The sequence below is a fragment of the Juglans regia genome, chromosome 4, assembly GCF_001411555.2.
Source record: "Juglans regia cultivar Chandler chromosome 4, Walnut 2.0, whole genome shotgun sequence".
Lineage (NCBI taxonomy): Eukaryota > Viridiplantae > Streptophyta > Magnoliopsida > Fagales > Juglandaceae > Juglans > Juglans regia.
In genome coordinates this window covers 29,978,952-30,040,231 of record NC_049904.1, presented here as the reverse complement: position 1 = coordinate 30,040,231, position 61,280 = coordinate 29,978,952, and the positions used below count along the sequence as shown (strand labels likewise).

Here is a 61,280-nt window from a genome sequence, read left to right as displayed (position 1 = left end):
CAATTCTTAATACCAATTTATATATGAAAATTATGGTCAAATTTGAACAATAATGACAAATGATCTTGTATGTTGGGGAGTCTTTATGTCTTCTGTTTCTTATAAAAATAAATTTAGTTATAAATATATATTGTTTTTTATGAATGATATGTCTTCTACATCTGCTTGCAAATATAATTTCTCAGTTATTAAAATCGAAGGAGTGTCAATTAAGATAGGTCCATTAGATTACATTTAAATGATGTCCGGATATCTTTTTTATTGGCCTATTCGAATGAAAGGATATAATATAAAAAAGAGAAATAAAGAATGAGAATAGATAGGTCCATTAGATTACATTTAAATGATGTCCGGACTCCAAAGTCCAAACTGGCTGAAAACACTAGGCCGGCCACATTCGTTGTCTCTTTCTTTCTTTTACAGCCAATAACAAAGATTTTTCAAGTTGTTATTTATTTAAGAGTTGTGTGTTTCTTTATGGTGAAATACTTGAGATATAAAAGAATTACACAATAATATATTTATAAATTGATGTGATTTGATGTGGTATATCAGATTCTAAAATTACTTTTATTATAAAGTAGATCTAAAGGATCCTATAAAATCATATCAATTTATAGATTTATTTTATGTAATCTCTTTATATATATAACAGTTCTATTCTTTATGTGGAGTGGCTGCAAATTCATTGGGCTTGAACCATCACAATGCATGGCCGGGCTATTTTTGGTGTGAATCTGGGCAATCTATACCAATTATGATGCAGACGCTGTTACGGGCCTTTATCGTTATTTCAAATCCATTGAACTGTTTCAAGACCCGTGGAGCTCAACCTTGAGACCATTCGAGCAAAAAGCTGGCAGAAAAAGCAAAATGAAGGAAGATCTGGAATTTAGTCTGCTCCTTGTGAATGTACAACATTTTAGGTTAGAGATTTTCTCTTGCATGCTGAGTTGCGTGTTTATGTAAAAAAATTGCAACTTGGGTGCGCCCTCGCTAGTAAAGGGGCTCTTCAATCATGGGTCAAGGCTCAAGCTCCATTGGCTTGGGCTCCAATTAATGTTCAAGTTCAAGGGGCGACTCCTTATTTTAGAAGATGATATAACGTTATGTTTGATTCTTGAATTAAACTCAATTCATCTCAAACCAATTATTAATAAGACCTTAAGTTTCTTGAAGAGACAAACTTCGCGGCAGAGCCCATGCATTTATGATCATAACCTCTTCAACCACCCCGCTTAAAAAAACCTTGTTTAGGTGGTGGTAATGGGAGTCCACTTCTGGAGAGTTCAAGGTTAATTTGTTGAGCACTGATCAGTGGTTAAAGGTAGCCACCACCCAACTGTTTGGCATGCTGCATTTCATTATCAATAATGCTTTATTAATTTGAATCCAATAAATCATCAATCAAATTTATTTTCCATGCATGTGCTGCTATCGTTAGCAATGGGTAGGCACACACTGTGTGCAGATTGATAGATTAAGATTCTCTATAGTATTTATTTATTTATTTATTTAAACACTTTTTATAATTTGAAAAGAGATAAATACAATTTGTTAACCTCACAATACTAAATTTTACTAATAGACAATATATTCCCTCGATCTCAATTCATGTCATGTCATGTCATGTCATCATTATAATTTGTTTAAAATTTTACTTAAAATAAAATAAATAATTTAATTTTTTTAAATAAATGAGACCTTAATTTAAAAAAAAAAAAAATTGGATCTAGACATATGATGAATGAAAAGTGATTTTAGGTGATGTGGGGGAACAGAAGTAGGTGTGGGTGTGATTATGTGATGGCCACTTTTCCTTGTATTTGCCATACAATCCCCCAGCAAAACCTTCAAAAGTAGCACTTCAGCAATTATATCCCATTACTGTATTCTGCTACCCCTAGTGAAATGTGGACCCAATCTCATGTCCACCCACACACACGTATATTTAATACAATCGTGCTAACGTGAGGTACCTCTCTACTAGGAGATGGTACGTACTATGATTTAATTACAATAAAGTTATCAGTATTATTTATTAAAATTTGATGGCAATTGATTCGTTAGAGTATTTACAATAGTCTTTTATCTTATCTCTTAAAATATATTATCAATATTTATTTTTTCTATTTTATATATTAACTTTTATAATATATCATATATATAAATTATTTCAACTTATCTATTTTTTCTTTATATTATTTAAATAATATTTTTTATTATTTTTAAACATTTCATTTCTACCAATAAATTTGTAATATCCATATATTTTTTTATATTTATAATATATTATTATATATAATATAATATAATTAAGTCCTATACACACAAAATAAAAATATATAAGCTAAATAAAAATTAAAAAGAAAATCAAAGTACGAAGAAATTAGATAAATAATATTTTCAAGATATTTTTTCAAAAAAAAAACAAAATATATGTGTTTTAAATGATAATAATAAAAAAAAAATTGTATTGAAATGTAAAAGTAAATGAAAATGATGGAGTAAATTAAATATAAAAATTTAAAAAATTGCCTGAAAGATGAACAGTATCACTACATGTAGCGAGTTATTGTAGCAATTTATATTTTACATGCTCTTTTATATAATCGGATGAAATTTATTTTATAAACAATTCTTTAAATAAGTTATATTTTTTATATTATACATAAATCAATATTTTTATATTTATTTTATAGTAAAAATAATTTTATAATTTAATATATCTAATTAAATCACGTCATTAAAGTGTTTTTTTTTTTTTTTTTAGTTATGCTGCGACGGGGGCTGAGAATTACAGACAAAGTGCTGTAATTCAAAGATGGAAAGAGGGCGCTGCACGGACCACAATGAGCAATATTGTGGCTATGAAAATTGACGGGATCAGCATTCAGCGATATAACACCGAGAAATTGTAATCCAGAAACACGTGGAAGACAATCCAAGTCGGCAAAGTGCCATGATGGGTCACTTTCAACATTTATGGTACCATTGCCAATATATATAGGTATAAGTTTTAAATGTATAAATTTTTTATAAAACTATAGATCTGATTAAGAAAAAAATAAATTTTTTATATTTATTTTAAGGTGAAATCTAATTTTTTATCAAATATTTGCAAGATATTTGATGTTTGTATATATTATTACTTTTTATTTATTTACGAAGGTCAATGCCTCTAGTTCCTACTCCCTACCCAATCCTAGTGCCAGTAGGTTACCAACCATTAACCAGGCCATTGAATTAGCTAGCTAGTGGCCGGAAAGGGGAGGCCGGTGAGTAGCTAGGGAGAGTAGGAGAAAAGAGAAATTTTATTTACAGTCTTCATTTAGAGACTGCATGTGTAGGCTCTTTATTAAATGAGAAAAATCATCATTTCATGAGAGATAGTTTTGTAATTTTAAAAAAATTTAAAAATAAAATTACCTAAACTTGTATTGCAGTCTCTAAATGGAGACTGTATCTAACATTGCTCAGGAAAAAATGGGTGGACGATCGATGGACGGAGCATTTTAGATTGGGTTCTATGGGTACGTAGGATGTCAACAAGTGGGAATAGGGTTTTAAATGGGTGTAAGCTGTAAATGATATCATGCAAAGGAATCAATATCACTTGGATCAAGATAAATATATATATATATATATATATATATTTATACACATAAAGATTTCGCGATATTTGGATAAGGATTTAAATTGTATTTATCTATTATAAAATATAGTGTATTTTTATCATTTTACTTGTCAATTATTTTTTTATGAAATGATTGAGATATTTCATGTTTTTGTAGTAAGATAAAAATTTTTGGTTTTAGATCAAAGTTTAAAATATTATTTTTTCATATTATTATTTTTTTAGAATTTGAAAAGGTTGTAATAATAAGATGAGATGAAAATTTTATGTCTCATCCCACTTACCAAACCAATCCGAATCAATACTATCAAATTCAAGTGGACTATAGATGATCTTATTCCATAACTTTTATAACCGCATGCACGAATTTCTTGGACAATATTAAATTGTTTAGTATTACTACTATGCCACCCAAATTTACCTGCTTGGCATGCCCTTAGTATAAATTACACTTATTTTTTTGATTTTTGTTTTATAATTTTTTTAAAACATCTTTAAACATTAAAAAAATATATCAATATACTAATAAGTACTTCCTTAACAATTAAGTAATTTTTAAAAAATAAAATAAAATACATGAATTGTTAAATTGAGGGAACAAACTTAGGCAATATAGTATCATTTTCCTAAATTTTTAATAAATATTATAAAATTCATTATATATGTCTAACTATCAGCTCCCTACTAAAATTCAAATCTAGGTTGAAAGAGAAATAAGGAGATCAATTGATTGTGGAGATTAAGATGGGTTCTAATTAAGGTTTATCAAATTTTCCACTTTATATTAAAAAGAAAAAAGAAATACAACTATGGTACCAATTTAACGTAATCTAAATCTATCTTAATGGTTTGGGAACTTTCAACTCCACATATAAAGAAAATTACTATTTTTAAAAAATTATAAACAAAATTTAAAATTAAAAGATATTTAGAGAATGAGATGAGATGATAAATATGTAAATAGTAGTAAAATTATTTGTCAATAGTAATGAAATGGTTTGAGTTAAAATGTTTTATAGAGTTTTGAGAATGAAAAGAGAAAACGTTGAATAAAAATATTGTTAGAATATAATTTATATTTTAAAATTTGAAAAATGTGTATTATTTTTTGTATTTTACTTAGAAGTTTGAAAAAATTGTAATGATTAGATGAAAAAATTGAAGATTTCATAAAATTGAAAAGTGTTTGGGAAGGAAATCATGAGAGATTTTAATTAGATGAAATGAGATGAGATAATTTATATTTCTAAACAAGCTCTTATAGGATCTATAATATTATTATTTATGTAAATTCTTCTTATAAGAACTAATAATATAGATAGACTCATTTATTTGTCTACTTTCCTTGCGCTAGCTAGCTCTGAGTTCTATAATTGAAACAAACAAACACTTCAAAAATCTTTGACTCCATATATGATGTCGGTCTATACTATGAGCTTTTTCGACCTCATGTCTTTGATTTTTTTTTTTTTTTTTTTGACATTTAATAGAGCAAGCAGATGAAGCTACCTCAAATGGGCCAGCGACATAATAAATACGTTGTCTTCTTATGTCATTGAGGCGTCCTTTGTGATGTATCATTTATCACAACAGTGCATGCAAAAAGAAATAGATATATAGAGCTTGTCTTCCGAAGTTATAAATCCAAAATTACTAAAAAAAAAAAAAAAAAAAAAAGCTATCTCAAGTCTCAACCCGTCGCCCCTTTCTTAATATAATTCTAATTAAATTACACAAGATTTTTGTAAAATTATGGGTCCTATCAAGAAAAAAGTAATTTTTTTTTTACATTTTTTTATATTTTGATTTACTTTTTTATAAAAAATTTATGCAAATTTTTAAATTTAAAAATTGTATATATCATTTTTTTTAATTTTTAAACATACCTAAAAATATACGTAATTAAGAAACTAATATTTCGAGAAATAAAATAATTTAGGACTACTTTCCACCTCTATCCTTTTAATGCAGCAGATGGTACTGTTTCCTTTTTTATACTCTTCGGTCTCCTTATCTTATCTTTATCTTTTTCTCGTTATTTCCCATTTACGTATCTTTGAATATTATTACGTGACTAACGGGATAACGGACAGCAATGCGCCATGACATGCAATATGCTAATTAATTAAGGATAATTAATCTGGATTAAGGAAATCCCATATATAATTGCATGTGCTGTAGTTAAGTTAATCGTGAATGCATTCTCCGGCCCCTTACTACTGTCTCCTCGATCGACCATGAAAATTTATTACAAGAAAAATAGATTTTTGTGACTATTTAATTGCGGCGAAAAAATTATTTATGATAAAAACAAATTCATTTTAACTGTAAATAATCATTTTGCTAAAATTAACTGGTCACAAATAAACAATTTTCTTGCAGTGGAATTACTCTAATTGGTCTCATCTCTTATGCATGGTGCATGCAATATCTATCTCCATGCATGGATGCCTCGTGACCACAATGGTAATTGGCTTCATCAGCTGGCGCGCTTGAATTCCTGTCCTTTTGATGGGTGATATTTGAGTTAATTTGTATTGTAGGGCCCCCACAAAGTATTAAGAAACTAGCAACCCTCGTAATTTCGCTCACATTTCGGCCTGAAATTGAACTCTTAATATATATTTGTGTTTTGATTAATGGTGCATGATTGCGGTGTAAAATAATCAAATATAGTTTATAGTTTTAGGATTAATAGCTTATAATTACTGAATTAAAAAATTTTACTATTAAAAAATTATTTACTGTTTAGTAACTATATGTTTAAAATACTTTTATTTGGAAACAAATAAAAAAAGTGTTTTCTCAGAGATAATGATTATTTGAATTTTTAAAAATTATGATTATATTCTTGAAAGTTTGAAAGTTGTAATTATCTAAAGTTGTGTGGGTATTTTAGTCCATTGACAATCTTTTTTAAATTCGAATTACGTTCTGCTTTATCCGAAAAAGCACGTTTCAGGAAAATTATAATTTTTCTCAAATAACTTATTTGAGATTAAAAATGGTTTAATAGGTAACTCTCAAACAACTGAATTTTTCATTTAAATATTTTTAAAACTATTTAGGCACTTCTTTAGATTTTTACCGCAACCCCCATAAGCTGTAGGATGGAGAGGAATGTGCATGAGAGCATTCATATTTGGTTCCCTATAAAATTTCCTATAATTTAGTTAAAAAGTACATTTCTTAAAATTTTTCTTTAAATTTTACTCATCTTTAAAAAACTTTTTACATCTCATTCCCTATCAATTCCCTATTCTATTAAAATAATATTTTTCTATTACTTTTTTCTCTTACTTCCATTTACAAATTTAACTACTCAATATTTTTTCTTATGTTTTAAATTATTACTCTAGTGAATATTTTAAATAAAAATAAAAATTATTTTTAATATTTTTAAAATTATTATTTTTTTATATTTTCATAGTTATTTAAATTATTTTTAAAACTATTATTTAAAACTATAACAAATATGAATATGAAAGAAAGTGTAGATGATTGGAAGAATAATTAATTTAATTAAAATTAATAAAATATTGATAAAAGTGATTTATACTACTATTCATTTCCTAAATCTTTTTTCTAAAATAAAGATTCGGATGGAGAGAGGTTTTGGGAGTATTTCTTAAATTTTTCTTCAAATTATAGGAAAAAAGTGTTTATGAACAACCTAATAGAAATGCTTTGGGATAGGCAACTATTGCAATTAATATACATTTTTATTGATTATGTCTTCATAAAGAAAAGCAAAATTATGCTTTCATACTTTTAGCTTTTCAAAGCATGAAGAAGACTATGCAAACTCAGAAACAAGGTAACATGAATAAGATCAAACACTGCATAAATTAACCTATATATATTTAGTATTTTTCTACTTAATCTCCCCAAACAAACAGTACTGAATTAAGTAGCTAGTATCAAACACAAGACCCCTGAAGATGCTTTGAACCAATCTCGTTCTTTGAACTCTATTAATATTGTCACGATAAGCATATTGATCAAGGCACGAACTCGTCTTGTTCCTGCTGGAACTCTTCCTCATTTTGGTACCCTTCCATGGAGTGCTTATTGTGTTCGAAGGAGTTCTCATTGTTGCCATGATAATTATAACCCTTATTACCGTACCAAATCCTCGAGTTCACACCTGATCTTGAGTTCCCATACTGATTTGGATTGTAATTCTCGCTGTTGATGTCGTAATAATACTTGCCATTCTCCAGAAACCTCGTGTCGCTCATTCCTTGCTTCTCAACATTGTAGTACTGGTTGGCACCATTGTAGTAGTTGTTCTGGTTGGCCGTGGAGGGGTACCGGCCTCTCTCTGTCAGCCTCGTGTCAAACAGACCATTTTGGTTGGCCTCGTAGCTGTTCTTGCTGTTGTAGTAATTATTATAGTTCCTCTGGTTGTTGTCGTAACTGTTGTCGTTGGTGTCGAGGTACTTGTTTAAGGATTCGTCATCTTCAAACTCCGTTTGGAATGGGACATTGGTGGGGTTGGTGGTGTAGGGGGCGCCGTTGACATTGGTTAGGGTGGTGGCGGGAGGCAGCCGGTTGGACTCATGGCCGTACAGTCCATAGCTGCCTTGGGTACTGCTCTCTGGAGTGAATGTTGGCTCTTGCTCTTGTTTGCTCAGAGTTTCTTCTTTGTTGGGTATGACTGTTGTCTCTTGGGCATTGGTGTTGACACTAGGGACTTTGCTGAAAAACTGGCTTTCTCTAGCATGAATTTGCATGGAGAAGAAGAGGCATAGGAGGAAGAGAAAAGAGATGTCTTTTGCAGGAGCCATAGATAGCAAGAGGAAGATAAAGATAATGTTGTATCTATTGATTAAGGATTGTATAGTGAGCTAGTGAGGCTTGTCAAGGTCCAATATATAGAGAACTGATCTCTCTCTCTCTCTCTCTCTCTCTCTCTCTCTCTATCCAGTTGTTTCCACTGGTTAGGTGCAAATGGTTGTAAGGATTGCGATGGTCCCTTGAATGGGTGAGCATTAACAAAGAGCTCTTTCCTTTCTACCGACTGTCTCAGAACATCAGATTAAAAAATAAAAATAACATTTCTTTTGGCAGAACTTTAATGTATTGCATTATTTTTTTTACTGTTCTGAACCTATATATGTACTCCATTATGGCATCAACATAATTATGTGCAAAATCTTTTTACTCAGAGATTCGCTCATGCGTAGCCGATTAATTTAATAGGCACAGCTATAACTATTTAATCGGCTTGATCTTGATATATTATTTGGTTTCTTCCAAGCAAACAAACATTAAATGAGTTAAAACAACTCATTACTCTCATTTTTTATGTTACTTAATGGAGTTGGATGGTTGCTATATATGAATTAAAAAGGGATCGGGAAGCAAATATCACTCAATGCAGTTGCTGTATCTGTATGGACTGCAATTTATGCAGACTTCAATGAGAAGCACACACAGACATGGTACGTTTAAAATAAATAATAAAATTTACCTCTTTCTATCAGTTTAAACTTTTAGAAAAAATAATGATTTCACATAATATCATAACAGAGGTCTTGAGTTTGAATCATGACTCTACACTTTGTCCCATTTAATTAAAGAGTAATGCTAGTTGCAGCTATGAGTGCGTAAGTACCGTACAGTCGCTTTGAAAAAGAAAGAGGTCCACTATTAAAAAATTAAAATTTTTTCATGTAGATCCCATATATACTCACTTTTTTCAAAGTGATTGAGCGACACTTGCGCACTTACAACTGCAACTATCACTTCTGTTAATTAAATATTCCACGTATTGGATCACCTATTAAGGGAGAGTCTAGCCCACACGTGAGGGCAGTGTTAAGATATAAAATAAATAATAAAATTTACCTCTTTCCATCAGGTTAAATTTTTAGAAAAAGTGATAATTTCACATTTACGCATGCACTTATTATAATTAAGGTGCATATTATATAGACTGTATCCCATTATTTTATTCGAAAAACTCTCATTTATGAGGAAGAAAAAAATGTGATTACTCTTAGCTAGAGCCCTTAAGTGACAGAAATTTACAGAGAAAACAATGGGAATTAGGCAGAGAGTAATAATGGGTAGATTGTGGAGTGGGTGGGACATGCAAATAATGGTATTTAGTGCACGCAGCATGTGGCCGTCTGTCTATGTAGAATAATAGCAAGGATGGTGCAAAGGACTCGCCTAATCCTTAGGAACGATGGCCCCCCCCACTCCCACCCTCACATAAAACACATGAACTCTTAATTGTATGGGACCCAAACCCACAGGCCTATTTCTTGGCTCCTGCTTGCTCATTTGGTTGTAGTTGCTGCTGTTCTAATTAAGTTTTGCATTTATGTTTGTGATTGGTCACGATGCATGGATATTTTGTTTGTAATCATTCATGAAAAGATAATACACGCAAAAAAAAAAAAAAACATGGAGATGAGAATGCAGTAGCTCATTTGCTGATCATGACTAGGCATGCATGCTCGCTCAACTTGTCGATCGATCGATGAGATATTGCTCTGATCTGGTGGCATGCATTTTGCCCCCATAAACGATCAAAAAATATTTAATTCCATGTCGATTTCTCAACAAGAAAACTTGAGAGATTTTCTATTTTTTTTTTTTAAATCAATCTATAAAAGTGTTGTCAAAATATCTTATGATCTACTATATTCCCTATCTCAAACAAACAAAGTCAGTCAAAAAGCCTCAAAAGCTATAGCTAGCTAGCTAAGCCATGTTGAATTCAAATATTCTTAATTTCGAGAATTCTAAAATTCTATAAAAACTACGAAATTGATCATCGATGAGCTAAAAAAAAAGAAAAAGTAAAGAGGAGAGAGAGAGAATTAAAGTTAAGCTTATTCAGAATAGGGTATGCTTTTTGAATCAGTTTTATAAAATTAAATTTATTTTTAATTAAATTACATGATTTATTGATTGATTGATTTTTTTTTTTGTTAGATTATACAAAAAAGTTATGTTTTGAGATTTTTAATCCAGATTCAAATAACAAAAAAAGAAAAAAATAATTAGATAAAAAAAAATAATAAAGAAGGTGTAAGTATATTATTACTTTCAGAATAATTACAAGAAAGCCTGACTACTGTTAAACCGTTGAAAGGTGTAAAAGAAACTTCTGTGGATGCCTTAGTGCATTTACCACCTGTCCACCTAAAACTTAACTACCAATTACACCCATAAAAAGAGATGGAACCAGAAAGTAAATATGAACATGAATATCAAACATATTGAGCTAGCTTTGGTTTTCCTAAATCCTAAAGCAAAATTAAGCTTATTATTACTACGTACGGACATGCACGAGTACTAGTCCAAGGTAGTAGAACCCTAGGAAAAAAAAAAAAAAAACAAAGGGAATGAGAGTGGTTCCCCAAAGGAAAACATGCAATTTCGCTTTAATTTTATCGATCATTAGACAAGTAGGATTTGACCACTGTATGCCCAAAATAGATTTTAAGATATAATCAAATTAAGAGAGAATTTAAAAAGTTCATAAAAGAAACTGAGAGAAAATTCTTCCATTTTAATGATTCCGAATTATGACAATCCACTCTCTATGGTGAGTCCGTGTGTTTATAATATGTATTTAGTGATTTTTTTGACTAAGAATCTGTTTAAATAATGTAATTATATGTTATATTCACCTTTCATATATATATATATATATAGAAGAGCTAGGCACTTAAATGTTAGGACTATTTTTTAAGAAAGTTACAAAACACAAAATATTCTTCATTCGGAACTTAGGCTTCGTTTGTTTTCAGAGATGAGATGAGTTGAGATTAAAATTAAAAAGTCGAATAAAATCTTGTTAGAATATATTTTTTAATATTATTTTTATTTTGAGATTTAAAAAAGTTAAATTATTTATTTTATTTTGTGTGAGAATTTATAAAAATTATAATAATAAAATGAAAAGTTTTCAAAATTTTAAAAGCAAACCAAATGAATTACATAATCATTGTGCAGATCAATAGTTGTTTGAACCAAAAGAAGGGGTGAAAAAAGAAAGAGAAGATAAAACCATGTAGCAATCCTTAATTGTCAGCGTTTGTTTCCGACCAATCAGCAATATTCAACCTTCTGTTTTTTTTTTGCTTTTTGCTTTTTCTTTAGTTCAATCTTTCATTTTGTATTTTGAGGGATTAGTTTTGATTCTGTACTTCTGTCTAGAAACAAATAAAGTGAAAGGGAAATGATGAAAGGAAAAGAAGATAAAGGAGGCAAAGAACCAAGATAAAGTTGATTGTTTCATAGTATCCAAAGTCTTTATCTGTGAACTCCATATTATTTACCAGTTTACGTTTTCTTTTTGTTTTCTTTTTCTTCGATTATCTTGTGTTCCTGTTCCAAATTATAAGGGTTTTAAAGTGAAAAAAATCGATTGATCATTTTAATTTTTATTATTCTCTCATCATTTCATAATGTGATATTATATGATAGACTCACAAATAGAATATAATAAATAGTTTTCAATCATCTAATATCACATTATGAGATAATGAGAGAATAATAAAAATCGAAATGATGAGTAGCATTAAAGAGTTCCTAACTTGCTTACGATTTTTTTTTTTTAATAATGATATACATATAACATATTGTACAATATATTACACAACAATATTATAAAATGAGAATATTTTTATTAAATAATATTATTTTTATAAGATATTTTATAAAAATATTTCACATTTAAAATATAATTGTATAAAATATTGTGAATATTGTATGTAGATAAATCTCACTTCTTCGTTAACGACAACATATTATCTGGATATCTGGTTATAAATTCTTGCTTTCCGTCCTGAATTCTTTATAAAACTCAAGTTGCATGCCCTTCCCCACCATCGCGTACGCCACATGCTATTGGAGACAATCGACCCTCCCCCATTCTCATTGCATCTCGCTATCAGATTTGGACTTAACAGAAGAATTTGTGAACAAAATTATGGAAATTCGAAGCAACCATATGTGGCTGTACTTAATGCAAATAATCAATGAAGATTCTACGTTTACAAAAACCCATTTTAATATTTTGCTTAAAAAATTCTCAGGAATCTAAATCAGGAAAAGGGTTCCAAATCAAGAGAGCAAACAGCAAAAGATCTGGAACCAAAATAGGAATCAGCGGGTGAACATTACTTCCCATACGTTTCCTTGTCATCCTCTTCCTGACGTAATTCCTCCTTTGTTCTTCTCCCCACTGAGCTTCCTCCAGTCCCCTGGCAAGAATCAATGGTGGAGGCTGTTGGAATGGGCACTTGGATCTCCATGAGGTCTCAGGAAGCCCAAATCTGGAGACCCTTTTGAGGAAAAGAGCGAAAGCCCACCTTAGATGAAGAGGAGGGAAGGTCGAGGAGAACTTCTTGCAGAGAATTGGAGGATAGTCCCAGTTGAGGTAGCAAGGGATTTGGGTAGAAATGAAGAACTGAGAGTAGAGAGATGGTGTGGTTGTGGGGCTGGTTAGGATATGGGTCAAGGCTTGGAGTCTTTGCTCCCATGTTGTGTCTTCTTCCATTGATATGGATGGGCTATCTTCTCGCCATCTGAGAGTGCAACAAGATGAGGTTTAGAAATGGTCGGACCGTGAGGATAAGATAAATTGCTGAAAGGGCCGAAAGTTGAATATTTTTGCCAATTAACCACAGCAGAAATGCATAATCTCCTTCTTTATCTTAAACATTTTTCCTCTTTTGACCCAGTCGAAAGCGGCGGGCATGGGTGCGCAGCATTTTCATATATAAATGTCAAAGTTTTACCGAGGCATTTTAAGATTGAATGACAACGATGAGATCCAACATTTAGGGTTTTACAATTTTTTTCTGAAACACAGAAAATCAAACTTATCCCATCAGTTTTACTCCTTTTTCTTTTGTTTTGTTGAGAAGGATCAATTTTGCTTCGGCAATCCTAAAGCACAAGGGTATATTTTCTACTGAATTTAACAGTATTTCTGCAAAAATGCAGCAAAACATTAGTTCAAGCAGTTTCTTTAAGACCATCTGAGATCTGAATTACTGCCCACAAAACAGTAACAAGTTAAAGTTCATACGGCCAGTAGGTAATGGCATCGCTGTAAAACCCACTAACGAAGTGCAGTGTACATGTTTATTGAGCTAAAAAAAAGAGAGCTTCATTGAATATCCTTGGATACCATTTCTGGTGGAATCCAACTCGAATTATAAAGCTGCTGTACTTGTATTTCAGAATCATAAATCTGCAGCTGCTATCGAGATTCAGACAGTTACATCATCCGTCCTCATCAACGTAGCTTTCACTTCGGTCGGCAATTGTCAAAACAGAAACCAGGTATCTCCAAGAGCAGTAGTAATATTACAGGGATTAACCAAATTCTCCTCTTCAAGGCATGGAGTTCCCCAACTAACTGAACTGTGATGAGAGCAAAACCCAAGCCCCCATTATTGGGAAAGTAATTAGAGCAGAAGCCTGAAAATTTGCAAATTTGATTAAGAAAGGTAATAATATCACATGCAAAAACTAAGAATATGACTCGACTTCCATAAAGTTTCACGTTAAGAAAATTTTCAATATGGAGGAAGCAATAAAAACATACCAAAATGAAAACCACTTCACTGTTGGCAAGAGCTGCAGTGAATTCATTTCTTTCCATTTCTTGTTTGATGAATCCTTGCAACTGCAAAAGGAAATTATGAATTCATAATCCATCTCCACGATTATATATTTGCTTAAGCAATGATAACCTGTATACAGATGGCACAATGCCTGCTTTGTTGGCAAACAGAGTATTCTTATGCATTTAACATCATATATGTCTAATATTTATTCATATGTCATCAAATATATTTAATATTTGTGCAATCAATCGATTATTTATAAATATATATATATATATATATCTGTATATACTTGTACAAACAATGGATGCATTGTGAAAGAATGAAATCAAATGGGTACAATTTTGTCAGGTGTATAAGGCTTTGAAATGCCAGGAAAATGTTATGCCATACAGGTCCTCATAAGTCATATGCTGATTCATCTAGAGAGCAAAATATTTCTTCCTTTTTTCACGTACTGTATTCGTGTATTCATTTGCCTCGTACAGCTAGATTATGATTATTATTGATAACAAGATATTAAGACCCAACTCTGAATAAGATGACCCGAGGAAAAAAAAGGGAGAGTCCAAATAAGGTGAGGTAAAGGAAATAAGTTTAACTAAATGACAAGCAAACAAGCCAGTGTCCACTCTGTGGCGTGGGAATCTCAAATAATGAGGAATGCCTAATACATCAGTTTATGAAATCATGGTGTGTGCGAGCCAGCAGAATGAGATCAAATAGCACAGTACAAGGCTTAGCAATACATGATTTTAGCTTTTGGCCTAATCATGTTGCAGATTAGATCTGAAGTCCTATTGGAAAATACCTTCATCACAGGCTCTCTCTATGAACTTGTGCCGTGAAAGCCCATGGCTTAAGGGAAAATATAGGACAAACTTAGCAATCTTATGGCCACAGTTTCACAGAGCTGTACCACTTAGCATTGATTGGAATGAGACCTTCCTATTACCGTTAAAGTCAAGTAGTTTGGGCCTTGAGAGAATGGATAATTTTTCTTCATACTTTGCTTCAATGACAAGAATAATGCAGGACTTTGAGCTCATATATGGTAAACACTAACACATTTCATTTTATGGACTGCTTTGAAATATTATTATAAACTGAAATCTCTTTTGTGAACATTATGAAATATAAAACTTAGTACAGACCTGATGGTGATGCTTTTTAGCTGCTATGAATAGTCTTTTCAGCTGGCGCTTAGCTTGAGAGATATAAGAAGTCACGGTAGGCCCCTCACCAAATAAGTAAGGATCAAGCACTCCAAAAACCTTTTGATGATGATTACCAAAAATGTTCTTGATGAACTACAAGACACATAAAAAACTTAATTAAGACCAAGATGAGCAAAGATACAAGCAAATATAAGAAGCTCTTGAGGTTGCTGAAAATACTTGACGCATTATTGTATGAGTTGTATTTGAAGTTTCAGTCAAATCTCAAGCAATTTCAGAATATGAATACACTGACAAAGAGCAAAGTGTAAACTACCACTTAGAAATGTTCAACTTTACCTTCAAGAATGTGCATCTTGTAGCGCGAACTTGCCTTCGAGTCCTCTTTTAACACCCCCCCCCCCCCCAAAAAAAAAAAAAAAAAGACGTCAGGGATGAACAAAACTTTTCCATGTAAATTAGGCTTTTTGAAAAACTCATGACTTTATCCTATAAATAAATTCACTTTTGGTGGATTATACCTCCATGATTTGAAGAGCCTGCTCAAGCCGCTGAATTTGAATCCATTGCTCTGTAACAATGTCAGCCATCTAGAGCAAGTGCAATGAAATAATGAGCCAAAAATATTCAGAAAGAACAAGCAAAAGAGACCTGACAAACTTCACAGACAAGCACATATTTTTTTCTTCTTCAATGGACCTACAAAAGTCACTTAACATATTACCCCTGACAAAAATAAGAAAACAAATGCAGGGTTTGATATCTTCAGGAACTAGGAAATCAGTTCTCCACACTTCTCACCCATGCTTCTTTGAGTTGGTTCATTTATTATTTAGCACATAACATATCACTGCAACATAAACATCTTATACAATCAATTAAGGAAATCCTCAATCTTCCAATATTTATGCAGTATTGCCGATTTGCAACTTCAACACCCACACTCAACTCGTGGAAAAAAATATCAGTTAGCTAAAATGACATGATTGCAGAGTTGCCTCTTGTTTCTAATTTGAACAATCTTTCTTTCACTGCACAGTCCCGAAACCAGTTATGCAGTAGAAACTTTTTTTTAACAAATGCTAGTAATATACAACAGTAACAATTCGTTACTTGCTTTAACGAGCTCTGTGTCCTCAAGGAACTCTCTTTCTCCTATCACAAGCTGGCTAGCTCATTCATATGATTTACAAGTACTACTCCTATCCACTGAAAGACCTCCAATCAAGACAAACAGGATACCTTTCTGAAGCACTACTAGTGTGGAATCATTTTCAAGTAAACACAGTTCTTCATCACACCCCAAAACGTGAGCATAGTTGGATTAAAAGCATCAGCATAGCCATTCAAAGAAGAACAGATCGATGGGTTCAACTCATTCAGTTATGAAAACAAGAAAAATAAATAAATGGAACAAGTTGACGTACTGACATTTTCAACTTGTGAGGTAATCTTTTCCAGCCTCTCCTCAGCATCCCGTGCTTTAGACTCTAAATCATGAATATCAAAGTTGTTCTTTCTTGACACAGCCCAAAGACGCCGTACCTAATTGAATCCCCAAATCCACTTCTCGAATCAGTTGAATTTTCACATAAGCAACAGACCAACTCTGCTTTCTATTATAATATTTTTTTTCCTGAACAGAATTAAAATATAAAGGAAAATGCAAGTCAAACAAAAACAAATTAAACCTCGTTTTCTAGAGCAATGAGTCTCTCATCAGTCCGCGATGATTCCCCCTAAAATTTAAATTCGGCCCATAAATATGCGAAGTATAACGTTAAAACGACATAAGATTTATCTTCATGACGGAAAATGAACCTTTAAACCGTCGAGAGTAGACTGCAGAGAATGGATCCTACGTGACAAGTCTTCAATCACGTTCTCGCGGTTCTCAATGTAAAGGCTCTTCAGATTTAGGTTTTGCATGGAGTCTTCAAGAATCAATTCTGTTTTATTCGATTTCAATGGTCATAATAAGAGTAAGTAAGATTACATGTAATGCAAGTGCCTCCGCATGAAACAACTTAAGACCGTACAAGAAACATTAAGAAAATATGAAAATAATGATGATCTTCAAGTAGAAAGCAAAACGAAGTTAATTCGATACCTAATTGAGAGACCTTGAGTTTGAGGTCGCGCAATTCGCACATCAACTGGTGGGAGTGTGGGGCTGATGCTGAACAAGTGGTGGTATCGGAGAGAGCAAAGAGAGAGGGGAATAAGCCGGAAATTAGAAAAAGAAATGGAAGTAAATGAACCGCCATAGTTGCCCGCCTTGCTCAGCTCTGCGGAAATCCGATGTAGGCCGTCCGTCGGCCTCAGCGCTGACCTCTTTCCATCTCTCAGTCTCACTCTACTCGCGGATACTAGTGGCAGTGATGCCGTTAATCGGACGACGACGGCGTCGTTTTCCGGGTGATGTCGTGGTGACGACCACATAAAGTCTCTGCCTCTCTATCTTGGTAAGGCCAAGCTGTTTTTTTTTTTGTCCATTTTAATAGTTTTAGATTTTTTATGTAAAAAATTACGAATTTCCGGAAAAATTTTTAAAGGTATAACTTACTAGTTTTTTTTTTTTTTTTCTTTTCACAACCATTTCAAGTTTGGTTTCTTCAAAAATTTTAAATTTATTTCAATAAAAAAATCGTACTGTAATTAAATATAAGAATAAGAATACATTAATAAATATTTCACACAATAAATATAGAAAATTTATATTATAAAGTTGGTCTCTAGAACACACTTCATAAAGTATTTACATATTATAATTTAATTTTAGAAGATAAATTTTAAATTTTAAATATTATAAATAAGATCTTGCTCTTTTAAGTACGTGGATGATGTAATCTTTTAAATAATTTTTTAATTTGAATAATTGATATAGAAAGAGTAATGCTAAATAAGTCGATAATCCTAGAAAGTTATTGACTAGTGCAAGCCGTGTATATGCCTCGATCAAAGTAAAATGTTGCCATTTTTAGAGGTTAAACGGCGCCATTTTACTTCAAAATGGTTAGTCTTGGCGTCGTTTAAACCTTTCCATGTATGTTTGACAAATAGGATGAGATATAAAATTTTCATTTTATTTTTATAATTTTTTTAAATTTTTACATAAAATATAATAAATAATTTATTTTTTTAAATTTTAAAATAATAATAATATTAAAACTAAACATGAGAAATCTAACTTCTTTTTTATCACTCTGCACAGAAACCTTCCTCTCTTATTCAGCTTTTATTTTTGTCTCGGTTTTTGAGTGTTTTGACTTGGTTTTTATCACTCCTTTTTTCATCTCTTATTAATATGGAAAATTCTATACGTCATATTGCTATCATATTTTCATTCTATTAAGTAAGATGTGACATATTTATCACCATTAAATAATTATTTATTACATACTTCGTTATCATCTAATAATGATGAATGTACCACATATTATTTAGTAGGATGAAAGTGAGATAGTAGTATGATATTACTCTATTAAGATATATGGTTTTCACTTGATTACAACTTCGACTCCGACTCCGACTCCGACTCCGACTCCTTTTCACTTAGCCATATCACTCCTTATTCCAATGATAATGATGGGATATGGGATGCCAAATGACTTTGGTGTTCAGTTATTAGTTACTCTATTACAGTTCTCAACCGTTTTCACATACATTTTGCCTGCCTGTCCTTTAGATAGTGAGATTGAAATTTTTTGTTTTAGATGCAAGTTTAAAATATTATTTTTTTAATATTTTATTATTTAAAAATTTAAAAAATTTAAATTATTTATTATATTTTATGTGAAATTTTAAAAAATTGTAATTATGATATGAGATGAAAATTTTATGTCTCATCTCACCTACTAAACTTGCCATTTAATGTCAAGAACACCGTATGTTAAGAGCAAAATTTGGAAATAATGTAAGCATAATTCCGACAGACTGTATAAATTTGAGTTAGAAAATAAATTTATTTGCAAGTTCTTTTATAGACACACTTGATCAGTGCTACATGTACATATAATTTTATATACAATATTACATATCAATTTTATTTTATCAGTATTTTTTTTAGTTTGAATTTTAAAATTTAAAATTTTTACAATTTTTAATACTTTTTTTATATAATAGGGGAATGGAGTTTCGAACTCAAATTTTCCATTTAAAAAACTGGACTGTATTTTATCAGGCTATAAGCTCTTGACAGATACATTAGTACTTATATAGTTATGTAAGTAAAATTATAAATATATATATATCCTTATACTTAAAAGAGCCTATCGCTCTGTGAACAATGACATCAACAGTAATAAACAGTAACTTAATTTACGATTTCTCCCCCGCTCGGGTCGCTCTCTACCTCACAATTCAACACACAAATTACAAACTAACAGATAACGTTCCTCTCTGCAAATTCACCGTAAAATAACCACACAAATAACGTCCCTCTCTACCTCACAGCAAATTCACAATTTCCCCTTCGTCCCTCTTTGCAAATTCACCACAAAATAACCTCACAAATCACAAAATTTCCAAACAATTCACAATTCACCACAAAATCACAAAATTACCGAACAAATTTCTATTCAAATCACAAAATCAACACACAAATCACAAACCAACAGATCCGTGAAGAGAGAAGGCAGGAGTGGGGCTTCGGCTGGAGGAAAGGAGGAAGAGGAGGGGTCGTCGGCGAAGGACAAGGCTGCTGCTGGTGGTGCGGTGGCGTAGGAGTGGCCAACGGCGGCGCTACGGGGAGAAACCCGTGCGTCGAGACCCATTTCGGGTTGGTCGCGTGCGGCTGAGGGAGGAGCGAAGGGGACTTCGACGGTAGGATTTCCTCGTCGGCGTGAGGAGAAGCTGGTGACGTAGTCAGTTACGTCGGATGGTGGCGCACGGCGGCTTTGGGCTGCTTGAGGGAGGAGATCGGGTGAGAGAGAGGGAAGACGCGCGGGGATAGGAGGAAATGCCAAGGGACTTCGACGGTGGGTTTTGATCGTCTGCGTGAGCGGAAGCCGATGATGCGGTCGGTGACACCGCACGATGGAGCACGGTGGCGCATGGTGGCTTGAGGGAGCAGATCGCGTGAGAGAGGGAGGACGCGGGACGCGGCTGAGCGGAAGCAGAGAGAGAGGGAGAAATAGAAAGTAAGGAGAAAAAGAAAGATTTTTGGATTTAAATCCAACCGTTTATCATAATCTCTAAATTTGATCTAATGGTAACAATTTAAACACTGATTAAATTAATTTAAAATAAATAAATAATATATAAATATTATATCATAAATAAATTATTAAATTTAATTTATAAAATATTAAAATTTCTTAGATTTAAATCTAATTCTTCATTATAAATTTCTAAATTTGATCTAATAATAAAAATTTAAATATTGATTTAAATTAATTAATTAACATATAAATATCATATCATAAATAAATTATCAAATTTAATTTATAAAATATTAAAATTTTTAAGATTTAAATCAACCCTTCATTTTACCACTTCTTATTTTTTTTTTTTCGGTTGGATTGCTTCGATTTATGCAGTGAAGTACTATCATTATTACATAAATTCTTCGCATCTCTTTTCACTTGTTAGGTGCAAAAATTGAGTTCATAAAAATTCTCTATAACTTTTTTTTTATTCGCATGTTTTTTCACATATTCTATTATTGTTCATCAACAGTATGATGAACAGTATGAACAGTATATTTTTTTCCTCTCTTTTTTTTTTTTTGTTTGTCCATGTGAATACCAATGTGTAACGTAATACTGCAATCGTGTGTAGGAAATGAGAGAGGAAGAAAGGAAAAGTGGAAAAAAAATATTGATTTTTGAGTTTTAAATGAACAATAAAGAAGCTGTTTTTTTTTTCTTCACATGTTCTTTTCGCATATCCTATTATTGTTTATTATATCATACACTAAAAATCAACTTTAATTTATAAAATACTAATTTTTCATCATTAAATAAATGATGAAATTTTATTGTACATTTTTAAGAGAAAAAAACTATCTAATTAATTTGAATTTTTAATATAATTTAAATTTCATAATAAATGATGAACATATATAAATAATAATTTTATTCTTATACATTAAAATATTTTAATATTCGAAATTACACTTTATTTTTTCTTCAATTTGACAGATGTGGCCGATCTGTATAGTAAAAATAAAAAAATATGAACTAATTAATTACTGTCGTCTGGCAAATCTGACGCTTCTATCATTACCGACTAAAGAGAACTGCTACAACTAACGAAAACATAGTTCAAAAATATGTCCTGAATGTGTATTTCATTTTTTTATTTTTCTGTTCTTTTTTTCATGTATTTTTTTAATCATCATAAATATTTTTTAAAAAATAAAAAATTTACAACATTATTAAAAAAATACTTCCTCAATCTCTAGATAAAAAAAATATTTTGCTTATGATTATGTTTTTTTTTTTTTTAAGACAAAACATGTTTATATTTTATAAAATAATTTTTTTTTTCTTCCAACAGGGCAAACGTGCATAGCACGTTGAAGCACTGCTTATATATATATATATATATATATATATATAGATACTAGAGATGCTTTGTTTGATTTCAGTTTGAGATGCATCTGGCCACGACACAGTGGGCTTGGCATAAAACAATGAGTAATGTCGATTTAGTCAATTATTAGCAGCGCAATAACCCAGGTCCAGAAACCACTCTCAAGTCTTTAAAGCTCAAACTCCACAAGACAGCCCATAGTAGCCAATGCAAGCCCAAAGAAATGCCCCTTTAAAGTTTGAAGTCCTTTCTTTTGAGTTTGGGCAGTGGGCACCACTACTCGAGTATGATGCTTCCGCTCTGCAGGTTAATCTCAAGCTCTTGGAGGGAAGTGGTAATTTCATGTAATTTCGTCTTAACCTATGTCACACTGATCCGATATATGCACAACTACTTCTCTTTGTTATCAAGTTTTCCTCTTGAAATCGAGTCTCGCATTGCCTTTATTTCGTATCAGGCTGCCTTTTCACTGCGGCCGCCATCTGCTTGATGGAATGGGCAACAGATCACGCGGACACACACGAACACATTTGTTTTTCTAATCTGGATCTTAGCACTGCAAAAAACTATTGCTGACAGTTTGATTAGTTCGTATACAGACTGTTTGGCTGGTTTTGGCGATAATTTCGTGAAGATTGGGAAGATTACTCCATTCTGAGTGTGGAAATATTAAAGCTCGCGTCATTTTGTAGTTTGGTGATATTAACAAGCGAGAATCCCCAGTAATGGGTAGTAAAAGTATGTTTAAATGGCCGAAACAAATCACACCTTCCCTAGTTGAGCAGTTGATACGGGCAGAAAAGGACGTACAGAAAGCTGCTCTAATATTTGATTCGGGGACAGCTGAGTACGTTAATGGGTTTCGGCATGATCATAATACCTTTGGTGCAATGATCTCCAAATTTGTTTCCGCAAACCAGTTCAGACCAGCAGAGGAGCTCCTTAATAGAATGAAGGAGGAAAAGTGTAGTATTACCGAAGATATATTCCTCTCCCTGTGCAGAGCCTTCGGTCGGGTTCACAGGCCCCTGGATGCCATTAGGGTCTTTAACAAGATGGAGGAATTTCAGTGCAAACCCAGTGAGAGATCTTACATTACAGTTTTTGCAATTCTTGTTGAAGAAAACCAGTTAAAGATGGCTATAAAATTTTATAGGCATATGAGAGGCATGGGTATACCTCCTTGTGTTGCTTCCCTTAATGTTTTGATTAAAGCCCTTTGCAAGAACAGCGGGACAATGGAAGCTGCTTTTCGGATATTTCGAGAGATGCCCAATCGTGGTTGTACTCCAGATTCATATACATATGGTACCCTGATTAATGGGTTGTGTCGAGTGGGAAAGATTGGAGAAGCAAAGGAGTTATTAAAAGAGATGGAGACAAAGGGTTGTTTGCCCAGTGTTGTGACCTATACTTCTTTGATTCATGGTTTGTGCCAGTCTGGAAGTTTGGATGAAGCTGTTGGATTACTCGAAGAGATGAAGATCAGAGAAATTGAGCCAAATGTGTTTACGTACAGTGCTTTAATGGATGGTCTTTGCAAGGGTGGGCGTTCTTCACAAGCCATGGAGCTCCTGGAGATGATGATTAGCAAAAGGCATAGGCCCAATATGATAACTTATAGTACTTTAATTCATGGACTCTGTAAAGATGGAAAGCTTCGAGAAGCTTTGGAGATTCTTGACAGGATGAAACTTCACGGATTGAAACCAGATGCAGGGTTGTATGGTAAGATCATTAGTGGCTTCTGTGACATCTGCAAGTTCCAGGAAGCTGCAAACTTCCTTGATGAAATGGTCCTTGGGGGAATCTCACCGAACCGATTAACTTGGAGCCTTCATGTTAAGATTTATAACATGGTGGTCCAAGGCCTTTGTACTAATGGTGATCCAAATCGAGCTTTTCAGTTGTACCTTAGTATGCGGACTAGGGGTATCTCAATTGATACTGCAACATTTGATTTTCTGATTAAGTGTTTTTCTAAGAGAGGAGACTTACATAAGGCTGCTCGCATCATCGATGAAATGGTGATTGATGGGTGTCTTCCAACTGAGGGAACGTGGAGTGCAGTTTTTGGTGGATTTTGGGATCGAAGGAAGGTGCGGGAAGATGCTGAGTTTTTGCAAGACAAGCTAATGAGTGAAATTGTTGAGCCAGAATTACAATTCTGAGCTTGAGTTTTATGAGTTAGTAAGTGCTCTTGGTCTATGGACTCTTTTCTTCCTAATCACATAATTTTTTGTTTTTTTTTTTTTTTTTTTTTTATAATTAAAGCGTAAATTTACTGGCTCAGGATATTGTGTCTCCTTCTGAACTTTGAATTTTCTGACTAAGTTAAATTGTATCATTCATTCGGTCGATGAATAAACTTCTGAAGTTTAAATGCCAAATGCATTGTAGGATCTGTATACAAGAAGTTACATGAAGCAGGACAAATTTAGAGAATCTCTTCATTCCTTCTTTGGTGGGCTTAAGGTTTGGGAAAATTAGTTGATCAAGGACTTAGAATTGTGTATTATCAGTTTTTTCTCTTCTGTTTCAGTCATGGTTCTCAAGGGCATATGTTTCGATTCATCGTGATGCTGGGAATGTACCTAAATCTCCCAAAAACTCAGCGTATGGAAATAAGCAAGCCTTTTCAGGTTTCTGGAAGGAGAATTTTGTTTCATGTTCAATGCTGAAAGTAGTTGGAAAGTATACAGAGGCAACTTAGTGTCTATAAAAATTTCATAATGACTGAGAGGGGAGGATGGTGGGACAGGTTAGCTGTGCCTCAAAGAATTCAGGGCACGTGCCTCAAGGGAGCACTATAGCCCATAGAGCTGTAAGGGAGGCTATTAGTTAGTGTTGGTTCCCCATGAGGTCTTAAAAAGGTAGTTAGGATATTCCCATCCTTGTTTAGTAAATAGTGATGACATCAATGGGAATGATATCCATATATATTTGTGTATATTGAATTCTGAAAATCAAATCTGCCTTTTCCACACTGAGCTGAGAGCTAGCTTCTTGCTCCATTTTTCTGAAAACCAATCTTTAGTGTAATGTATCTGGCATGTTGCTAATCTTGCCTTCGTACCTACTCTTTTAACTGCTATATTTTGTCTTTGATAATCATGATTATCACTTTGGTATGTTTGAGTATGGAAACGGCCTTTACGTTGATTGTATAGAGTTCCATGGATGAATGCGGTGAAATAATTTTCAGTGTCCTATTCTGTGCTTATGGCTTTGTATCGAGTATTGACACAGCCAAATCATCATTTTGTAAATACTTGTTTTTTCCTTTCTTTTGAAAATTGCTATATGAACTGTGAAGGTCCTTATTGGAGCAATTGTGAGCACACAATTTTCCCAACCATAAGATGTAATAGCAAATTCAAGAAAAATACTTCCACTGGCTTTCATGAGTTCTTGCATATGCATATGCGTGTGCATGTGAATTTTGATTTACACTACTGAGATTCCGTCGTCTTATTATTTGAACTAAAATTTGGTATATCCTTCAGTATAGAGTTGTTGTTTTACCTCAAGATTTTTATTAATTGCAATTATCTGACTAAAAAATTATTTATGTTCAAACTTGCACTGCACACATTGACATCCCATTATTTGCATTGGAATGATAATTCTATTCTAAAATCCTATCGCAATCCTTTTAGTTTCAGTATGCTCAAATGCATGTTTGATTTTTATGGGGAGTTTCGATCACCTTACACTGTCAATATTAGCATTGACAAGCATGAACAGGACATTTCCTTAATGATGGTTTAATTGCAGGGAAACATTAGGAATGTACTTCAAAGGCATGGAATTTGTATTAATCCCCAAAAGTTCTAATACAACAGTGCTTGTGTTGCGATTTACAATTAGTATTCTATCCCTTGAGCAATGTTCATGGAGATAGAAGGCCCATAATTGGTGAACTTTTGTTAATTTACAGAGAGGGGGAAGCCAATTCCATGGCGCTCGGTAGGAAACACAACAAACATCATACTGCAAATGACACCGATTCCTACCGGCAGTCTTGTAAGAATCTCCTGGGTCGTATATGATGGCATTGGGAAGAAGCATCTCACCACATTCTTATCAAAGAGAGCTACAGCTATGAATACCAGTATTGACATGAAGGCATGCATGAAATCTATGAAGCGCAGCTGGTACCTTGCAGCAAGTTCAGGTGAAAGCTTGGCCGTTCCATCAATGACCCACAGGCCCTGGAAAGTGGCAAACCCATAACAAACATTTCCCTTTTTGTCCTTGAAGCTGTCTGTGAAGCACAGTAGGAAACATGAGACCCCACAGAGAATCACAAGTGCAGCAGTCATGAACCGGCCTACTGAGTCACAATTGCCTTCATTTGTGAAAATTGGTGATAGAAGTTGGAAAGCCAGGACTGATCCAGTCGGTAAAAGATTGGCCAAATGAGCTGTGCTCTGAAATGTCTGGCTAATGGCTTTCTGTATCGGTGTTTTCTCCTCTTTTTCAGATCCATCTCGCAAGAGCGGAAGTTTTGATTCATCGTGATTCTTGGAATCAGATTGTACCTTAATCTCCATATCACAGAATCTTTCACTTCTCTTTTCCCTTTGTTTTGATCTCATATGAATTTGTATCAGCATTCATTCAGCATGCCTCTTGTGAGGCACAGCTTTATAAGAGTTGGAAGAAAGGGAAGCTGAGGGGGAGGCAAAGGCTTGGGAAGGTTGGTTTGGCATGCCTTGCAAGAAAGAGAAACCAAGACAGCAAACTGAGATGAGGATGAAGAAAGCTCTCTCCAGATTTCTGGGAGGTAAAGTTTTCTTTCATGTGAAATGCAGAGTTAGTAGTTACAAGAGTTATAGAGGCCGTCTAATGTCTACAAAGTTTTAGTTACCATTATGAAACTTGTAAGCTTCCCAAGGGTCGGTTCCAGTTATCCAGAGAGTTTTGTTGCTTGTTTCAGGTCATTTGTTTTGCTTTCACGCAATGAATAAAACCGAGAACTTTGCTTTGTAAGTAGTTTTTAGAGATTTTTGTCAACCACCCCAGCTGTGTTTCGACTAGGAATTTTTGGTCAACCTTGCCATCCCATGGTAGTAGCTGAGCTGAGGCCATCATGGATAATCATAATCACATGTTCTCCATTGACTACAGTAGACAGAATTTTTAAAAGATGGAGCTAATTATTTTTCAAGGAAAAAAAAAAAACACAAATGGATATGAACAAGTCATGATTGACCAAAATTCCTAATTATCCAGATAATAGTCTATACATTGGGAGTTGGGAGGCTGCATTTTCTTTTTCACTTTCTTTAGTTGCCAAATTAAAGCAGTTTGGCTGTATGGTGTCTACGCGATTGTTTTCATGAATCGTATAGGGAAGATCTTGCCTCTGACATTGTCCACTACCTTAATAACAAACATAGAGTCGGTATATTTTTATGGAATAGTATCATCGGTCATTGACATCTCTTGTACGTCACAATTTTATGAACAGATATGAACGTTACCTAAAATCAAATAAAATTAAGGAAATGAGATCATGTACACACACACACTTTTATAGCCTTGAATTATCACCAATTTTACAATGTGTCCTAAACTTGGAAAATTGACAATTTACTTCCCGACTAAAATTTTACTGTTGAGATTATACCACGTGTCCTTTTTTAGTCTCTTTAAACAGTTACAGTTTAATCAAATTTATAAGTTATCCAAATTTGATAGCTTAGAATGTCTGCTGTCAATCTTATCACTTTAGGATTTTTTTTTGTTTTTTGTTTGTCGGGAAACCTCTCCAATGCAGGGTCTTTCGGATCCATCTCTGCAGAGTAAATTCTAGTCCCATATGCCGCACCTTCGAAAGTTTCTCTACACAAAACTGGTTAAATTCTTGACTTTTCACTAGGGAATGTGGTTTCAAAGAATAGTTTGCACCCATGAGGTGTTAAATCTTAGACTTTGAAAGGAGTAGTACCCCAAGATCAAAGCCTTCACCACTTGGACCAACCCCTTGGGATTAACTTTAGGGTTCAAATTTTAAAAAAATGATAGTTCAAAAATACAAAAATATAGGTTACTAAAAAAAATATGAAGGTGTTATGTTATTGCATCATTTTTGCAGCATTGCTTTATTTTCTTGTGCAATAATATCATTTTATATGAACTTATGAAAAAAAATGTTTGTAAGAAGAATATTACTTTGAGAAGAAAACACACTTCTTACGTTCAAATTCTGTTGATATATCATGCTTTAGTTTGTTAAATACAAATTTGACCATTGCAAATCAATCATGCCACATTAATGATGTGGATGGTACCGACTTTTAAATAAAATAAATACTATTTTTGTTGGATGAGAAAGAAGAAATAATATTTTTTTTAAATTATTTGATGGGGGTGGCGATTTCAGAATATCCTTATTTGTTTTTTCTCATTTCGATAAAATAATCATTTTAATGAGTCGTTCTATCTTCGAGAAATACTGACCCAATGACTCACGAAACAATTGCAAAACGAGGCCCTACGCCTAAATACGTTTCAAAGGGCTTATCAAGTTGGGCCTTTGAGCTGTTTGTAAAACCCATCCAAAAGTCTCCAGCTGAACCCTAACACACATTTAATCCGTCAATTTTATTAATCCGGTGACGTTTTGGGGTTATCAACTTATTAAATCCTGAGTCTTATAAGGTTAAAGCATATATTTAAGTGGGATTTTGTGACCTTCTCCCTTTTTCTTTTTTGGAAAAGTAATTTGTACAGCTTTAAGAACGTATAAATTACGTACAGTCTCTTTAGAATCACATAAAAAAACTTATTTACACAGTACTAAGTATATTTGCTTAGAGCCAAAGCTTAGGTTGAGAAAGAGTACTCTCAGAGTCTGTCATTTGCAACCACCAAATGCCACACACATGTGTTCTTTTGATTGCCACATATTTGCCAAGTTTTATATAGAAAAACGATAGTCCCAAATGTGTCTATCAAATATGTTCACTCGTGTATTTTAATTTTTTTTAATAATTAAAAAAATATTATTAGTAGATTTATATATATTTAATAATTAATTTTTTTTTTTATATATGTCATTAATGTTGTTAGAGAGATCTGACTTGTCAATGTTGGTGCTGTTGTGCTAGTGATGTTATTTTGATCCAATAGTCGAGTTATTCTGCCGTCCAAAGTAGTCTACTCATTTTGATTGATAGTTGTTTTAATTTTTTTAATTTTTTAATTTATATTTTTTTAATATATTTAAGTGTTTTTAAAAAATAAAAAAATACATAAATATATTTAAAATTATTTTTTTAATCATTAAATAAATAAATAAATAATTGTAAGATGCGGTCAAATTGGGAGGCAAAAAAGTAGATTTTTCCTTTGATCCAAAGTCACCTATAATAATAATCATGTTCTGTCGTGTTGTTGATTGATGCTGTTTTGTTTTCTTAGGTTGATTTGACACTGAATTTGGAGAGTAATTAGGACTGCAAACCGTAGTAGTTACTTCACAATTATGTTTTCGAGAATAGCTAAAATATAGGCAGATAGATTAATCCAAAGCCATCAAAATGGTTTCTGTTTATTTTCACCAATTAGGAAATATTAATAGATACCCACATCTACAAATTACATTTCTTACAGCACAAAAGCTCTTTCAATTCAATTACCAATCATGAGAGAGAGAGAGAGAGAGAGAGGGGGTGATGATGATGAATGGCCTCAATTACAATAAGGAGATCAAGCCAAGCTTTTGCATACAGCTCATTCAGAGCTCATCTGTACAGACAAGCATGGAGATTGACTGGATACGAGTGAGATCTTTTTACGACCCTTTTTCACTAATAATTGAGAACCTGAACCTTAGATTTATATTGATCGATTGGTTCCCATTGTTTTCTGGTTCCAATTGATTTGTTGGCCAAGTTTCCCTCAATCAAAAGACAGGTAGGGAAAATGTCAATGATTTCACATTGATCACGCCGCTGCTTGCATATATGATGGGCGCGCAGTATATGCGTGATGTTTTCAGAACATTGTTGTTGTCTTTCTGATCTCTTCCCAGCTCGCATATCTTCTAAAAATTGAGTAATACTGTTATTATACTTTCAATTTTTACTTACAAGATTTATTTTATCAGTTTTATTTTTAAATTTAAATTTTAAATTTCAAATTTTATAATTTTAAACTGATATGTAAAAAAGTAAGTTTTTTTATAAGTTTTTCTTAAATACAAGACGCATTTTTCATAAAAAATTTTGTGATGCTATCGAGGAAAAAGGTCTTCCAATTACCCCGCATGAGAAATGGGGGATAAAATCCGACTTATAAAAATAATCCAACATGATAGCTCTTGAAAATAATCTATAGGTATATGCCAAAAGCTTAGGAAAAACAGGCATATATTAATAATTAATGTATATAGCTCGTGTTTTAGCCATGAGATTAGTGCTCATTGCCCCATGCAGATTCCACCTCACATGATTCTTCTCCTGATTCGAGAGGATAAGTTCGCCACAACAAACGACCCCGATCAACAACAATCCAGTACTGCATGCACATGTAGCCATATATCCATCCATCATCAATCACGCCTGTCCATTGGCCTTTTTGGCTCTTTTGACAATATTTTTCTTAATTAATATATAATAATAAAATTAAGAACTCCGAAGGTACTATATTTTATATTGGGATTCAAATTAATAAAGGCCAACACTCTCTCGATAAATAATAATAATAATATTAAGAGAAAGTAACATCCACAAAGGAAAGCAACAACCAACCATGCATTGCAAACTTTCTTGTTCACATGAAAAAGGTCCGAGAAAAGTGAGATTCAGTGGCGTAAGAGAAAGCTAGCTAGTCAGAAGAGCTGAAGCGTACTCGCACAATCATGATTTTTTTGGTTGGGAATAGATCAAGGTCACTCTGAATGGGAATAGAAGCTCAGTACCGTTGCCTCTACTGAGCTTTTAATCTTTATCAACGTGTTATTATATTGGTCAGGGCAATACACACACACACACACACATATATGTCTCAAAGTTTGTAGGAAAAAGCCTTGACTACGACCCCACATATAGCACCCAATCTTGACAGAATCGGCCTGGGCTGATCTTAAGAGTAAGAAAAGCTCTTGCTCTGATCATGAGGTATTTTTAAAGACCAGAAATATGGGTTTTAATGATCTTTATATATATATATCATGATCATCATTTTATATATATAACTTATTAGACTAGAAAATTACAAGTTATAGCATGCGTTTGATCATACAAAAGTATTAAGTTTTTTTAACCTAGCTAAAGGCGCCCTCTACTCATTTCAGCGCCAAGCTGGTTTCCGTCGGTTTACTTTATATTAAAATTATTAATGGACTCTATAGATATATCGGACACATGTCTTTTGTGTCTCGTTACGTGTACGTCCCACATTCAACGAAATTAATTCTAACATAAATTAGATCAAGCTAGCTCTTGAATAAACTATTGAACCATGCATATATATAGTCTGCGAAATATTGCTCTTAAGGCACCTCTCTCTTTTCTGTTTTTCTTTCATGCTACATAAATAAAGTCACAAAAGTCAATTTTGATTATTTGACATGTTTAGGATATATATATATATATATATATATGTTATGGTGCAACGTGCAAGGAACGTTTTTCTAGTCAAGAAAAAAATATTGTGATACTATTATGTTTAAGCAATAAGTAATTATTGTATGAAGATGCATATATAATAGTTACATTCTATTTATGGAGTACTAAACAAAAGACAAATAGTTCAAAATAGATTATAAGCACTGAACATAAGTTTAGCAAAATAAGCAACATATAGGAAGTGAAATTATAGATTTTATCTTAAAAGTTGTGCATAGGATGTAAATGTTTTATAGGACTATCAAAGTGGCTGTTGTGTAGTTTGGAGGATGCATTCGTTCAAGAGCTAGCTATGTTGTTGTTTCTTCTACGGCATGAATGGAAACAATTAATGTTAAATTTTTTGTACCGTTGTTGTTTTCATTGATCCATGTCAGCAGTGAGTTGAATGATCCATTCTTTATTAGAAGTTTTATTTGTCATGTGTTACAAATAACGCAAATGCTGCTGTATGAAATGAATTTAGACAATTTGCAACGTTAATATAGAAATAAAATAAGATAAGTATAAAAAATAGGTAGAATGATTCATTCAAAAAAAGATTATATAATTTGAAATACTTATTCCATTCCCCACAAACAAAATAACACATATTGTCATAATAATAATAATAATAATAAAATAGCTGGGATGTTCCTCTTGTCCCCAAGAGAATGAGATAAGTAAATAAAATTTAAATAAAATAATAGAAGATCGTTATAAAAATGATTCCAAATTATTTACATTTATTAGAGTTGATTATAAGAAAAATAGATTAGTTCAAATAAGTTGTTTCATAATTTGTATTAAGAAAATTATAAAATAAAATTTTAAACGATTTGAAGGGAATGAGTGAGTGTAAAAAGGATAAGCTCTAAGTAATAAAATAAAAAGATAAAAACGTAATTTTTTGAATAGAAGAAATACAATGACAAGGATAAAAAGGGAAAAGTTAGAATAAAGAGGGTCAAAATGGGAAATTTATTTTGGAGAAAAAGCAATATCAAAGAAGGACAAAATGGGAAAACAAGACTTGGATAAAAAATTACTGTTCATACGCGGATAGGCACTTTTTTTATAGAAGATATATATAAATATATATATATTTATAGCAAGTAGCAACAAAATCAAATCTATCACGGACGAAGATATGATTCTAATAATTCAATTTTTTTCCATACAAAAACAATATTCGGAGAAAAGAAGGCAACGGAATGGCAAATCAGTTAACTTTATACATAGCTTCCTTAATTGCTGATTTAAAAGTTTGCTGGCATTTTATTATGAATTTATACATTTCAGAATCTTTTAATTGATTGTCGTGTACTTTTCTTGATATATTATTATAAATAAGATCCTACCATCTATATTATTAGAAATAAAAATTTTATTTATAAATTTCGTATCAAATATATAATATATAGATTATGAATAGAAGAATTTAATTATTTTAAGAAAAATAAAATAAAATAAATTATATAATAACTAATTAACAATTCAAACATCATTTCACATTAAAAAAACTAATATTTTTCACTTTAAATCAAAATTACCATCGAATTAGTACCTTAAATCACATAAAAATTATTAATTTTTCACTCTCAGTTGTAATTAAATTATAATATAGATGTCATTTTATCATTTTCAATATTAAATAACTGTTTAATATTTTATGTATCACGTTAACAGGCATCTAGCTGGCTGGCTAGCTAGCTAGCCATGCAGTTAATATGCAATGTATTCAAGACACGGCAACGGTTGATTTGATTTGGATTTGGAATCGCGGAAATTCAGTCGTAATTACTTGTTTGTTTTCCATGCATGCACGTCGTAAAAGAACTTTTTGACTTTTGTGGTGAATTACTGACTAATATCAATCGTCGTGTACGTACCTACTGTTTCCAAAACCAACTCAAAATAAATTACACGCAATTAATGTACACACGCGTTGCATCCTCCAAAATCGCAGCAGTACCCAGTCATAGGCAGACACTTATTAATGTACAAGCTGGTGGCAAAGTCCATGCGGCCATGCTCGAGAAAATCAACACGTCCCAAGTTATAAGTTGTCGGTGTCCATGATTTTAGGTATTAATATAAGCGTGCGTATGTAAAATTGAATTGAATTGAAATAATAAAATATTATTAAAATGTTATTTTAATATTAAAAAAATTAAAATTATTTATTATATTTTATATTAAAATTTTAAAAAATTATAATAATAAATTGAGATTGAATTTAATAACTGGTGCCTTGCTTCTTCACGCTTAATATATACTTACTCACAGGTGACCCTCTGCATGCGCACGTCTGACGTACGTCGTCTAAATGATGTTTAAAGACTTCAAAGTTCAAATCTTCTTGGGTTGGACTTGGAACTTGGGTGGGAATACCTCATGTACAAACTCGATGATCTAGTACTGGGGCCGTGTGATAATGTGTGAATACTGAATTTCATCTTAAATTGAAACACCCACCCCGTCTGAACCGTTAATTCGATTGATGCTAGTTTTCTCTGCCCTTTAAATAATACACGTACAGTATCTGTGTGCATGGACCAGCTTTATCGAAACGATGAAAAGTCCAGAATTAAATAGGTTAATCCGGACAGGCACCTATAAGTACAACCAGTACCTTAAAGTAGTGGTAATTAATTGCATTTTAATAAATATTATTGGTTATAAAGTGGATATATGTAATTAGTTATAAAGAGTTCGAATTTTATGTATTGCTATTAATTGTTCTTTCTATTAATGGACCGTATAATATAGTTTATAATCTGCACATAATCAAGATATTTTATTTTTATTATTTTTGAAAAGAGTTCAGATCAGTTAAAAAAAAAATCTTAAACTCATATAAATAATAAAAAATTACATCAATTTATAATTTTTTTTTTTTATCTCTTTTATGATTTTTATTTTTTAAAAAGGCATCTTTCTATATGCGAATTAGTTTATCGAGAATTAAAGATCTAGGAATGAATTAATGTTTTTTTGTGCTAATTAATGCATGCATCTGAATCGAGTCAGACATCATCAGAAGTAAATGATGGTAGATAGCTAGTAAGTACTGTCAAATCTGTTAGTTGGCATATTAAGTACGTAGAAACAAAATCAAATGCAACAGCTATTAATTAAGGAGGCTCGGCCATATATGCATGGGAATGCCAGCAGCCTCACTTTCAATGAGTTAATGAGGTGTACATGGCCGACACTTTTATTAATTATTATGTATCAGTATCTAAATTTATTTAATTTTCTGACCAAATAATAATAAATCACGTACGTACACATGCAGCTTACATGACATTGGAAGGTAACGTTATTATATTGTACATCATGATTTAAAAAAAACTTGTCTCCACTCCCCCCAGAAACTCGTCAAACATGCAGCTAGCGCGCATGAATTCTCTGACTTAAAAAACAAAAGAGTTGGGTGTATGGCCGTTTCCATCCATTAATTATGTTCAGAAATCATTATATTTGGACCGGAATGAATACCATTCAAGCTGGTATTTGATCACAAACTTGGCTTTAAAGATACACACAGATTAGTGGGAAAGTTGGTGGTCTTCCATCAATATAGATTATAGATCATCCATCGCCATTATGTATCTTACGTACAGTACTTGCGCAAGCTCTATATTACAAATTAAAACGTATGCCCTAAAAGTACTCCTCCAACGTGATTAATATCTAATCATTTTGCAGTACCCATGCATTGAGTGTCCGAACCTAATGAAATCCTGCGTGTAGTAGGTTCCTCTGATCATCTTAATTCCTAGCTAGATCATGAATTTTGCGTCTTAAAGCCGCTTCATAATCATGGACCCTTTGATCTGATCACAATCATAACTTTCTGAGTGCTCACATCAGCTGAGATCATGCTGACTGTTATTTACTTTTTGTAAGGAGGAAAAAAGAAAAAAAAAACCAAGTCTTGAGTGCATGGCCGGTCAAATTGATAATTGATATTCTCCATGTCAGTTTAATTTAGAACGTGTTCACAGAGTACTGTTCATTTTGTGTAAAAAAACTGGCATGCTGTTCTGCAATAATGAGGATGCAATTTTTTTTAAAAATTTTTGAAGAACTGAGGATGCAAATTAGAAAAACGAAAAGAAATTTAAAAGCTTTCAAACTTCAAAGTATTGAAAATTGAACTCTACAAGAATCGTTGCAAAAATGGCCGGGTATTTTTATTGTTATTTTTTCAAGGTGTTGGTATATACGTTGCTATGCATGTGCTGTTTACCCCGAGACAACGCTTTTAATTTGCATTTGAAATCCTTGCGCGAGGCCGGGTTCCCTAGCTATGTCGTCTGAGGTTAAGGCTCAAGGATTTTGCCATGCCATTGTGGAAGGAGGCTCTCCTCAATGAAGTGGTACTTACACTGTCCAATCAAGATTTTTCAAGAAATTGGATGATTTGATCTCACCTGGTCACTCACAATTGGCAAGATGCTAGTGTGTTTTTCTCTTCTTATGAATTTAACAATGGAAAATGCTATCTTGTTTCATGGTTTTGTCTCTCATTTTGACCATTCATATATTTTATTTTATTTTTTAATTTATTTATACTTAATGATTAAATAAGTGATTATTAATAAATTTGTGCATTTTTTTTAAATGTTTAAAAAATGATTAAAACAAATTTACACTAGTGGTACACCTAGCGGTAAACGCTGGGTGGCCGACTATCACTGTCCATTAGCAAAATTCATCATATCGCCACTGTGTGCGCATAACTTGACAAGATCGGCAGCTGCTTCTCATTTGACATGGTACAGTACCAGTGAAAGAAAAGGAAAAATACGGGACAAGTGGCATGTTGACACGTCAATTTGTGAAATATTTTTGTGTCCGTTGATTTTTTTTTTTTGTTAATTTCGAAATTAGGCTTTGAATTTTCTAAAATTTGCAAATAGATGATTAGGTTTCTCATGTAGCAATTAACTTATTGAGTTTACAATTTTTTGCAATTAACTCTCTCCATTCACCATCTATCAAAATTCACTAACGGCAAGCATATTTATTTATACATATAAATAAGTAATGGTACATACAACATGTCATTATGTAAATGTGACATTTCAAAAAACTTTCGATCATCATTTTTTACCTAAAAGAAAATTTAAAGGTTAATGGATAATGTCAATTCATCATGGTGGGATGTGAAAGTGGTATGTATAATGCTTATATAAATAAAATTATTTATGTAATTACAGAACGTTAGAAATGTGATTTTTGTCTGTATATAAAAATAGACATTCCAAGTAGGGTTGCAATTCGTGTTTGCAGACCATGTAAAGTCATGGACACTTGACTAAATAGGTTAACCCGACCCAAACTCGTTAAGATAAACGTGTCAAACGTATCAAACTCTAACCATACATATTTAAATAACGGGTTATGTCACCCGTTTTGATCTGTTTAATAATTAATTAAAATATGTTAATGTGACACGATTAACCGTTTAATGTAAAGGGGTTGAACTAACAAGTATAACTCATTTGACCTGATTAACATAATTTCACATAAAAAATAAAGTCTATATTTATTAGTAGTCACAATATCTAAATAATAATAATAAGACTATTTACTAACAAAAAATATCAACATTTTTCAAATTCTAATTTATAATAAAACTAATATTAAAAATCCGTATTGACCCGAGTTCATTTATATCAAACTCAAACCCAGTATTTTCGTATCGTTTTCGTGTTGTATTCACGAGTTGTGTCACATATTGCGAACCCTAATTCCAAGAGAGGTGTGAATGTGGATTTTCATCTATTTACAAAGTATTACACATTTGCTTTAAAAATGGGTGGGGTTGCCCCATCTAAATTCCCTCCCTTTTAAGTTTATCGAAACAGAGTAATTTCTTAGAACTTCCAAGAATCTGAAGAGGTTACCCCAGACGAGTTTTTTGTCGATACCATTTGAGTGTAGGGATTTTTGGCCTAAAAACACAACCATTTTTTAGGTCAATGAAGTGACTAAAATGAGTAATGCTAAATACAAAATTAGTAAAGTTAGATACAAAATGAGTAATGCTAGATAAAGTCCCAATAGTATAAGCCTTGCGCACTCCTTGTGAAAAAAAAATGAAATCCGTCCTTAAAAAAATAGTTTTTTCACATGGATCTCAGATTTATCAATTTTTTTTTAAAGGAAATATACGAGACTTGTACACTTTAAGACTGCAGATATTTTTTTTCAAGTACTATAATATATAGGTGTATGCATTTATTTATTATTCTTCTATATATTGATGGAGTTATTATAGGATTATTAGATGTCACGTTAATAGATGATTAACAAATGATTATAACATTTTATTGAATAACATTTTCGAATATATATATATAGTTGGTATTCTTCTTTTATGATTTTATTGTTTCCAATCACAAATGTTATGCGATATATTTTAAGTGATTGTTATTTAAGCAGCTTACACAAAATAATTTAAACTGCATCACATGAATAAATAGGATTTACAATGATAAAATTTAAATAAATAATAATAATATCCACATGGAAACACTGTATATGTTTTTTAACAAGAAAATATTTATTAGAAATTTTCTAAAATTTAAATATCAATTTTATAAGATTTTGAATCTACAATTCAATTTGTAAAAAATGTAAAATTACTTTTATTGGCTATATCATTTATATATAAAAAAGGAACATTCTGACGTTTAAAGACTCGTTTGGATATTTTAAGTGATTTAGAATTTTGTGAATAATATTAAAATGGTTTGAGTGAAAATTTGTTATTAAGTTTTAAGAAATGATAGAAAAAAAGTTAAATAAGAATATTATAAATTTTAAAAATTGTTGAAATATAATTTTTTAATATAATTTTTATTTTGAATTTTGAAAAAGTTGTATTGATTTTTGTATTTATTTTTAAACTTGTAAAAGTTGTAATAAATAAATAATGATTAAATGAAAAATTTAAAAATTAAAAATTTAAAAATATTTTGTATTTAAATTATATTTAAAAAATATTTTAAAAAAAATTCATTTCATTATCTAAAATTGGGCCTGAATTGTTCCACATCAGCACGCAGGTTCCCATTGGCTTGTACAGGTCACGATACGGTTGGATTTGTCTCGGCCGTCGATTTTATCGGATTGTGGATTAGGAATAGGAACTGCTCTGCCATGTACACGGGTTTTAGAAGTATCTAATCGAGGACACGAGACAAGTCCAAAGCCTATACGAATCTATTATGATCTGCCGCGTGTACGCATCAATGTTTCGCAACTTCAGTCTCACAATGTCCAGCTGGTTTCTAAGTTGGTACCAATTTTAATTTGTGTAATGATAGATTTATAATTATTTTATTATTTTTATTATATTTATTTTAAGTATTTATTTTAATATCTTTAATTATAAATTTTTTTAAAAATATACAATTTCATTAATAGTTATTTTTTTAATAATTTAGTAAAATTTAAAAAAATTAAAAAAATTAATAAAATGATCCTAAAAGAATAGTAAGACTATAATTATTCTTTTAATTTGGAAAACAAGTTATTTTCCCCCGTTCGTTGAAAAAAAAGAGAACATCTCTCCAAATCTATCTAGAGGCTATTTTGCGGCATTTATTGTAAATTATATTTGATACATGATCATAATGATATTCTTATACTTCTTTTATTATTATTTTACTATGTAGTTATTTGTTTTTTTGCTTTTGCTCTTTAATTTGATTATAAGTATCAGAAAATAATTTTTTTTATATAATTTAAAAAAAAAATAAATTCACTCAACCAATGTAATAAATGAACCTATTTCTTTATTAGAGTTTTTTAAAACTCAAAAAGTTAAAGAATGTCAATTTTTATAAAATTAGATTTATTTTTAATTAAATTATATGATTATATGTTAGTTGATTGAATTAATTTTTTTTAATATTATACAAGAAATTCATGTTTTGAGATTTTTTAATCTATATTCAAATGGTAAAAGAAAAAAAAAACTAAATAGTAAATCGGTAATAGAAAAACTGTAAGAAGATCATTACCTTTGATAAATTAAATTTTTTTTAAAAAATCTATCAATCATTTAACGTATAGTTACTTAAGGAAGTGTAGCATCTCTGAATTAAGCTCTGTCGTCCTAAGCTCTGTCGAATAGCTTCTGAACAACTACTTTTTATTTATTTATTTATTTATTTGGCCTGCTCAAGAGGACAAATGCCATACTTATATAGCTAGCTAAGCTAGGCTTCTAAAAGTACAAAGTATCTAGCTCCATATTCAATCATCTCCTCCATCCCCCTTCTCTTTGTTAGCGCTGTAAATATTGAAATCTCTCTTCTGCAAATTATTGTCGTTTCCCCGAAAAGGAAAACAAAATTATTGCCAAGTATGTTTGAATTACCACGGCTCCCCACATCCTAAAATTACTTCCCACATCCATGTTTCTCCTTTCTCCTGTATCCCTCCCCTGTAACTCTCTCCCCTACAGTCTTCATTAACGCACTCAAATGTATGTCTCTCCTTCCCGGTCTCTCTGTCCCACATAAATTCACGCCAAACCACACCGTTTATCTTCGTGAAAATTCACTCAATTTCTTTCCAGAATCAATACAACAATGCCGCACCTCCTCCTCCTCCTCCTCTTCCTTCTTTCAACTCCACCTCTCATCGTCTCTCTCAACCAAGAGGGCGTCTACCTTCAAAGCCTAAAACACGCCCTCGACGACCCAGACTCTGCCCTCTCTGCATGGAACGAACGCGACGACACTCCATGCAACTGGCCCGCCGTTACTTGCGACCCCAACTCTCACTCCGTCGTCTCCCTCGACCTCTCCAACACCAACCTCGCCGGCCCTTTCCCTTCCCTCCTCTGCCGCCTCCCCAAACTCACTTTCCTTTCCTTCTTTAACAACTCCATGAACTCCACCCTCCCTCCCGACGTCTCCACTTGTACAAGTCTCCAGCACCTCGACCTCGCCCAGAACCTCCTCACCGGTGCGCTCCCACACACCCTAGCCGACCTCCCCAACCTCCGGTACCTGGACTTAACTGGTAATAATTTCTCGGGAGGTATACCGGATACCTTTGGGAAGTTTCGAGAACTGGAGGTTCTCTCCCTCGTTTACAATCTCTTGGACGGGACCATTCCTGCATTCTTGGGAAACATAAGTACCCTGAAAATGCTAAACCTCTCTTACAACCCCTTTTTCCCTAGTCGGATGCCGCCGGAACTCGGGAACTTGACGAATCTCGAGGTTCTGTGGCTCACGGACTGTAACTTGGTGGGGGAGATTCCTGATTCACTGGGTCGACTAAAGAAACTCACCGACTTGGACCTGGCGCTGAATGCTTTAGACGGTCCGATCCCGAGGTCGCTCGCAGAGTTGAGTAGCGTGGTTCAGATTGAGCTCTACAACAACTCTTTGTCCGGCGGCTTTCCTCCCGGGATGTCTAACTTGACCGCATTGCGACTGCTCGACGCGTCGATGAACGAGTTGTCAGGGAAGATTCCGGACGAGTTGTGTGGGTTACCTCTCGAAAGCCTCAATCTTTACGAAAACCGATTGGTGGGAAGCTTGCCTGAGAGTATTACCAACTCGACGGGCTTATACGAACTCAGACTGTTCCGGAATGGACTCATCGGCGAGTTACCCAAAAATCTTGGCAGAAACTCGCCGCTAAAATGGCTCGATGTTTCGAACAACCAGTTTTCCGGGGAACTTCCGGCTAGTTTGTGTGAAAAGGGAGCGCTGGAAGAGCTTTTGATGATAAACAATCAATTTTCGGGTCCAATCCCGGCGAGTCTTGGCGAGTGCCAGAGTTTGAGTCGTGTACGTTTGGGTTTCAATCGCTTTAAGGGCGAAGTCCCGGCTGGATTTTGGGGACTCCCACATGTGTATCTGCTCGAACTCGCCGGAAACTCTTTCTCGGGTCGAATCGAGAAAACAATTGCAGGAGCGGCAAATCTTTCCATTTTAACCGTGTCGAAGAATAATTTTTCGGGTCCGATACCTGAAGAGATCGGATGGTTGGAAAACCTGTTTGATTTTTCTGGTAGCGATAACAGTCTGAGCGGGTCACTGCCGGAGAGTATGGAGAACCTTGAGCAGCTTGGGATTCTTGATCTTCACAACAATGAGCTTTCTGGTGAGCTTCCAAGTGGAATTAAATCTTGGAAGAAGCTCAACGAGCTGAATCTAGCGAATAACAAGTTTTCAGGTAAGATACCTGAGAAGATTGGGAGCTTGTCTCTGCTTAATAACCTTGATCTTTCAAGAAATAGATTTTCGGGGAACATCCCACTTGGATTGCAGAATCTGAAGCTCAATCAGCTCAATTTGTCATACAATCGTCTATCGGGTGAGCTTCCGCCGTTTTTTGCCAAAGAAGCGTATATGAATAGCTTTGTGGGTAATCCTGGTTTATGTGGGGATTTGGAAGGTTTGTGTGAGGGGAAAAGCGAAGCTAAGAGCATGGGTTATGTTTGGTTGCTCCGGACTATTTTTGTGCTTGCTGGGCTAGTGTTTATTGTTGGCGTGGTTTGGTTCTACTTCAAGTACAGGAACTTCGAGAAGGCAAAGAGAGTAATTGATAAGTCGAAATGGACGTTGATGTCGTTTCATAAACTGGGCTTTAGTGAATATGAGATCTTGGATTGCCTTGATGAAGATAGTGTGATTGGCAGTGGATCTTCCGGGAAGGTTTACAAGGTTGTGTTAAGGAATGGCGAGGTTGTTGCGGTGAAGAAGCTTTGGGCAGGAGGGGTGAAGAAAGATTCCGAGAGTGCCGATGTTGAGAAAGGTCAGTTTCGGGATAATGTTTTTGATGCAGAAGTTGAGACTTTGGGAAAGATTAGGCACAAGAACATCGTTAAGCTATGGTGTTGCTGTACGACTAGGGACTGCAAGCTTTTGGTTTATGAGTACATGCCTAATGGTAGTTTGGGCGATTTGCTGCATAGCAGTAAAGGTGGGTTGTTGGATTGGCCAACGAGGTATAAGATTGCTTTGGATGCGGCTGAGGGGCTTTCTTATTTGCATCACGATTGTGTTCCTCCAATAGTCCATAGAGATGTGAAGTCGAACAATATTTTGTTGGATGGAGATTTTGGAGCACGAGTGGCAGATTTTGGACTGGCTAAGGTGGTTGATTCTAGCGGAAAGGGTCCTAAGTCTATGTCTGTCATTGCCGGGTCCTGTGGATACATTGCACCAGGTTAGCGAGTTCTTAACTTCTGCACATGATAATTCACACACGTTTCCTCTTACTGCTAAATTTCAATTATGCACTGGTTGCAAGTTAAAGTCGTTGCATTTATATTTCGGGCATCTGTTTGCACCTAAAATATAGTTTCCATGTATGAAACAACTGTTTTTAGCTCAAATTAAAGTGACCCTTTTGCTTAAAATTATTCCAGAATATGCATACACGCTTAGAGTGAACGAGAAGAGCGACATATACAGCTTTGGCGTGGTTGTGCTCGAGTTGGTCACAGGGAGACTGCCGGTTGACCCAGAGTTTGGGGAGAAGGATTTGGTGAAGTGGGTGTGCACCACTTTGGATCAGAAAGGCGTGGACCATGTACTTGAGCCCAAAGTTGATCCTTGTTACAAGGAAGACATGTGCAAGGTGCTTAACATTGGCCTTCTCTGCACCAGCCCTCTCCCTATCAATCGCCCATCCATGAGACGGGTAGTGAAAATGTTGCGAGAAGTGAGTCCTGTTAACCACTCCAAGACGGCCAAGAAAGATGGCAAATTGTCTCCTTATTACTACGAAGATGCCTCAGATCATGGAAGTGTGGCTTAAGAGCTTCCGATCAGCTTGTCTTCAAGTTTTTTCTGCTTCACAAAACATATCCAGGGATGGTGAGTGATAATGTATCTTCTACTTTTTCTTAATTAAGCTAACTTCACATTATTAGACCCACTTGGTAGTTGGTATTGCTTCAAAGAGTGGGGAAAATTAAAGAACAGATAAAAAAGGAAGGGGAGTTACAGAGTGGGTTGTTTTCGGTTTAAAAGTAAACTTTCCTTGATGTTGACACTGTTTCTCGATGGTGAACTACTACTCACTGGCATCATTATCAACAACCCATTACTCAATTTTACTTGCTAGCCTGTGATTTGGACTTTGCTCGCTGTAAAAATTTCTATGATCTGGTGTAAAACTAATCTTAAATCAAAATCTGCGGTCACATCAAATTAGTGGCCCAATCCAATGGCTCACCCATTGATCTAAAGAAGCCTGAGCAGGGTGTCATCTCTTGTCATCCTCCTATACCAGATGTACATGTTGGCCCACCTCAATTGCCTCTTTGATCGCCTCAGGCGGCTCAATCGAATTAATTGAGGGTTGGCAAAATAAATTTTAAAAAATAAGGCATATTTAAAATCACATGTAAAAATAAAATAAATATTATATCAAGAATGAAATATCAAAAATAGTTTTTGAAAAACATTGTCAAACTTATTTAACAGTCACAAATATATTATCGCCTAAATTTATTCGTAATGTTGGAATGGGGTTATACTATTTGTTAAATACCACTTATTATAGAACCAATTCCATCGTTAGAATTAATGGTAAGTTCTTTTAATATAGTTTTGAAGATAAAGTTTTGAAATGCGTATTTTTTTTTTGTGAAATTTCTATTATTTTTCTATAAAAATTTTATTAAAATAAACTCATAAATTGATATCACTTTATATAATATGTTAGATGTAGTTTATAATAAAAATAATTTTATAATCTATTGTATCTATATTAATTTATAAGTTTTTTTTATTAGATTTATTTGTGGATAAAATATTTATTTTTAGGACAGTGGATTTTTTTAGGTTTGAGTCATGGATAAGTTTAAATAGTAAGATGAGAATTTTTAATTTTAAATTAAAGTTTTAAATATTATTTTTTAATATTAGTATTGTTTTAAAATTTAAAAAAATTAAATTATTTATTATATTTTATATAAAAATTTTAAAAAATTATAACGTCCACTTGTCAAACCCAGCCCGAACCTTCCTGGTAAAGACGTGTTTGGAGTTTCTGAGCTGTTTTCTCGTTATAAATGCGCTCTCTCTCTCTCTCTCTCTCTGTGGGAGAACAGTGGCAGTTAAGGTTAGTCTGTGAAGAAGGCAAACGTCAACTTCACCTTTCAGACTCTCTATGATACCATTTAATGCACGCTTCGTTTCTCGAGTCTTTTGGTCGGAGAGTCACGCGCAACGGGCCATACATTTATATTTTCCAAACCTCTCGCTCTCTGTCTCTGGGTGTGTGTTTTTATTGTCATGATTCCAAGATGATCAGTACGGACTTCACTGCATCCTCTGACCACCTTGCAGAAACCATGGCCCCTGCATACGTATTCTGATGGGAAAGGAAATGATCTTGTGTTCAGTGTTTTTAATATCTCACTTGAAGTTCCTTGGCAGCCAGGCAAATGGTTTAAGGGAGTTGGGACCCCTTCATTCTCTCAAACTTGAAATCGATTCTGTTGAACTATCCAATATTGCACTGTTATTAGTACACATTAGTACTGTTTGAAATCTCGAAATTAAGCTTATCAGCCCACAAAGTGTATACATTAATATTTTTTAAATAATGCTATATATAATTATAAAATACATAAATATCGTATAGTCGTTTTGAAAAAGAATGAAATTTATTATTAAAAAATTAATTAATTTTTATATAAATCTTATATTTATTTATTTTTTTAAAAATGATTATACGATATTTGTACACTCACGATTACAAATATCATTTCTCTAATATACATGTGCGGATGTGCCCCACGCAGCTCTTCATGTTTGTAGTACTACTCTTTTATTTCACTCTTTTTCTTTTTGTTTACGTGGATTGAAAAATTATATTTGTTGGCTAGTGTGTAGGATCACTTAGGGCAGGTTTGGTAACTAAAATAAAACATAAAATTCTCATCTCATCTTATTTCATCTTATCTCATCATTACACATTTTTTAAATCTCTATACAAAATATAATAAACAATTCAACTTTTTCAAATCCCAATACACATTTTTCAAATCTCAAAATAATAATAATATTAAAATATAATATTTTAAACTTCAAAGCAAAACATAAAATTCTCATCTCACCCCCCAAATCTGCCCTAAAACACATTGTCTAGACTCTACACTGTTATTATGATAGGATTTGATTGGTGAGAGATTATTTAAGAATAATATTAGTTACAGTAATGTGTTTTGTAAATTTTTGAACATTCGACTTTTTGAAAAATGTGAAATTAATTATTATTTTTTTTAAAAACTATACGACGCTTAGATATTTTATGACTATAAATATAATTTCTCAAAATTTAATTAGATATTGTTAATGTATGGATCTAACATGTGTTCTCCACTTTGGCATGCAAGTATTAATTGGTTTATAAGAGAATTTTAAATAAAAACTTAAATCCTGTTACTTTAATAGTATGACACATCCTCAATACCAATTTGCAAACAAAAATTAGTTTTATGTAAAATTTTATGATTCGACGAGTTGCACAGGAATTTTAGGTAATATCATGCATATTACGTATTGATAGACATGCTATTGTCACATTATATAAAATTCTTAGGCCTCGTTTCAACATAAAAATATTTTTAATTTATTTTATCTTATTATTAAACTTTTTAAATTTTTATATAAAATATAATAAATAATTTAATTTTTTTAAAATTTAAAATAATAATAATATTATTTTAATTCAATTCATCTAAAATTATATCATTCCATCTCATTTTATTTGATTTCATTATTTAAACCAGCTCAATGAGTGCCAGTGTATAACTAATTAAATGGGGAGAAATTTTATTTACAGTTTTGAAATGGAGACTGCATGTATAAACATATTATTAAATGAGAAAAAATATTATTTTATGAGGGATAATTTTGTAATATGGGAGTACTTAGTACTGCATCCTGCATGCCCAACCTTCTTTCTTTTGTTTTTTTTTTCCCTCGGGTATACGACTTTTTGCATGATTCTCGCGAGGTTGTCAATTTAAATCAACCCAGTTCTGATTTGCGTTTTCTTATGGATTTTTTTTTTTTTACCCGAGCTCTTTCTTGTTGGAACAACCAATATTTTCTCGAGACACTCGTGTCTAGATGTGTCAAACCCTGCGACTTGTGATGGTCAAAATTAAATAATTCTGCCGCTTTTTCTCTTCAAAGGGTTCAAAATTGATATTTTCAGGTTGTGTTCGAAAAATATAAATGTTGTTCGATATTTTTAAATTATTTTATTATTATTTACATAATTATTATTATTTATAAATTATTTTATTATTATTTATAGATGATTTGAGATACTCTATTAACCTCCAATTAACGGAATTCAAAATTGTTATTCACGATCCAATTACTTCGTCGGGTGATTTCTACAGTGAATTTTCAGTGACAATTTAAAGCGATATAATATTATTCACGATATAATATAAATAATTAAATATTTTTTAAAATTTTAAGTTTTTAGGAAAAATACTAAACATTTGATGTGATATAGAAATCCGCATTTAATTTTCTATTGAAAAGTTAAAACGTAATGTACCCATTTCAATATGAGAAAAGCTACTTTGCCTCGTTTGACTGCTGGTTAATATCTTTTTTTTTCTTTTTATTTAATAATTAAGAAAGTAATTTTAAATATATTGATATATTTTTTATTTTTTAAAAATATTTAAATGTATTAAAAAAAAAAAAAAAAAAAGAGGGTAAGGGCTGTAGCCCCACTCTTTGAATATTTGGTCAAAGCCACGCAGTTATAATGGATTATGCCAGTTATAATGGATCGTCACGAGTTGCATGCATGGTTTGACACTTTGTAGTTTGTACTATGGTTGTCATAACTAAAAGCCTTACGTCATGTTTAGTTTATAAAAAATTTTGGAAAGCATCTTTTTTTCAAGAGCATCATGAGAAGTGATAGTCCGCCAACTCATCTACACCTCAATCACAATTTCTCAATATAATATTATTTATTTAGAATTTAATCATATAAAATTAAAGAGAAGTGAAGAGAAATTTAAAAAAATTATTATTTTATTAAGTGACTGTAGAAAAATTGTAGACAGGTTGGTGTTAATTTAACATTTTTCTTGAACAAAAATCCGGTGACAAATACGAAACAAAAATTACTTAATGGAAAGATATAAATTTATTATTTAATTTATTAATTTATATGTGAATATATACTTCTCTCACGTGTGGTCAGATTCACTCTCAATGAGTGAGTGTAACAAGTATAGAGTCAGAATTTAAACTTAAGACATCTATTATGATATTATATAAAATCATCATTTGTCTCAAAAATTTGAATTGATAGAAATAAGTAGATTTTATTATTTAATTTATGATAAATGATTTGTACAAGTTCCAAATAGACAAGTTTCATACAAGTCCTTATAAAAAAGTGGACCCCACCTTAAAAAAGTATAAAAAAAATTATTCTTTATTAGTGAGACTCATTGTTTTACAAAAGGCTTGTATGAGACTTGTCTATTTAAGACTTGTATCTAACATTACTTTTAATTTATATATTAACAAGTACCAATCAAGTATCTAATAAAGTTCAATAATAAAAGCAATTAAATCAACGTCCACCTGCATGAAGTAGTACTAAATTAAGAGGATGTGCTTCTATATGTATAGAAATATATATTAGCTTGATTTTAATTTTAAAGAAAAACAGTAAAGTAGTCAAGTGGGTAGAATTAAACAGATTTGATATTTGGTTGTATGTAAATTGTGCAAACGGATCAGATACCCATATCGTGTGAGTGTGACACACAAATCATGCATGCATATATAAGAGAGGAACAAGCTGGATGATGAATTTGATAAAATTTACTAGTTAGGATAGCTAATATGGAGCGGTAAAAACTAGTAATTAATGTCTTAATATTCAGTGTCAATGACCTGCATGCATTAAGCTCCACCTGTGCTGGATAACTTTATAATTAATTTGTTTACTCTTAATATCTTATTACCTTTTCCAAACAAGACAGATATAGTCGAACATGGCACAATTGGAAGGGTGAACAGAAACCACCTACTTGCTAATTAGGTTGAGATATTCTTTTTATCTGGGAAATTAAAAAAATGTCCATTTGTTTGCAAATGGTCCCAGTTTAAAAGGCAATTAAGAAAGACCATTTAAAAAAAAAAAGGAGAAAAAAATAAAGCAATAATGCAAAAAACATGTAAAAAGTGAAAGTATGAAACGCAAAATAAAATAAATTAAAATAAAATGAAGATATCTGCAGAAAGATAAAAAAAATTACTTAAAAACTAAAAAATTTAAAAATGAGACAGTAGGCCGGTACTGTTGAGAGACTTTGCCTAGAGTCCTACAATTGAGAATATGAGTTGAGTAAGCCTCTCCTGTTAATGAACCAAGTCGATCGGTCAATACATTATTTTGGAGGAAGCAACGTGATTGCAGCCTAGGCTGCCTTATTTTTCGACATTCTCTGCCCATGACATTTCGGTGCTCTCTGATCTGCACATAGCTGGTTATTTTTCTCCTCTTTATTTATTTCTCTTACGGTTGTATCCTTTCCTTTCTAGTCAATATTCCTTCTTTGTACAGATCGCAATGTAACCAAATGTATATCAGTATATAAATGAAATATCTCTTACGGGATTGGTAAGTTGAACAAATACCCTTTTACAAATCTTTCATTGTACCAGAGCCCCTATAGCTCACGCTTCCAACGTCCTGTTCTCTTTGTTCTTCATCAATGGCTTCTGCTAACTCTACCGTTCCATCGGTCTTTTCTCAACCAAACTTCTCCCAGTTAGTTTCAGTTAAGATGAACGGTACCAATGATCTCAATTGGGTCTCCCAGTTGCTACCTGTTTTACATAGCAATGACTTGCTACCTGCCCTGAGCAATTTGTTTGTGACTCTAAAGGAAAGCCGACTAAGGCTGTTAATCCTGACTTCAGGCACCGTCCCTCATCGCTTACCATCTTTCATCACCCCCCAATCATCTCCTTTAGACACCTCTCCCACCGAATATCCCTCTACACATCCCCACTCCACCAATTCTCTTTTACCACACATTAACTCTCTCCCTCTATCCCACCAAACCGATTCACCCTCTAGATCAAGATATGGTGCGGCCACTGGCTGCATGGCACTTGCTGGGTGGCCTTGCTGTCAGGATGGTGGTGGAGGATCCATTATTTTAAAAATGGTTTTTACATCTTTGAAAATTATCACATGATCAGATATATAGGTTTGGTATGTCACATGTACTAATGTCTTCCCATCCTTTTTGTTAACATCAATACTTTTTTCGTTAGGTAGTCTTAATAACCACGGAGATGATGATCAAAAGTCAAAATTGATACATGAGGTATGTAGGCGCATATTCTACGGTTGATGGTGTTGAGCTATTTTAAGGAAGTAAATTTGTACAAAGAGTAATGCTACATACAGTCGTGGAATGCGCAAACGCCGTGCAGTCGCTTTGAAAAAGAGTGGGGTCCACTATTAAAAAATTAATTTCTTTTCAGGTGGGTCTCTTATTTATTCACTTTTTTCAAAACGACTGCACGGCGACTGCATGCTTACGACTGCAAGTATCATTTCTCTTGTACAAATATAGCAAAGAACTCTGAATCTTCATTAGATTTGAGTAATATCTGTTGTTTTTCTTCCAAATCATCTATTTGTGTTCATTTTTTTCAACTTAGAAAATATTTCATTTCAAGTTTTGAAAGTAGTTCTAATTTCAATTTTGACCGAATTTCTGGTAGGATTATATTTTAATTATGTATTTAATTTTCAGGCAATAATTTAGATTTTTTTAAAAAATGAAAAAATCTTCATAATTTCAAATTTTGAAGCTGTTTAAGTTTGGCTTGTAGGCTTCATTAAATAATTTTGAGTTTTATTTCTAATTAATATTTTAAAAATTTTCAATCTATTTTGTATCTTTTTTCAATCTCAATTTATAGTTTTGTTGATTAACTAGGAATAATTTTAATTTTGGGTGAAGCTGTTTTACATCCGATATCTAATGACTGAAAAGCCGACTTTGAAAAGTACTAGGATCGAACCTTTTTGTTTCGAGGATGAATTCAAGGACCATTTTAATATTTTCTCTATAATTATTTATATAATCTCAATTCTTGACAAGACAAAACTACTACTTCTATTTAATTGTAGAAATTGCAGAAATCCAATCCCGAGTCAAGAGCAACCTATATACATGAAATTAAAAATCAATTGATGAAGTTATTAATGAATGGATTTAAAAAATATTTATTTTAACATATATTATACGTCATGTTAAATCAATCCTTTTACTTCGGTAAAGGAGTCGTGAACAAACGAAAGGCACATAACTAAAATTCGGTAAACTTTATTTTTCCAACTTTCTCACCAAATCCATCCCCCAAACCCTCAATTTTCCTTGAAATCCCATATATAAACCCAATATTCCAACACCGTGTTATAATATTGACAATCCAACCTCTCTCTGTTTTCATATTCAGAGGCCTCATCATCATCATCATCAATTGATAGGGCTATCCATCTGTCTGATAGGTCAGAATATAGCTTATTACTTTGTCTTGGTAGGGCTATCCATCTGTCTCATCGTTCTTGGTATTCTCCTCTACTTCATTTGGAAAAAGAGACCTGTTGAATATCAAGAAACACCTTCCATCAAGCTTTCCGCTCGTGCATACACATTGACGGATATTGATGCTGCCATGCACCGATGGCTTTGACACCCGCAGGATTGTCGGTCAGGGCCGTCTAGGAACTGTATATGCAGCCATGCTAGAACAAGGAGGACCAGTGGCCGTTAAACGGATACATCCACGGCTTGTGTTGATGAGCAATGCAAGATTCCGATTTTCAACGGTGATCAAGTCGCTATCTTTTGCCCAACACCCCAATATAGTGCCAATTATAGGATTTTCGGAAGCTCCAGGTGAGAGAATAATATTAATGGAGTTTGTTGGCTTTGCAAACTTGGAGTTCTATTTACGCCAAAGCAACGATGGAGCGTCTGTATTGGATTGGAGCCATCGTTTGAGGATTGCCGCCGGGGCCGCCCGAGGACTCGAGTACCTGCACGAGGGCAAGGCACCAAGCATAGTCCATGGTTGTGTCAAGGCCTCAAATATTTTGATCGATGCGAAGTTCTGCGCTAGGGTTTGTGATTATGGGCTATCTAATTTTATGGCTCCCCAAGAGAAGAATGGCCTAGTACTAGGGTATGTGGATGATGAGTATTGGGGTGATGGAGGGGAAAGTTTTTGCAAGGAAAGTGACGTTTATGGCTTTGGGGTTCTTCTGTTGGAACTTTTGAGTGGGAGAAGTGAAGAAGGTCTACTTGTTAAGTAGGCATTGCGCATGCCCTTGATTAAGGACATGAGTTTTCATGAAGTTTTAGACCCACGACTTGTAATTCCTTCTGAAATGAAGTGATCTCTTGTCAGACTGGGCAAAGCTGCTTCAGCTTGTGTTGGTAACTCGAGAAAAAGCAGGCTATCCATGGGTCAAGTTGCAGCAATCTTAAACAATTTGGAGATGGAGGTTTGTCTTTGATTCAGAGTCTATCCAAAATGATCAACCAACGAAACAGTGGTTATCGATTTTGAACTCAGATATATATGTATTAAAAAGTTGGTGTCTGCATGTCTTTAAGTTATCGGTAGGGACCAAAACTCCCGAGTACTAGTGGTCTAAAAAGGTTGATGGTGTATTGTATTTTCACTAATATTTCTCCACAATTTTCTAAGAAGCGTGCAAATGGAGAAATTGAAAACTAATTAATTTGGAGATTTGACTTTGAACAAATGATATTGCCATCTCAGTTACCATGAATTCTTGTGGCCTGGTTTTAAACATGATCTTCGCCATCTTTTAGATTTGTGTCTTTGAAAAGAACTAAATGTTCACATGATTTATATAGTGGCTCACAAAGGGCCAACATTATAATCTATGGTTGGAAGGTATATTTGTTCCTTTCATTTTTTTATGCTCGATCTTTGAAATCAGTTTATTTGATAGGTATAATTATATATATTTATATATTTATATAAAGTATTAATACATGGGATTGGAAGTAGAAATCTCATATAATTTGAAAGTTGAAATTGACTTATTCGGATAAATAAACGATCTCATTTCATTTCATTATTATAATTTTTTTAAATTTCTATACAAAATATGATAAATAATTCAATTTTTTTAAATCTCAAAATAATAATAATATTAAAAAATAATATTTTATTAAATTTATTTAAAATTATTTTATCTTATTATCTAAACGGATCTAAACGGAGATATAGTTGGGCCAGTACGGTAAATCTACGTTGTCAATAATTGATAAATCCAAGGATAAAGGCCATATATGTACGTAGGCCGAATTCAATATGTATCTATTAACTGGTTTGGTCTGTCGAAAGCCTTCCAGCACTGAAAGGCTTTTGATCAGGAAGCCGAAGCGAAATTCCAATTCACTAAATAGAAAGGAAGACTAATTTGCTTTTATAAATTGAAATGTTTTTATATGGTACATCATATTATAAAATAATCTGATATATCACATGAAACTATATCAATTTATGATTTTTTTTTTAAAGAGAATGGAATCCCAATTTTATTAATAAACTTCAATTATGGTGAAGTAATACCTTGCACAAAAAGAATAAGGGTGGATTACAACATCTTAAATCCTAAAATTAGAGTTCGTTTGGATAGTGAGATGAGATTCGATGGTTTTAGATGAGTAGAATAAAATATTATTTTTTAATATTATTATTTTAAAATTTAAAAATTTAAAATATTATTTATTATATTTTATATAAAAATTTAAAAAATTTATAATAATGATATGAAATGAGATATATTAAAAATATTTTTATATCTAAATGAGATCTTATAATACTGCCTAAAACTTCATGAGTAGCGAGGCTATTTGCTAGAGTGTTCACTTCTCTGAAAACACGAGTAATATTAAAAGAAAAGAAATACGTAGGATATCATTCCAAATTATGTTTTCAAGGTGATGAAAAATTTTATTAAACCAATTTATTCATCATATTAATTTATAAATTTAATTTTATTAGTTACGTCGGCAGTACTTCTTTAATAATCAATGTTCCACGAAACTCCCTTGGAAAACACGTAACTGTAGTGATAATAACGCCGACGTATGTCGGAAAATCTATATAGTCGACATATAATTAAGAGTTTTGCTACACAACCTCCACCACACTCCACACTCCACACTTTTTTAAATTTTTTAAATTTTTAATATTTTTTTAAATTTTTTTTAAAATTTATTTTTTTTAAATTATTTCAAATTTTTTATTTATTATTCATATAATAAATATTTAATAAAAGAAAAAAATAATAAAAATTAAAAATAATGTGGAGTGTGGAGGTTGTGTGAATAGTAGGAGGTTGAGTAGATTTTTTATATAATTAATGGGCCCTAGGCCCCTAGTGATAATAACAACGTAATTCAATTTTGGAAGTCTTCGTGGAAAACTTTCCGAAACCTTGGAAGTGGGAATACTTTCCAAAACCACATTTTCAAGAATAACACGTAATTCAATTTTGACTAAAATATATGGCGGAAGCTGCTGACGTATCATTAATGATAATATATGAGAAATATTTTTGTTATAAGAGATTATATAAATAATATTATAAATTAAAATGATTTGTTATATTATAATTTTATTTTTATTATAAAATAAATTTAAAATATCATACGAATGCACGTTAGATGTTTATAGAATTATTTTTATATAATTTGTTATAACTTGAAACTATTTTGATGCTTTGTTTGCTTTATAACAATTGGAGGATTAATTTGCCTAATTAATTAAAGGAGTCCTCGACGCAAGTCTCCTATAAATTCACCTTTAACGACTTAATTTATACTTTATATTTATGCTTTATATATGCCTTAACAATCAACGATCTTTGACCCCACCTACTGACCCACACGCGACTTTAGTCAATTGTGATTAGCCATGGATTCAATAGTACATTTTCTGTGGATTTTCATCGTGAGACTTTAGCAATAATAATGTTGCAAAAAGTAACCCTGGGAGCAAAAGTCTTTTCCAATGCAATCTTTAATTTAGACGTAATTACTAATGTTGTCTCCTGAAAATGGCAATATTATTGGAATTGACTGCAACTGCCTTCAAATTCCCATGGCGATGACAAATTATCTCATGTTGTTTTGTTATGTTTATGCTTCTTGAAATTCTATTATATATTGTACGTACGTTTTAGATTAATTAGCATGTATACATATATTCAACTAGGGCTGAGCACCGACAATGTCGACTCCAATTCACATAGCCTCCGATCTGACTTGTCAGAGCGGAGTCGGATTTGGATTTTTTTATTGAATTTTTTTCTGAACTCATTTGAAATTCAATTCGACAATCATGGGTTCTCACTAAATAGATTTAGGTTTCTAGATTTCAATCTTTTTTTAAAAAAAATATTTTTTCAATTTCAATTTTATTAATACATAACCAAAATTGAAAAAATAAATCATTGTACAAATTGTTGTTATTATACATTAGCATTATATGTTGTTATATGTTAATACTTATACATTAGTATTATATGTTATTATACATTATTGTTTATACATTAGTTGTTATTATACATTAGTGTTACATGGTAGTAATAGTTAATAGTATGGTGTTTACATATACTAATTAGTTAATTTAGTCTATTTATATTATAGTATAAACTTATTATTTTATAATAATTTACTCATATTAGTATATTATTGAATTTAATTAACTACATCAGTTATAGTTATATAAAATATATATGATTAATATGTAAAAAATACATATATTTTTATAAAATATGTACAATATAAGAGTCGGACAATCGGAGTTAGCTAGTACATCGCCACATCTAACTCTGACTCCGACTGTTTTGGTTAAAAAAGCTCCGACTCCGACTTTTTTGGTTTAAAAAACTCCAACTCTAATTTTTTTAGTTAAAAAAACTCCGACTCCAACTCCGATGAACAGGTGCGGAATCAGAGGCAGAGTTAGATTTTCAGATTTTTATCTAACCCTATATTCAATTGTGGACGTTATTTTCGAATAAACTCTATTCAATAATACCATTTTTCACATCACCATTATCATTGATATTTAAACTCTCACTATCACCATTATATCTTCATGTTCTCGCTCATTGTTACCACTACTATACTACTGTTGTCACCTCCATCGATTACCTCATGACCATCCAATGTCTATGCTGGTTGCTCTTAATTTTTCAGAGCCAAGCTATATGTAGTTAATTTATATTCTAAAATGATCAATCAATAATACAATTAGAGTCACATCGAACCTATTATAAAAAGCAAAAACTTTCAATTCTCAAGCAATATAGCTAGGATCTCATACATCATCTAGATAACTTTATCACTCAGTATGCGGTATCACAAATGGACTCTAATACCATTTTGTAACATTCTACAGGAGGCTCAAACCACATCTGGGACCATACTCCAAAAGAAGTAATCAATTATACAATTGAAACTCCACTGAACCCATTATAAAGAGTGAGAGCTTCTCATTTTCAAAAAAGGTAAGATCTCATACATCATTTACCCTTACCTCCTGCTTTTGGAAACCGTCTCTATGCACCATTAATTTGTCCTATTAAGAAATAATTAATAATGCTATATATATCTTTATTTTTTTTCAAGAGATAAAATTATCCCTAAAAATTGTAAGAAAATACAAAATTCCCAATTCTAGGAAAATTAATTTGTTAAGAAATGGTAAATATATTTAAAAATAAAAAAATACACTAGTTTTTATTTGAGAATATAAACTGTTCATATATTTTTTTCAAATTTTTGTATCTGATTGATTGATTTATTTTTATTTTATCTGTTTTTTCTTTCAGATTTCTGAGGTAGGGAGCAAATTACAATTTATTGATGCTCTGGGAGTGATTACAAACTGAGCGATAATTTGAGCTTGTTTCTTTGTTCATATAAACTACATATTTTGGAATAAACCTAGCTAACAAGTAGAAACTGAATATATATATATATATAGATATATACACAACAATAATATAGAAGTCATGTTATCGTGTTTACAAATTACAAATCTCAAAACTGTAAGTTTCGCAAACTATTAATGTCACTTAGGCCTTGTAATTTGTATAATGAAATCATGATCTCAATCATCTCATCTAATCATTATAAATTTATCAAAATTTTAAATAAATATAATAAATAATTTAATTTTTTTAAATTTAAAAATAAAAATAATATTTTAATAATATTTTATTTAATTTTTATCTCGATGATCTGAATTGACTATCTAAACCAGGACTTACTGTATATTCATAATAAAGTAAAGTTTGTTTTACTGTAAAGTAATTCATGAACTTCACTTTTATAAGAACTATTTGTGAATTGACTATTAATTCTCCTAGCAAATAATATATACTCTTCAACGTGCAAAAGCGCTCGGGGGAGAGATCAGAGTGTGTATTAATGATCTGAAAATAATAAATGAAGCCACGAAACAAGTTGGAGACGGTCCCCAATTCATACGTTGACGTTTTAAGTGTTAAAGCTTAGAGGCTAAGCTTTTGTTGCGTCACTTGCGTGGCTTCTTTGAGAAGCTCAATTACGACATGTCGGCTACTACAAGCAACAGATAATAAAGGAAGAGACTTTTATCTACAAGCGTGTTCTTTTTCTATACCTTGCGATTGCCAACCCTCCACCAATAATAGAATTCAACACAGATATAAGATTTTTCCTAAAATCATCGATAAAAAGATTTATTTTATTGTTATTAATTTATTTTTGGATATTTAACTTCAACATAAAATTCGCATTTGAATCTTTCTCAGGAAGGCAGACCGTCGTATTTTTCCGTTAAAGGAAAAGGGAGAAATTAAGCGAGAATGAGAAGGAAAGCGCCGCGTTACTTAATTGATCAGAACGTACGTACGCGTTATTTTGGTTGATTTGTGGCTCCCCGTCAGTGGAAATCGTATGTCAACAGCGATAAGAACTCATGCATGACGTAAAATGCTAAAAATGGCGGCTGGCTGAGTTGTGATAGGGTCTTGTCTCGCATAACTGGAGCATATATTAACATGAGATAAATTAATATACATTGGATCAAAGAATTAACGCAGCAAGTTTTTTCTGTAAACACCAGCCAAAACAAGCACGCACAGAGAGAGATCTAGAGAGAGAGGATGATTCGTTGCTTGGCATGAGAAGAAGTCTACGTGACGGAAGGGATTTGCTAGGAAGAATATACAGGTTGTTGGTGTAATATGCCTTGTTATTTTCATTTTTGTTGGTTCGTACGTACATTTCCCAAGTTTTTACTTACAACAGCTTTGAGTAGACTCTAGGTGGACACTGCATCTGAAGATCCCATCTGTCCGTCTGTCTCTCTCTCTGAAGAGGTGAAATGTCTCCAGGAATCCGGTTGCCTCCTATCCACTCTAGCTTATAACCTTTTTCACATCGAGTTTAACTTTCCTAATTAAGTTATTATGTAAGCTCAACATTCTTTAGACACAAAATCAAATAAAAGGAGAAAATAATAAATAAATAAATAAATAAACGAACCAAACCGCCATTATCCTCTCCTTGCGTATGGTAGCTAGAACCGTATCCACACGAACATAACCAAAGTACTTGACGTGCAAGCAACCTTTACTATTAATTCGAGAGATCTTTCTTTCCCTTCTCTTATAGCTTTCGTTCTCATAGCTAGAGTTCTCTTTGTTCTGTCTGAGGAAGCCCGGCCCCCAAGAGCAAATAAGAACAACACAAATTAATCGTAGGAAAAGGGTGAACTAAATTCCTTCCCTGACATCAAGAAGAAGGTGATAATTAATTTATTATAACGGAAACGTGCCTAAAAGCGGCAAATCATCTTGCTTTCCTTCGATCTTCTCCCTCTTCTTTCTTTTTTATTCTTTAATTTTGGGTTTTATTCTTTTTTAGTTACCCTATTGCGTATTCTCGTAGAGATCTAGTTCGCTCTATTCACTAGAAGTACTGGAGGAAACAAGACGGAAAATCCATTTATGGGATATTGGGCCTGAGAGCAAAACCGGAGAGATGACATGGTGCAATGATTCAGACGATGAGAGGGCTCTTCAGATAATCACGTCTACCACTCCACAAGAGAGCAGTATTCTCGACACGAAAACGGTTGAGGTCCGGACCATAACATGCCCATCATGTGGCCATGACATCGAATTCCAAGATCAGGTATTATTTTTTATATAAAAAAATATACGTTTATATATATCTTTCAGCCTATGTTTGTCCTTTTATATTTCCTTAAGTTTTCATATATATATATATATATATATATATATATATTTGTTTTGTTTATTTCATGACTAGTATTGTAGTACTTATGTTTGTCATGGACAATTAATGTGAATTAGACGGGAATTCATGATTTACCGGGACTACCAGCGGGGGTTAAGTTTGATCCGACAGACCATGAGATTCTTGAACATTTAGAGGCGAAGGTGCTGTCTGATACGCGGAAGCTTCATCCTCTTATTGATGAATTCATCCCCACACTAGAGGGAGAGAATGGAATTTGCTATACTCACCCGGAAAAGTTGCCAGGTGATTCTTGGTACCCTAGCTAGCTATTTAATTATCACATATATTATTCTTTCATGATCACGTAATTAATTAAATGACAATATATAAACATTGAGTCGATAACTCTGTTACGGAGCTAATTATTAATTTAAGAATTGGTTCTTCGATCTGGAGGCTAGGGGACTCCAGATATTATTTAAGGAAGAAAGTTACGTACGTACTTGATCAGAATGATATATAATTGCCACCTCGATCTCTTTAGGAGACGTTTAGATTTGAAGATGACTTGAGATGGATTGTGAATAGTAATGAGATGAGTTGTGAATAGTAGTGAGATTTGTGAGTTAAAGTTGCTGAATAGTAATAAATAGTAGTGAGATGAGTTGAGATGACTTACGAATCCAAACATCTCCTTAATGATCGAAGAAGAAAAATTAACCATGCAGGAGATTTCAAATTATACCTTCGATATATATATATATATATTTATATATATATAGTGTCAATGATAATATTTTAATTTTGTTGTTCCGTTCTTTTATCGGAATTGGAACAAACTAGCTTTTCACACAAACTGATCAAGTACTCCTCAAAATCTAAGCCATTTTTATTGCTATGTTTTTATTTGAAAATATGGAAATCTTCTCTGCTGAGGATACGTCTCCATGCATTCGGAGATGTCATTTTGAGAGAAACGTAAAAAACATGCACAAGGTGGATTGCTCACCTATCTTAACCAAAGAATAATTTATGTATGTTAGAAGCAAAAACTTAAGTCGGCTATATATGAGTATTGCTAGCTGACACGTATTAGAGTTGAAGCAACCGTTGCTCATTTATGTCCGTTTAGATATAAAAATAATTTCATCTCATCTCATCATTACGATTTAATTTCTCAAATCTTCATATAAAATATCATAAACAATTCAATTTTTTCAAATTATAAAATAATAATAATATTAAAAAATAATATTTTATTTAAATTTTATCTTTCAGTTTAATTTATCTCATCTCAAGTCACTATCTAAATCATACCTTAGTCATTTCTGGTCTAGCTAGCTGGCAACTCATCAGACATCATACATGCATGTTGCACTTTCACTTTTTAAAATTTCATATGGTCCACCTATATTTTTAGGGTTTTCTAGAGGCCTTTGTCTTTCAACTTCTACAGGCTTCTGTATTGAAAAACTAATGCTGATGCTTGGTCTGGCTGGTTATCAACGTCATTAATTAATTAGCTTGAGTTTCCAAGAGCAGCTTCTTGAATGGCATTAAAATAAAAAGAAAAAGACAAAAACACGAGGCCAGTACGGCCTTGTGACGACACCAGAGAACTCTAGCTATCTTTCACGAAAGACACTATTTGAATGTCTAACTGCGTGCAAGTACCTTTGCTTATTCGTTCACGTACATGCTCGCTCTGGTAGAAGTCGCTGCCAGAAAAATAATAAATGTGAGAAATGCAGAGTTGCAAATCATTTTTTCTTCTGATGGTATATATCTGATCATTCTGATATTCTCTGTGCTTCTACGTAGTATTTTAATTGCTGATCATCAATGCCAGCTCTCTTAATAAGAAAACTCTCTTATGAAGTATTCTTGGTGTAGGAGTCGGCAAAGATGGCCAAATCCGTCACTTCTTTCATCGACCCTCAAAGGCATACACCACTGGAACTAGGAAACGCAGGAAGGTCCACACTGATGAAGATGGGAGCGAAACCAGATGGCATAAAACTGGCAAGACTCGGCCAGTTTTTACTGGGGGTGCAGTTAAAGGGTTCAAAAAGATCCTAGTTCTCTACACCAACTATGGCAGACAAAGAAAGCCTGAGAAAACAAACTGGGTGATGCACCAATACCATCTCGGCAATAATGAGGAAGAGAAAGATGGGGAATTAGTGGTTTCAAAGGTTTTTTACCAAACCCAGCCTAGACAATGTGGTTCGAGTATTAAGGATTCGTTTGACACACGCAGCTTGAAGAACCAAAGTGCTCATGAGAACAGTCTTTTACCTAAGAATGCTGCCCTTG

The 61,280-nt window shown here is 32.6% G+C and overlaps 7 protein-coding genes and 1 pseudogene across 14 annotated transcripts in view; 4 read left to right on the top strand and 4 right to left on the bottom strand.

Annotated features, from left to right (window-relative positions):
• Positions 1-7,338: 7,338 nt before the first annotated feature.
• LOC108983257 (protein E6-like) lies at positions 7,339-8,605 on the bottom strand. The gene has a single exon (XM_018954842.2). The coding sequence runs from the start codon at positions 8,425-8,427 to the stop codon at positions 7,639-7,641; it is 789 nt and encodes a 262-aa protein (XP_018810387.1). The 5' UTR covers positions 8,428-8,605; the 3' UTR covers positions 7,339-7,638.
• A 3,991-nt stretch (positions 8,606-12,596) lies between these two features.
• On the bottom strand, positions 12,597-13,351 carry LOC108983253. Its single transcript, XM_018954834.2, has one exon. The coding sequence runs from the start codon at positions 13,161-13,163 to the stop codon at positions 12,696-12,698; it is 468 nt and encodes a 155-aa protein (XP_018810379.1). The 5' UTR covers positions 13,164-13,351; the 3' UTR covers positions 12,597-12,695.
• Positions 13,352-13,619: 268 nt separating this feature from the next.
• LOC108983252 lies at positions 13,620-17,887 on the bottom strand. 2 transcript variants are annotated; one of them, XM_035689047.1, is made up of 9 exons: positions 17,543-17,887; positions 17,241-17,368; positions 17,111-17,158; positions 16,851-16,964; positions 15,941-16,009; positions 15,759-15,803; positions 15,396-15,551; positions 14,220-14,300; positions 13,620-14,092 (listed from the first exon to the last, which is right to left on the bottom strand). In XM_035689047.1, exons 1-9 carry the CDS (start codon positions 17,859-17,861, stop codon positions 14,027-14,029), a joined length of 1,026 nt encoding a protein of 341 aa, XP_035544940.1. In that variant the 5' UTR covers positions 17,862-17,887; the 3' UTR covers positions 13,620-14,026. The 2 variants fall into 2 exon arrangements, with proteins under 2 accessions (XP_035544940.1, XP_018810377.1); XM_018954832.2 differs by having other exon boundaries at positions 17,530-17,800.
• A 4,332-nt stretch (positions 17,888-22,219) lies between these two features.
• LOC108983255 (pentatricopeptide repeat-containing protein At5g46100) lies at positions 22,220-26,951 on the top strand. 6 transcript variants are annotated; one of them, XR_001994835.2, is made up of 3 exons: positions 22,220-24,146; positions 24,357-24,431; positions 25,734-26,951. XR_001994835.2 is itself a non-coding variant. In XM_018954840.2 (3 exons), exon 2 carries the CDS (start codon positions 22,682-22,684, stop codon positions 24,125-24,127), a length of 1,446 nt encoding a protein of 481 aa, XP_018810385.1. In that variant the 5' UTR covers positions 22,220-22,300; positions 22,556-22,681; the 3' UTR covers positions 24,128-24,146; positions 25,734-25,816. The 6 variants fall into 6 exon arrangements, 4 of the variants coding, with proteins under 4 accessions (XP_018810385.1, XP_018810382.1, XP_018810381.1 ...); XR_001994834.2 differs by having other exon boundaries at positions 25,897-25,989; XM_018954840.2 differs by lacking the exon at positions 24,357-24,431 and having other exon boundaries at positions 22,220-22,300; positions 22,556-24,146; positions 25,734-25,816.
• Positions 25,867-26,596, bottom strand: LOC108983256 (protein DMP4-like). Its single transcript, XM_018954841.2, has one exon. The coding sequence runs from the start codon at positions 26,573-26,575 to the stop codon at positions 25,886-25,888; it is 690 nt and encodes a 229-aa protein (XP_018810386.1). The 5' UTR covers positions 26,576-26,596; the 3' UTR covers positions 25,867-25,885.
• A 12,876-nt stretch (positions 26,952-39,827) lies between the features above and the next one.
• LOC108983249 (receptor-like protein kinase HSL1) lies at positions 39,828-43,624 on the top strand. The gene is made up of 2 exons (XM_018954829.2): positions 39,828-42,793; positions 42,996-43,624. The coding sequence occupies exons 1-2, from the start codon at positions 40,195-40,197 to the stop codon at positions 43,385-43,387; spliced, it is 2,991 nt and encodes a 996-aa protein (XP_018810374.2). The 5' UTR covers positions 39,828-40,194; the 3' UTR covers positions 43,388-43,624.
• A 5,725-nt stretch (positions 43,625-49,349) lies between these two features.
• LOC108983246 lies at positions 49,350-52,177 on the top strand (annotated as a pseudogene).
• A 6,192-nt stretch (positions 52,178-58,369) lies between these two features.
• The window catches only part of LOC108983954 (NAC domain-containing protein 73-like), a 3,568-nt gene continuing 657 nt past the window's right edge, over positions 58,370-61,280 (top strand). Inside the window, exons 1-4 of one of the 2 annotated variants that reach the window (XM_018955754.2) lie at positions 58,370-58,504; positions 58,650-58,895; positions 59,078-59,267; positions 60,858-61,280. The exon at positions 60,858-61,280 is cut by the window's right edge and continues 657 nt beyond it. In XM_018955754.2, the coding sequence (XP_018811299.1) occupies positions 58,743-58,895; positions 59,078-59,267; positions 60,858-61,280 (766 nt within the window). In that variant the 5' untranslated portion in view covers positions 58,370-58,504; positions 58,650-58,742. Of the gene's footprint in view, positions 58,505-58,625; positions 58,896-59,077; positions 59,268-60,857 lie in introns of both variants that reach the window. The other variant, XM_018955753.2, reaches the window with a different exon arrangement.

Excerpts from the sequence above, each read along its gene's own strand:
- LOC108983253 (XM_018954834.2), bottom strand. The coding sequence starts at position 13,163 with ATGGAAGAAGACACAACATGGGAGCAAAGACTCCAAGCCTTGACCCAT.
- LOC108983257 (XM_018954842.2), bottom strand. The coding sequence starts at position 8,427 with ATGGCTCCTGCAAAAGACATCTCTTTTCTCTTCCTCCTATGCCTCTTC.
- LOC108983252 (XM_035689047.1), bottom strand. The coding sequence starts at position 17,861 with ATGTGGTCGTCACCACGACATCACCCGGAAAACGACGCCGTCGTCGTC. Across the intron at positions 15,552-15,758 it reads CAAGATGCACATTCTTGAAG|TTCATCAAGAACATTTTTGG; the intron begins GTAAAGTTGAAC and ends TGTGTCTTGTAG. Across the intron at positions 14,301-15,395 it reads CTAAAAAGCATCACCATCAG|TTGCAAGGATTCATCAAACA; the intron begins GTCTGTACTAAG and ends TTCCTTTTGCAG.
- LOC108983256 (XM_018954841.2), bottom strand. The coding sequence starts at position 26,575 with ATGCTGATACAAATTCATATGAGATCAAAACAAAGGGAAAAGAGAAGT.
- LOC108983255 (XM_018954837.2), top strand. The coding sequence starts at position 22,682 with ATGGGTAGTAAAAGTATGTTTAAATGGCCGAAACAAATCACACCTTCC.
- LOC108983249 (XM_018954829.2), top strand. The coding sequence starts at position 40,195 with ATGCCGCACCTCCTCCTCCTCCTCCTCTTCCTTCTTTCAACTCCACCT. Across the intron at positions 42,794-42,995 it reads CTGTGGATACATTGCACCAG|AATATGCATACACGCTTAGA; the intron begins GTTAGCGAGTTC and ends AAATTATTCCAG.